The sequence below is a fragment of the Primulina huaijiensis genome, chromosome 2, assembly GCF_012295235.1.
Source record: "Primulina huaijiensis isolate GDHJ02 chromosome 2, ASM1229523v2, whole genome shotgun sequence".
NCBI lineage: Eukaryota > Viridiplantae > Streptophyta > Magnoliopsida > Lamiales > Gesneriaceae > Primulina > Primulina huaijiensis.
In genome coordinates, this window is record NC_133307.1 from 20,529,535 (window position 1) to 20,601,623 (window position 72,089).

The 72,089-nt window shown below is 35.1% G+C and overlaps 2 protein-coding genes, 1 long non-coding RNA gene and 1 pseudogene across 3 annotated transcripts; 2 read left to right on the forward strand and 2 right to left on the reverse strand.

Annotated features, from left to right (window-relative positions):
• Positions 1-24,296: 24,296 nt before the first annotated feature.
• LOC140959698 (uncharacterized) lies at positions 24,297-26,375 on the reverse strand. Its single transcript, XR_012172048.1, has 3 exons — positions 26,167-26,375; positions 25,519-25,567; positions 24,297-24,799 (listed from the first exon to the last, which is right to left on the reverse strand). It is a non-coding gene; the product is annotated as an uncharacterized lncRNA (long non-coding RNA).
• Positions 26,376-29,660: 3,285 nt separating this feature from the next.
• Positions 29,661-43,965, forward strand: LOC140968578 (kinesin-like protein KIN-7K, chloroplastic). Its single transcript, XM_073429592.1, has 24 exons — positions 29,661-29,879; positions 30,444-30,703; positions 30,790-30,887; positions 31,052-31,141; positions 31,971-32,023; positions 32,791-32,856; positions 32,939-32,992; positions 33,810-33,869; positions 37,075-37,153; positions 37,485-37,552; positions 37,671-37,733; positions 37,888-37,992; positions 38,434-38,538; positions 38,756-38,863; positions 38,939-39,082; positions 40,443-40,625; positions 41,153-41,311; positions 41,436-41,669; positions 41,855-41,992; positions 42,078-42,200; positions 42,289-42,339; positions 42,647-42,694; positions 42,782-42,973; positions 43,237-43,965. The coding sequence occupies exons 2-24, from the start codon at positions 30,453-30,455 to the stop codon at positions 43,804-43,806; spliced, it is 3,042 nt and encodes a 1,013-aa protein (XP_073285693.1). The 5' UTR covers positions 29,661-29,879; positions 30,444-30,452; the 3' UTR covers positions 43,807-43,965.
• Positions 43,966-59,047: 15,082 nt separating this feature from the next.
• LOC140959702 (uncharacterized) lies at positions 59,048-59,849 on the reverse strand. Its single transcript, XM_073417683.1, has one exon. It carries the CDS (start codon positions 59,788-59,790, stop codon positions 59,197-59,199), a length of 594 nt encoding a protein of 197 aa, XP_073273784.1. The 5' UTR covers positions 59,791-59,849; the 3' UTR covers positions 59,048-59,196.
• Positions 59,850-68,942: 9,093 nt separating this feature from the next.
• LOC140968595 (uncharacterized) overlaps positions 68,943-72,089 on the forward strand; it is a 6,442-nt pseudogene continuing 3,295 nt past the window's right edge.

Here is a 72,089-nt window from a genome sequence, read left to right on the forward strand (position 1 = left end):
GCGATGATGATTTTGAGGGAGGCGCTGACGCTTGAGTGGATCGGGGTCGGCAGTACACTCCCGAGGGACTTTTATGTTCCGCATAGCTTAGTATTTAAAGTTTTAAAGTAAAGATTTTGAGGATTATGATTTAAAGATTTTATACTTTATTTTGAATTTTAGTTTTTGGATTATTTTAAATTGATGTACGATTTTGTGGTTGACGATTTATGGATCTTTATGCATTTGAGTTTTTAAAGTATTGGTTTTTATGTTGGATGGTTTTGAAGTTAAAAGAAAATGTTTATATAAAAAAATTCCTAATATTTATTTAGATTTTAAAGTTAAAAGTAAGAGACGTTTCATAAATTATGTCAGAAATCAAATTCTTGCCGAAGAAGTTTGTAGGATGGATTATGATAAGATCGGTTGAAATGTTTTGAAGAGGGTTGAATAAATACTTCCTAAAATTTCTTAATTCAAAAATAATTCAGTTTGGTTAGAAACTGAACTTGGTATTCTTGATTGTCAATGTCAGTTGATAAACAAAATATGTGCAGAAAGAAGCCAAAATGACAGATTAAAATAATTCAAATAATGGCTAGACTATGTAAACGAAATGGTAAACTGAAAGTAAAATATACGTAAGTTTGTTTCTGGATGTTCGGAGAATTTAATCTCCTACATCAGCCCTTCTTCCTTTTGGGAAGACTCATGCTACAAGGCTTGGATCTTTACAACAATTTGAAAAGCCCAGTTCAGCTTGAACTTAACGTTGTCAAAACTGAAACTCCTAGTCTACTGAACTGAACAAAAAAATAGTATACAAACTGTTCTCAAATACAATGAATTACAAAGAATTCCTAGCACTTAATGATCCTAAATGATCAGATATAATACTTTGTAAAGTGTGTCTTAGTGTACGAGCAATTTTTCTTGAACTTGAAAGCTTGAAACATGGTTATTGTAAGTGTATAACTTTCGTTCTTGTAACTTGGTAACCTCGTAACTTAGTAACCTAGTAACTCATGCTCAAATTATTTGCATCTCTATTTATATATTCCGAACTGCAATGATCACAAACTTAAAAAAGGATCTGTTCCAAATAATGTAGTCGTTGTTGCGTCTTTTGTCCAGATCATCATTCCTGACATCCATACAAAATGTAATGCGGTTTATTTTGGTTGTGTCGGCAAGGTACGGAAAAACTTATCCAAAAATCAGTTTAGCCCTCTGGTGTAAACTGATGTCCTTGAGACTGAATGATAATAACTGATAAGAGTGTTAAAATATATTTCAGTTTAAGTTCAAGTCGGTTCTGCTTGACTAGTCCAGTTTATGTAAATCATTTTAGCTTATGGACATAGTCAGTTCCGTTTGGTTTGGAGTTCAATTTAGCTTGAGATCATTTTTGCCTTAATTATTTGTTAAATACCAAAACAAAAATTATCTGTTTCAATAAATTTTCTCATTTTGGTGTTAGACAAAATTAAGCAATACGTCCAATTTAGGCAAGAATAAAATCTGATAAATTGTGTTTTTGAAAATTATAAACTGAAAGAAATTGTTCCAACAAATTTGATAAATCTGATTAACAATATCAATTATCAATTGTTCTTTGTATTTTGGCACTCCAAATTTATCAACAAATTTGATAAATCTGATAACACTCTTGCACGCCACTTTTCAGAATTTTGGCACTCCAAATTTCTCCCCAACGAATACACGGCACACACAATAAAATTCAAGAGGAAAAGCTTTGGTTTTTGGAGAAAAATTCAGCCTAGGAGTCTACGTCGTCGTTCTTCGCATCGTCGTTACGTTTTCATGCGTAATCTATGCAAAGGCACGCATATTTATTTACTTCAACATCCATCACACCATATTAATTATCTAAACTTATTTTGAAAGGAAAAACATGACAAAAAAAAATTTTATTTTCGTAATTATGTGCGTCCATGTTCTAACTTGTGGTTGTTTGATTCCAAAAGCATGTTTACAATGATTTAAAGGGGCTGCCATGTCTAGGACACATCCAGGCATTGTTTTACACGGGTATAGGGTCCTATAACATCACCAATACGTTGCACGAACACAAACACGAAAGCAAGAACCGTAGGATTGGATTAGCCAAGAAGGGCCGAGAGTTTGTGTCTTCATGGGTGCGGTTTGATGCATGGGGCTTAGGGGCTCGACCAGGGCACGTCCAGGGTAAGGAGAGGTCTTGGTCTAGGGCTGGGTTGAGTCCTAGGGTGGCTAGGGCTCGCGCTAGGTGGGCTGGAAGAGTCCTAGCGTGAGGGGAGTCTTCCTGTGTAGGTTTAAGAGTGGCCGAGAGTTCCTGGGTTGTGGCTTGATTTGGGGCTGGGCTAGTGGTCCATCAGGGTCCTAGGGTGATGGGTAGGGGTCGGGCGGCTGGAGTAGTGTCGTTCGCTGCTGGCTCGAGCTGAAGTGGTGACCGTGAGGATGGCAGCAAGGGGGAACGCGCGCAGGTTGCTTTTCTGATTCAGGTGCTTCGTGCGCTGGTTTCAGGACATGATTTGGTCTGGGCTTGGGCTGGGCGTGGTCCAGGAAAGGTTAGGGATAGGTGGGCTCGGTGGTGGCTTGGCTGGGGGAGTCTTAGTTGGGTTTGGAGTCCTAGATTTGCAAGAGTCATACACACACAACAACGCATAGAATTGGTGCTTCGGTCCAGGCGAGTTTGAGCAACTTGGGGGATGGTTTTTTTGGCTGGACTTGGTCAGTAGGGTCCCTAGGTGGGTTGGCTAGGTTTTGGCTTGAGGTGGCTCGGTCGTGGCTCGAGGAGATGGCTCAATGTGTTCGGTTAAGGGTCAAAAACAAGATTTAAGAACTAAAAATTGAATCCATGGGTCCACGGGTGTGGCTCATGACTTAGAAGGGTAGAATAAATCATAAAAAGGTTACGTTAAAAATTTGGGCTCAAAATATTGAGTTTTGGATTTATTCGGGATTTAATCGCCGCACGAAACGCTAATTAACTAGTTAATTGAAACGCCTAGTTTTAAGTTTTATAAAAATATGAAAAAGTATATTTAAGCCTAAATAATTATTATAAGTCTAATTTTTTAATTTGAGAATTTTATATTAAGGTTTGGTTTAATTCGGGATTAAAACGCAGTAATACGTCTTATTTAAAGATTAAATTAAAAGTTCTCGACTTAAGCTAAATAAAAATATGAGAAAATTCATGTAAGCTTAAATAATTATTTGGGACATGTTAGAGTCAATGAAATTAAGAAAAAGTCAAAACCGAGGAATTTTACGTCTAGAGGTAAAACGGTCTTTTTACACCTAAAATTAGTAAACGTCATGGCAGCGCCCTAAATGCTGTTTTTATGATATTATGATTATTTTGAAATGTTTATGAAATTTTACATGATTAAATTATGATTTTAAATGTCTATGGGATTTTTATGATTTAAGGAAAACATTTAAAAGACATGTTGCATGCTTGGTTTCAAAAACAAAATTATATGTTATGCGTGCTTTTTATAAAGTAATGAGAATATAAATGTTGAAGGAGGTGAAGTAATTGTGACTATTATGTGTTTACATTGGGGATATCGTGAGGGTTATGGTCCCAGTGGGAGCCCGACGATCGTATTTCCATTGTTACGATAGAGGATATGAGGTAACGGTAAGAATGGGAATATCGTGAGGGAAAAAGGCCCCAGAGGGAGCTCATTTATGAGAAAAAGCCCCAGAGAGAGCCCCGACGATCGTATTTCTATTCGATGAGGATAGGCCAGGGCCCTGCTGACCGGTGAGAGTGTTGCTGGTGTCCCCCGCCGCCCAGTACTGCGGTTTCATGTAGATGGATCCATCGACTTTTTGAGGTTTGAGGAAAGTCACAATTAACGATCTGAATTCAACAAAAGAAGAGGAAAAGGAAAATGTTTATAATCATGATAAAAGGTTTTATGTTATATTTTGAGGAAAAGGAAAAGCCTAAGGTTTAAGTTATGCATCATGAAAATGTTTACGAAAATGTTCGTGTTTAAAGTTTATGCAACTTCATGAAAACGATATTTTAAGTACAAGTATTTTTCACTGTTGCATGTGATTTTTTACGTATTACTTGTTATCAAGAATATGATGTGTTGAGTCTTTAGACTCACTAGGTGTGATTGATGCAGATGATATTGATAATTATCATGTGGAGGGGTCTTGATGGTTGATCGGACTGGACTGAAGGTACACATAACCCAAGGACCAGCGCTTCTACATTTCGCACTTATGATTTTCGTTAAAGATTTTTACGACTATTTATTTATGCTTTTTAGAGATTTTTGGGAGGTTGATAGTTGATAGCGACTTTGCTATTTTAGGAGTTTCCAACATTTGACGATTTTATGTTTTGACTATTTCCTTGATTTTCAAATATTAGTTGGTTGTTTTAATTTAAAATGGTACGAAATATTTTATAAAAATATTTTTATGTATTGTGAGGGTTCGGCCGATTCCTTAGAGGATTTGGGAAAACGAATAAGCAGACGTTTCAGAGCTAACATCTTTGGATAGATTCTTGAGATCCTTGACCATTTTGTCTTTGAAGTTTTCAACATCAGTAGTAGTCAGTTTCTGACATGTTTTGACCTGTGACAAAAGAGTGTTTATATTATTCAGATTTGAGATGATGTTGTCCATTGGAAGATTAATTGGAAGATTATCCCATATATTCAATTTTGATGATTCAACAATGATATGTGCTTTGAGACTAGGAAAGATGATCAACTAGCTGTTTGGTCCAGCAACATCAACTAGCTCAACAACTTCAGTTTCAGTTTCTTGAATTACCATTTGGTTTGCTATTGCAACCGACTCTTCAACTATTGGAGAGTTTGAGACAACTGTTCCTCACAGATTCAAACATGAAAAACGTTTCAGGAACTTCAACTGAAAGAATTTTTCTAACTAAACAAGTAACCTAAATATAAAGTCATTAAAGTACGAGCGCACAAGTGAGCATTGGCTAGCAATATTGCTTTAGGTAGAGCAATATGGTGCTAGGAAATTGGTTTGGGTTTGACCTACTTCTTTTGAAAAATTATTCTACTTGTTTAAAACATTTAATGACTCGGGAAATAGATTGATTGAATGAAATCTATATTACAAGTTGATACCCCATGAGATAGGCTCGGCCCACTCTCAATAGCCCATAACAATTCAGACCCAATATTCAGAGAATTCCGGAAGGTCATCTTAATGGCCAGAGCCCGTCAGGAGGTCACCTCATTAAATCGGATATGTCATATCTAGAGACTCACCCTAGATTCTTTTTATTCAGATTCGTTTGAAGGTAATACGAGAGCTTATCCCAGCCGAGATCCCATATAAGCATAATCTCGTCGATCGGCATGAAGTGGACGAGCTCCCTGGCCGACCTTCCATCATGCTCCGAGCCGACCTCCCAGGGTATATTATCGCATCGATTGAGAAGGTCTCGACCGAACTCCCGAGCCGAGCTCCAATAGAAATCCGGGTATTAGACGGGCTCATGCCTCAAGGAGTTCCCACTCATATATATTAGTGTGTAGCCCACAAAAATAAAGCTCGTAGAGATTTAATCCAATCTTATCCAAGATTCTGAGAATCCAGAGTCCTATAGAATCAGGACTATACAAATAAGAATCCAAAGTCCTAAAAATCAAGACTCTACAAAATACCGGTTTTAGTCATCAAAGAATCTCAGTCGCATCAGGACTTTTCTCATATAAATACCAGGTTCCGATCAATTTTTATTCATTCATACATTCACTCATTCTTGACACACACAGTATTCTCTTTGTTTTCTGTTCTCTGACTTGAGCATCGGAGAGCTATGCCGGAACAACCTTTCGGTCCTCTTCTAAAGTTCATGTTTGTGCTTCTGGATTCCGAAGTTCCGACCCGAGCTTCCAAAGCAAGATCCGAACTCCGATCTACCCTCGTGATTTTCATCAACATGACAAGTTAATAATTTCAATATATTTTATTTTCTCGATATCAGTTTCAGATAAATATTTAAGAAAAAATTTAATAAATTTAAACATTAATCATTTTTACGCACCATCCAAATTCAAAACCCTAACTCAAACCTGGGTGCCTATATATTGCCGAGGCAGAGCCACACTAGCTCGTTGCATCGCCAAAATTTTACTCGACTTCTTAGATGCACACTTTGTTTTATGTGACCTGCCACCATCCTGTATTTATGACGGTTGGTGGTGGCAACTTGAATTGTCGACAAAGTGGTTGGCTGAAAAAAATTTAACACGTTCTTAAATGAGAATTTGTATCTATAAATAGATAGGTTATTCAGGCATTTCTAGACATCCAACAAAGCTTTTCAACATTATAAAATAGAGAGCAAAGAAAAAAAAAGGTTTTTTCTTGAGTGTAGAGGTTCTATTGTGTAAGTTAGAGAAAATATATTCTCGGTTATACTCTGGATTGGGATTATGAGATATTGAATGTTTTGAATATACTTGTAATATTTCTTCCAATAATGATTTGCAATAGCTCCGTGGACGCGGCGTATATTGGGTGAACCACATAAATTTTTGTGTTCTTGTTGATTGTTTTAATTTTACAATTTTTTGGGTACTATATTATTATCATGATCGACATCGTTTCGACGTAATTCCCAAAAATTGGTATCGGATCCTTGTTGTAAAATTTCTTAGAATTCTGAGTATGCTTTGTGGTTTCAGCTTTGTCTAATCTTTCAAATCAGAATTTTTTTTTAGATTTTTTGGTAAGACTAGAGAAGCGATGGCCGAAGATGATAGATCGGGACCTGGAATCAACAAGTTTGACAAAAAAAAATTCGTTCTGGTGGTTACAGATTAAAGATTATCTATATAGAAACAAGTTGCATCAACCTCTATCAGGAAAAAAGTCGAAAATGATGGAGGATGATGACTGAGAGCTCCTTGACTGATAGGTATTAGGTTTAATACGATTGATCCTAATGAAGAACGTGGCACACTGCATGGAGAAGGCACAAACCATAGTAGATATGATGTCCATTTTATTTTACATATACGAGAAACCATCAACAAAGTACATCTCATGAAAAAGTTATTCAACTTCTCAAATGAAAAAAGTTCCTTTGGTGGTTAAACACATAACTAAGTTTAGCACGATTTTCTCAGCTAACATCAGTTGAAATTAATTTTGATGATGAGATTCATGAATTTATTCTTTTGGTGTCTTTACCAAATGTTTGGGAACCAATGTAGGCAGTAGTTAGCAATTCTGTTGGCAAAAGAAAGCTACAATTCAATGATGTCAGAGATCAAGTTATTGCCGAAGAAGTTTGCAGGATGGATTCAATCTAATGGACATCATCGAGATCTGGTCCAAATATCGAGAACAGAGGAAGAGGTAGGAGTGGTGAAAGGAGTTCTAACAAATGTCGCGATAGATCCAAGTCAGGAAATAGAAAAGACAAAAACACTTTTGAAAAAAAATTTGAAATATTGGAGTTGTAGTGAAACTGGTCACTTGAAAAAAAAAGTCCAAAGCAACGAAGAATAATTCAAATGCTGTTACTGAGGAGGTGCATGATGCTCTATTAATATCCATGGAAAGCCCGGTTGATTATTGGGTTATGGACTCAGGAGCTTCGTTTCATACCACTAGTAATCGTGATGTATTCGATAATTACATCATTGGCGATTGTGGAAAAAAATTTCTAGCTAGTGGAAAACCTTTGAAAATAGCTGGAATGAGTGATGTACAGATGAAAATGTCGAATGGATCTATCTGAAAAATCAACAAAGTAAGGCATGTACCAAAATTGGCACACAATCTGATCTCAGTGAGGCAGCTCGACGATGAAGTCCATGATGTGACCTTTGGTGATGGTTCCTAAAAAGTGAACAAAGGAGCCATGAATTTTGCTTGAGAAAAGAAAACTGAAACACTTTTTATGACTTCAAGTTGCAGATATATATATTAGCAGTCGTGGATGCTGGAGTCAATTCAAGTCTATGTCATTGTAGGTTTGTGCATATAAGTGAGAAGAAAATGAAGATTCTTGTATCAAATGGGAAGCTACCGAAATTAAAGACCGTTGAAAACAAGCTATTTGAAAGATGTATCTTTGGAAAGCAAAGAAAGATAAGCTTTTCAAAAGGCGATAGAGAACCGAAAACAGCAAAGCTGGAGCTGGTTCGTACTGATATATGGGGAAAATCTCCATTGACATCCATTGGAGGCTCAAGATATTATGTCATATTTATCGACGATTTGAGCTGGAAGTTTGATTTTATTTTCTGAAAAATAAACCTGATGTTTATTAGACCTTTAAAAGATGGAAAGCCATGATTGAGAATGAGACCAACTTGAACGTGAAGTGCTTACAATCTGATAATGGTGGTGAATACGAAGATGACGAGTTCAAGAAATATTGTGTACATAACAAGATCAAGATAGAGAAAACCATTCCTGGTACGCCTCAACAAAATGTGTAGCTGAAAGGATGATCATGTCCCTGAATGAACGTGGTAAAAGCATGAGATTGTACTCTGGATTACCAAAATCATTCTAGGCTAATGTTATTAACACTGCAGCCTATCTAATCAACAGAGGACCTTTGGTACCACTTGATTGCAGTATACTTGAAGAGGTATAGAGCTACAAATAAGTGTTTCTTTATTGGTTAGGGAGATAATGAGTTTTGTTATCGTATTTGGGATGACCAAATCAGAAGATCATTCGAAGAAGAGATACAATCTTCAATGAGAAAATATTGTAAAAGGATAATTCAAGCATTGGAGATGTGAGCTGGAGATGAATGCCTTGAAGTCAATAATACTAATGAAGTGACATTGATAGATATTCGTGTGAATGAATCGAAAAGCAGTAACCAAGAAGATAAAGAAGCAACTGCACAAGTTCATGACCCAAAAACTCTGGTGATTGAACTCAAGAAATGTTTGAGAACAACTAGACCACTTGAGAAATACTCCCTTGCACTTCACAATATTTTATTGATAGATAAAGGTGGACTGGAGACCTACGAAGAGACAATGAAAAATGATGATTCAACTAAGTGGAAGTTAGCCATGGAAGATGAGATTAATTCATTGTCATCCACTCAGACATGGCAGTTGATAGAACTTCCGCAAATAAAAAAGCATTACATAACAAGTGAGTGTACCGGTTAAAAGAAGAACCTGATGGTAACAAGCAATATAAGGCAAGACTTGTCGTAAAAAGTTTTGCACAAAAAGTAGACATTGATTAGACTAAGATTTTCTATCCAGTGGTTAAGTTAACCACTATCAGGACTATACTCGGATTAATGGCAAAATAAATTTACATCAAGAGTAGTTAGATGTTAAGATGTTGTTTCTTTATGGTGACCTAGATAAAAAAAAAAAAAAAGAATTATATGAAGCGGCCACATGGCTTTGAATTACGAGAAAAATAGAAAATGATGTACAAACTTTAGAAGAGCTTGTAAGGTCTCAAACAAGCTCAACGATAGTGGTACAAGAATTTTTATGGAATCATGACTAATAATGGTTTCTTGGGATGTCAGGCCGATCATTGTTGTTATGCGAATAATCTTTGAAACATCTACTGCTTAAAATACTACTGAATTTTTTTTTTTGAAACTATGGCAAAAAATACACACATACTTATATATATATATATATGTATAAATAAGTCAATCATGCATTTTAAAAGTCATCCAACCACTGAATAAAAATAACTGCAATTAATTAATTCTTAAAACGTAATCAATCTCTCAGTCTACTGTTTTAAAAGAGAAATTCGAACATCATACAAAAATTCTGACAAAATCAACAACGTATAAAAAGATTCAAAAACATTTAAAAATATTGTTTAAACATATGTCTCATAATCATATTATGCAGAAGAAATGCAAGGTCTTCGGGTTTTCACGTGCACCTCCGAGCTCAGCCTACTCAGTCTTCAGCGCCTCCAGTCTTCTCATCCACATGATCACCTGCATCAATCACATCTAATGAGTTTAAAGACTCAACACACCTAAACCGTTATAAGAAGTACTTATACATAACATGCAACAGTGAAAAGTACGGTAAACAAAGTAACTTTCATGATCTTCAAAAGCATGAACCTAAACATAACCATATCAAATCATGTCATATCGTATCATCATATACGTATTCATTTTCTTTATTGAATTTAGATCATTAGTTGTGATTTCGTATCAGTTCTAGGTCGATTGATCCATCTATGTATAGCCGCAGTACCCAGCGGCGGGGACATCAGTGACAGTTTTACCCGTCCACTGAGCCTTGGCCTTACATGTTCGTATTAGTCACAACCAACTCACCTCTTTCAAAAACATGTCATTGCATTCATCACTTGTAACATTCATGCATATACATACATTTCTTAAAATCAAGCATGCAACGTATTTTCTAGTATTAACTTAAAAATCCATATTCAATATCAACATATACATTTTAAACATGCAATATCATTTTTCAGGGCACTGCCAAGACTACTAACCTAACTCGGGTGAAAAATGGCCATTTTCCATTCAAACTTATCGAACGCCTTAAAAACATGTTTTTAAACATTTCTTAGACATAAACTCAAGCCCACACTTGAACTTCTATAATTTGTTTAAAACTTAGACCGGAGTCCTAATTTTAACCCGAATCAACCCGAAACTTAACCATAGTTCAGTGACTCCTAACCAAACCCCGTATGACCCAATTAAACCATCGATAACCTCAGACACATTGACATACCAACACCCAAAACGAGACATGCTCACCAAAATCATTAACCCTCAAGTACAGGACTAGCGCCTAGGCACTGGTTGCGTAGAGCTGCAGCGCTTGATAAGCGTCTAAGCACCATGCACCAGCGCTGCGGCGCTACGAGGGCCGAAGCTCAAGCACTGCAGGGCCAATGGGCAGTGCCGTGACGCCACACTTGAGCGAAAAACCCTAAATTTCCCCCTCGAAGCCAACCATCCTACGCCCACTCGACCCGGACCAAGCTTGAACCAACCTATCCTAGACCACCACTGACCCTTATTGAACTACCCTAGTCATGGCCCTCAGCCCCATGCTCTCGAATACATGTGAACCACCCGAACTCTCCAAAACCGAGCCACAAACAAGGGAATCAATCGGCTACCTACAAAACTTGCTCCAGATTCAATCTCGGCCCTTAAGACACATAAACATCTGCGGTAAATCACGCCTCAGCATCACACCTAGCAGCCCCTTCGAACCATGCATAAACTGTGAGTCATATGCATGTTTTTCAAAAGAATTTCATGTAAAAACCATGTATAATCCATTCATATCAGTAGATCTATATTACATCATGCAAATACAATCAAAATATATATAATATGGTGTGAAATACGAGAAAAGAAAGGAATCGGGCATGTCTTAACATATAAACGCTCAAAACTTCAAATCGACGAAGCGAGGGACGAGCACCGGAGAGAGGGGACAATTTTCCTACCAAAATTGCCTTGCAAAAATGCACAAAAGCTGCTGCTGTTCTTGAGAGGGATGCGGGCGAGAGGGTGTGGGGAAGGGGCTAGGGTTTGGAGTGTTTTTAAAATACTAAAATGGTGACTATTGGGCCTAGGTTTTAAAATATTAAGGTGTAGTGGTCTAGGTCCAAAAGCCCATTAAAACAAGTCCATTAGGCCCAATGATATGTACATAAAATATTTCATTTAGGTACGTTTTCAAAAATATTAACTGAACCCTCATAAAGTTCTTCCTTTTGCTAAAAAATCGCCTACTGGTTTAAAATATGGTTAAACGTGTAAAAATATATTAAAAATGCCCATTTTCGAAAATCACATAATAAATACACCATATATTAAATAATTAAAAATAATTATTTAATAAAACATTTTCCTTAAGTGTCCCCGGTCTCCGTTCCTTGTTCGATCGTGAAATACTGCTAAAAAATCCCTATGTTATGCAATCAAGTAAACCATACCATAAAATCATGAAATCATGTCATAACCATGCACTAAATACATTTAAAAATAATTAAATAAACATTTTACTAACCCCCAGATTTGCATGCAGTCTGGTTACGTCGTTCAAATTTCTAGACCTTACAATCTTGATGGTTCTTATATCATTCAACTATTATATGTAGATAATATATTGATAGCAAGAGTTTCTTTGGAGGAGATTGATAAACTCAAGAAAGAGTTATCAAAAGAATTTGCTATGAAATAATTGAGTGCTGCAAAACAGATCCATGAAATGAGGATCTTAAGAGATTGAGTGAATGAAATCATAAAGTTGTCTAAAGAAAAACACGTGAAAAAAGTGGTTAGAAAATTTAATGAAGTTAAACATATGAGTATTCCATTGGTTAGTCACTTTAAACTAATCAAAGCACAATCACAATCGATGGAGCAAGAGCAGAATTATATGAACAAGGTTCCTTATGCTTCTGTTCCTTATGCTTCTGTTGTTGGAAGTCTCACGTATGCAATGGTTTGCACGAGACCAGGCATAGAACAGGCAGTGGGCGTTGTGAGCAGGTTTATGAGCAATCTGGGAAAAAAACACTGGGAAGCAGTTAAATGGATTTTCAGATATACGAAAGGCACTGCTAGTTTATCTTTATTCTTTAGGAGGTCAAATTTGGGCTAAGAAAGTTTTGTCGATACTGACATGGGTGGTGACCTGGATGGAAGAAAACATACCACTGGGTATGTGCTCACATTAGGTGTTACTGTATTAAGGTTGCTGTCTAAATTGCAAAAGATATCGACTATTGAAGTTGAGTACATTGAAGTTACAAAGGCTAGCAGGGAGATGATATGATTGAGATCTTTTTTGGAAGAATTGAGTCAGAAGCTTGAAGGTAGCTGATTACACTGTGACAGTCAGAGTGCTATTCATTTAATAAAAAAAGCATGTTTATCATACTCGGACAATGCATATACAGGTACGGCACCATTTCATCATAATAGTTTTGGAAGACGGAATCTTGATGCTTGAGAAGATTCTTGGAAGTAAGAATTTAGTTGATATACTCACGAAGAAAGTAACCACAGAAAAACTGAAGTTATGTTCAACTTCAGTTGAACTGCGAATATAAAAGGAGAGATATGAGCTGTTGCATTGATGATGTGAAGACATGAATGAAATCAAGTCTTCAAGTGAGAGAAATGTTAGGTGAGCTACCACCATTCTGCATTTATGATGGTTGGTTGTGCAGCTTGAGTTGTCAACAAAGTGGTTGGTTGAAGAAATTTTAACTCGTTTTCACACAAGAATTTGTATCTATACCAGAAATCCAAACAAAGCTTTTCCACATTATAAAATAGAGAGTAAAGAAAAAAGAGTTTTTTTGTTGAGTGTAGTGGTTCTCTTGTGTGAATTACAGAAATATATTCTCGGTTGTACTCTGAGTTTAGATTGTGAGATATTGAGTATTTTGTATACAATTGTAATATTTCTTCAAATAAAAATTTGCAGTAGTTCTGTGGATGCAGACTATATTGGTTGAACCATGTAAATTTTTGTGTTTTTGTTGATCGTTTTAATTATACATTTTTTAGGTATTATATTATTATCATGATCGTTATCGTTCGTAATCCCCAACACTTTGCACTTCAATGATTTCATTCCATCTCTTTTATTTTCTCTAGTTTATATTTCTACTACGTTAAAAAATATATATGTTTTCATTTTTTTTTTATTATTAGAAGTACTTAAACATTTGTATTAATTGGATAGCTTGCGGTAACTTTAATTTAGACAAGGAAAGTTTGTCTTTCAGTTGAGAATATAATTAAATTAAAAGTGGTTTTAAAGCTGAGGATGATTGAATTCAATATAAATTAATTACTATATGTTTAGGTCAAACTAATAACACAATATACTCATAATTTCGTCGAAGATTTTGGAACACGAATTAAATTTGAAGACGATTAAATTTGTTCTCCGATTATCCCTAACTTATTTGCAAAATATAACATATTTGATATATTACGATTAATTTAAATAGTAAACATCTAATTGTTCATGTCGACACGCATGGATTAATATTTATGTTTCTTATAATTAATAAAAGAGTAGGTCTCTTGTGAGATGGTCTCACAAATCTTTATCTGTGAGACGGAACAACCCTACCGATATTCACAATATAAAGTAATATTTTTTCATGGATGACCCAAATAAGATATTCGTCTCACAAAATATAACCTGTGAGACCGTCTTACACAAGTTTTACCTTAATTAAAATGATATACAATATACTGTCAACTAACAAAAATAAATATTTAAATTTATATTTTTATAAATTAATGTTAATTAACTTAATTTTATCGAGAAAATAAGTTTGGAAGCAAATAATCATAAACCTGAATTTAATTTATATTACTGCTGAGTTTGAATTAATGCATGCCCATCAATATTCAATGAACCATGTAAAAACGTTTCCATTTTTCCTCAAAATGTTTCAAAGGATCTTCGTATACATTCATATAATATGCATATATATATTTACTTTTAAAAAATGTGACAAAGTCTGCAATATATATTAAATTATATATGAAAGTTAAAAATATAGTTACATGAATAAATATCTCATAAATAATTGAAATTTTAACTTGCAAATTGAAGCACATTTTCGGTAGTTGCAAGGCAACATCAACGCTTCACGGTGTTCCCCCATTTACTACATAATAACTACTAACAAATAGACCTGGCCATGGACTCGAACCGTGGTCAATGGAACCGTTAACCAGGTTAACAGATTTGATCCAGAACAGTGATCGTAACAGTCCAATCACGGGCCGGTTATGGTTTATGGAGTCGAAATCAGTAATTTTTCAATTTATTTTATTTTTTATTTTAAAAATAATTTTAAAAAAAAAACGAAACATGACCATAATTCTTCTTTCGTTGTTTTATTTTTTATAATATGTAATTATTTTATATTTCATATTAGATTGTTTTTATTAATTTTTAATGCAATTAAATAAACATGACTAAATAATTTGTCAACATTAATAAAAATACTCACTATATCTTAAAGTCTTGTATTTTCACCAGATTAATTTTTTAACTATTTAATTATATATAGTGGAGACAAGAATATCACGAAATCACAATCTAAATATGTATTCCACGATAATAAAATAATGAGTAGGTTTTTTGTGAGACGGTCTCACGAATCTTTATTGGTGAGACGGGTCAACCCTACCGATATTCACAATAAAAACAATACTCTTAACATAAAAAATAATAATTTTTCATGGAAGACCCAAATAAGATATTTGTATCACAAAATACGACCCTTGAGACCGTCTCTAACAAATTTTTGCCTAAAATAATATATCTCAACTCTAAAAATAAACACATTGAATTAGTATATATGTAATCAATTGCGACAAAAATAGCCTATATTGGCACTTGAGGTTCTTTTTACAATTCCCACGAGTAAATTATAAAAATAATTAATTAATTAAACAATAAATTATAATGAAAACCATCAACTACAATATACACACATATATGCAAGCACTTTTTTATATTTTGTTTTTAAAAATAATTTTAAAATTTTATAAAATAAATAATAAATTGAATCGGGCCCAACCGGACCTAGACCTCGTCGCTTAACCTGTCCCGGACCCAGATCGTCGATTTCGTAACCGGACCTTAACAGACCACGAGCGGGCCCAGTTAAGGGTCAAGATGGTCAAGGGTCAGGATTTTCTTGGACTCAGCCCGTGGCTAGATCTACTAACAAATGGTACAGTTTCTTTGCTTTAAATGTTGACCTTAGGCACACAACCACTTCATTGTATACACTCATGTGTCTATATATATATATATATATAGTTTTGTTATATTATCTATCAATTATGTACATATTTGTGTCTATCAATGAGGTGACATTGATCATTTATTGGATATACAATTTTGATATGGTTCATCATATTTAATAGACGAGTACCACTTTATTGGTGAGCACAAAGGTGAACAACATAACAAAACTTTGCTAATTTTTTAATACGTATTTCAAGTTTATTTATTTTAGAAATATCTAAACAAAGATTATGGGTTTAAATATAGAAAAAAACTTGTGTGAGACGGTCTCACGGTCGTATTTGTGAAACGGATCTTTTATTTGAGTCATCCATAAAAAAGTATTACTTTTTATGCTGAGAGTATTACTTTTTGTTGTGAATATGGGTAGAATTGACCCGTCAAACAGATTAGGATCCGTGAGACGGTCTCACATGAGACTAACTCTTAAATATAAATATATTTGCATCACCCAGACTCCTTTTTCCTCCTCAGTCTTTGCAATTTGTGGTCCTTTTATACTTTACCTATTCAATTACTCTTTCTTGAAATTATTGTTTAAAATGGTCCCAATTTTATATTCACCAGTCCATATTTCCTTTGTATTTTTAATTCATTACTCCGATTTTGTTAACTTATTTTTATCACTTTTCCCCCATGGAAATATATAGTTGTGTATTTCTTGCTTAAAAACCTTAGCTAACAATTTTCACATCACTAAAATTCAACAAATTTTGTGACGTCAGAAATAAATTCACTTATCGCAAAAAATTTGTATAATTGATTTAACTATCCATGAAACTTTTTTTCGAGTCTAAGGAGAAAAATTTGTTAAAATTAGATCTCGAGCCTAGATATCGTCCCAAATTTAAGCTTTTGATACCAGACGAGCTATAAGTCATAAAACACTTACTTTTTTAATCGTTAGACACATTACATAACCCTAATATATGAAAAATTATGACGAGCTATAAGTCATAAAACACTTACTTTTTTAATAGTTAGACACGTTACGTAACCCTAATATATGAAAAATTAAGAGATGTTTCTTCTAGCTAGCTAATTGACAGTACCCCTCTTCTTGGTGGAGATTGGTGTTTTAAGTGTATAAAATTGAAGAACTCGTTCGGTTACATAATTTACACATTTGGAACTTTGGATGGAAGCATTTCACATGAATAATGAACTCAAAAAACCCAAAAAGGTTGGGACCCTAAATTGGCATACTATGTGATGATAAAGAGAGGCAACCACGAGAGATGGTGACACATTAATATGGAATGTGACCAAAGTATATATTATAAATATATGGTGTTAATATATAGTTAACTAATTATGGGTACGATGATATCATTATTAACGAGATACACTTTTTCTTTGCTTTAGTCAATTTCCTTTCGTTAGAACATGTTATCCATACTACAAATTTGGTGACTCGTTATATTGCTCGTTATGTACTATCTCAATATTCACTCTTTTCTTGGGGACAAAAACTTGTGTGAGACGTTCTCACGGGTCGTATTTTGTGATACGGGTCTCTTATTTGGATCTTCCATGAAAAAGTATTACTTTTTATTGTGAATATCGGTAGGGTTGACCAATCTCACAGATAAAGATTCGTGAGACTGTCTCACTAGAGACCTACTCTTTCTTAGGTTGAAGTTATCATTCCTTCGTGAATTATGGATATATGGCCTGGAGGCATTTAATGATTTGTTATTTGATGTTTTTTAAAAAAAAAACTAATTTTGGGAACGCTAGCTTGCTACAAATATATATAATTTTTTGTACGTATATGATTATATATTCCAAGCATATGTCTGCAGCTTGCTTGGTGAATATATACTAATTATATAAGAGTAGGTTTCTTGTGAGACGATCTCACGAATCTTTATCTGTGAGACGAATCAACCCTACCGATATTCACAATAAAAAGTAATCATTACTAAAAATAGGCAAACGACAACGGTTAAAAACCGTTGTCGTATGTCAAATAAAACCGTTGTTAAAAGCCCTGTGGTTAAAGGGCGTGCTCAAAGACAACGGTGAAAAACCGTTGTCGTAGACGTCTAAAGACGACGGTGCAAACCCGTTGTCGTAGGTATATAAATTAAAAACCGTCGCAAATTATTTCGCGACGGACATCATCGTTAACCGTCGCTAAAATTAGCGACAGTAGTAATTTAAACAGTTTGCGATGGACATCATCGTTAACCGTCGCTAAAATTAGCGACAGTAGTAATTTAAACAGTCGCTAAACAGCGACAGTTTATTAAACCGTCGCTAAATTTAGCGACGGTGTTTTATAACTTCGTCGCTAATTTTAGTGACGGTTTTGTATGCTTTCCGTCGCTAATTTTTTCAGTAAAATAAAAAAAATTTCACTTTTAATATTTTAATAAATATACAAAAAAAACTCACAATCTAATATGCTAATTATATTTTTGATTTACCATCGAAAATACTATATTATTGATTTTAAAATTTTATTAAACTTTAAAGAGAAAATCGAAACTAAAATTGTGGAAGGGAGAAAAATTTTAAGTGTTGTGAGGTGGTATGGTAGAAAATGGACCGAGGGTGGGGATATTTATAGACAGTTTGCGACAGTTTTGACTTTAACCGTCGCAAATAGCGACGGTTATTTTTCTAACTGTCGTCGATTTAAAATTAACGACGATTTTACAAGAACTGTCGCTATATTTAGCAACGGTTATTAAAAACCGTCGCTATAAGTATAAACCGTCGCTAATTATAGATCGGCGACAGTATTACCAAAACTGTCGCTAACATTAGCGACGGTTATACAAAAACCGTCGCTAATTTTAGCGACACTTTTTACAAATCGTCGCTATATTTACATCGGCGACGGTTTTGCTTAAAACCATCGCTAACTTTCGCGGCGGTTATACTTAAACCATCGCAAGATTTAAATTAATGACGGTATAGTATGACCGTCGCTAATTTTAGCGACAGATTTTACTTAAACGGTCGCAAAATGTAATATTGACAATAAATTTATTGAAAAACAGTTGAAAGACAACGGTTTTTTACAAACCGTTGTCGTAGCTTGAAGAAAAACGCTAATAAACAACAGTTTAAAAACCGTTGTCTTAGCAAAAAAAAAACGCTCATAGACAACGGTTTTTAAAAACCGTTATCGTAGCCCAAAAAAAACGCTCATAGACAACGGTTTTTAAAAACCGTTGTCGTAGATATATCAAAGACAACAGTTTTAAAGAAACTGTTGTCTTTGAGCGGATTTTTAAAGGCTACGACAACGGTTTTTATTAAAACCGTTGTCTTAACAACGGTTTTAATAAAAACCGTTGTCTTTGATGTGTTGTTAAAACCGATTTTTCTTGTAGTGAATACTCTTAACATAAAAATTAATATTTTTTCATTGATGACCCAAATAAGAGATCCGTCTCACAAAATACGACCCGTGAGACCATCTCACACAAGTTTTTGCCTTTATATAGATATAACTAATTTTGGTAACCTAGCAAGCTACATACAATCATAAAATTTTATTTTTGCAAAATGAGGTGAAATGCAATTTTTATAACATACCATGATATCAAATTTTTAATGGGTTCTTATATATTTGATATATACCATGTATGGGAAAATAAAGAAATATTTATTAAAAGCAAATGTGCAAATTTGGTTTGAAAAAATGAATTATCAACGCTAAAATGAGATATTATTTTTGGGTTTGATTCCAAAGAGATTTTTTTTAGTGGTGTAATTATAATTAGATTTTGAATCTGAGACCGCGTCCCAAACTAAACTTAGAACCCTTATGTCAATTTCAAGATGAACTATATATATATAAACTATGATTTTTTTAAATGAGATCTTAACATCATATCCTACTTCCGAACATGAAAACATCTACAAAGTGCTCCAAAAAGGCCGAATTGGTGGAGTAGCTGAACACTTGACCAATATTTAGTAGTTCGATTCTCCCAAATAGCATCTTCTCGGATTAGCTTTTCACGTACACAAAGCAAGTACATTGTGGTTTATCTGACTAACGTGGTCTGCATAATATAACATCAGTCTAGATATTTACCTAGTGCGCATCTGAAAATAGCAGTTGTGAGCTCTCACATCATAAAAAAAAAAAAATCTCTAAAGAATGATACCATGCACAGACTTTTCATTATCCAAAAATAAAATTTGCATTTCGCCTCATTTTGCCAAAATATAGAAGTGTTCACCCTATTTTTCGAACTCCTCCATATAATTCTTATTTTAAACTTTTAAATTTTTATCATTATAAAAAAATTATTATAACAAGATCATATTGAAACTCTATAAATGATTTTTTTTCCCCTTGCATTTTGAAAGATTCAGAGAACAACTAAAAACCTAATAACACGAAAATCGATATTTTAAGACTCACATCCAAAACATGTCATAGAAAAACAACCAAATGGTCCAAACACCTTTTTCCCTAATTTAATTTTTAAAAACAGATTTTTCAGAAATTATTTTCCTCTATATTTCGATTGGTTGTTACAATATGTAATCTATACTATTCGTACGAATGATAATACACACAATATTAGTCGCTCAAAATACCCAGTGCCTTGATAAATATGTCCATCAAGGGCTGGTTTGTGGAAATGTGCTAGTTTCCACTCACTTTTTTGCTTATCTTGTCTCTCACCAAGTGACGGTCTATTTCTATTTGTTTCGTTCTTTCATGTTAGATCGGATTTGCTGCTATATGTATCGCCATTTTGCTGTCACAATGTAATGTAACTGGCAATGTAACCTGTAAGCCCATATCCTTCAATATCCCAAAAATCCAGATTATTTCACACGTAGTGGTAGCCATAGCTCTGTACTCTGCTTCTGCCGATGATCTTGACACAGTCGATTGTTTCTTTCTTTTCCATGATATCAACGAATCTCCCATTTAAATGCAATATCCACTGATTGATTTTCTTGTCGTGGGTCATGTTTCCCAATCTGAATCGCGATATTTTTTCAAGGATAAAGAACTCTACGCTGATATGAGAATCCTGAGTCCAAGTGTAGCTTCCAAGTATCTCAATACTCTAGTTGCTGTCTCCATGTGTGACATCTTGGGTGCGTGCATAAACCGGCTAAAGTGTTGCACCACAAAGCAAATATATGGTCTAGTAACCGTAATATAGAATAACCGACCTTTCGTTATTCTATACGCCCCTACATCAGTAACCAAAGCATCACGTGAATCTTCTAACTTGGCACTATCATCATACTCCTTGTTTATCAATCTTAAATTTTGTTCCATTGGAATGTCACAAGGTTTTGCCCCTGCCTTACCAGCCTCTGAAATAAGGTCCAATGTGTACTTTATCTGATTCAAATAAATCACATCTTTTAAACGAGCCACTTCAAATCCTAAAAAGAACTTCAAGATTCCCAAGTCTTTGATATGTTTATCGGAATGAAAATGAGCTTTTAGAGCATGTTAGATTGAAAATATCTTTGTTTTGGTGATCATAAACAACATAAAGTTGTTTCAAGGTTCAACTGTTATTTTCATATGATTATATGTTTCTAGCTAGACATAATGAAGTGAAAACAGAATAACTAATATTCAAGATCTTGCTGGACTATATAATCAGATATTCCAAAGACATGTTTCATATATATATGTTAGCTCAAGCTGCTTCCAAGACTCAAATCTGGCTACCTAAGATGACAAAATGTCGTAGTGGTCCAATGAAGATTTTGAAAGCCAATAATTATATAGTTATTTCCGAGGGTGCATCTCAAATAGTTGAAAAGAACCGATCTGGGTGGACCACTGAGAATAAGAAGACAAACAACCTCAACGATATAACTAAAGATATCATTTACAAAACTCTTGATAAGAATATTTTCAATAAGATTAAAATGTATACAATTGCTAAGAAAAATGAGTAAAATTGTCTAAATTATGCAAAAGAAATTACCAGAATAAGGAGAATAAGCTCGTTGTTGTAATTAAAAATATTTTTAATGCTAAGATAAAATATGGCGAAACAGTAAATGAATTTAATGAACGTTTCAGTAGCATTGTCATTGAACTCACTTCTCTTGGTAAATGATATTCTGACCGTGAATTCGTCTTGAAGGTCATGAGATCTTTGCCCATGGAACAAGACTTAAAGAAAGTTGGTGTAAGGGAGTCCAAAATTCTCAACAAACTCGAGCTACATGATCTGTTTGTAGACCTAAAAGCCTATGGATTCGGGCTCAAGATTTGGATAAAAGAGGAACCTTCCACACCACAGCCAACCAAAGCTTTGGCTGCTATTATTTGGGTTAATTTGATCATGACCCAACTAGATTTGGGTACCAAATGTTTATTCATTGACCGCAGGTACAAAAGAAGAAACTAGTCAAATAATATATCTAGTATCTAGACACTGGTTGTTCTATATATATGACTGGAAATGTCAAACTTCTTTCAAAAATCATTGAATGCAAAGGACCAATATTCACTTTTGGAGATGATTTTAATGGTAAGGTTGTAGGTGAGGGTAGGATTATCTATGAAAAAATTATTATTAGATATGTTCTATTGATTGAAAATCTTTGCTACAACTTGATTAACATTAGCCAATTATATGATAATAGATGTTCTATTGAGTTTCATAAACACACTTGCATTATCAAATCTGTTAATGGTGATATCATGTTAACTGGATTAAGATAACAAAGCACCTATAAAGCTAGTTGGAATGATGAAAAACTTGTTATTCCTACATGTTTTAATGATTTGAATGATGTAAGAACTGACTGTGACACAAACAGTTGAGTCACCTAAACTTCAAGTAAATTTGCAGTCTGAGTTAATAAAAATGGTGACTGAGTTGCCTAATATTGATTTTGATAAAAACAATATTTGTATTGCATGCCAGCTTGTTAAGTAAGTGATATCTAATTTTAAAAATAGAGGGTATAACTCTTCAAACAAATGCTTATGGATCTGTTTGGTCCTATACAAATAAAGAGCTTAAGAGAGACGTGATATACTCTAGTGATCGTGGATTATTATTTCAGATTTACTTGGGTCCTATTTATAACATCCAAAGACCAGACAAATGTCCAGATGGTCAAGATTTTAAAATATCTTCAAAATGAAAAATCTATTATGATAGATAAAGATAAGAAATGATACATCCATTGAAATAAGCTTACATTAATTTTCTCAAATTTTTATTTAGCTTAAATCGATGACTTTTAAATTAATCTTTAAATAAGACGTATTACTGCGTTTTAATCTCGAATTAAACCAAACTTTAATATAAAATTCTCGAATTAAAAACTTAGACTTCTAAAAATTATTTGAGCTTAAATATAATTTTTCATAATTTTATAAAGCTTAAATCTAGGCGTTTCAATTAATTCGTTTTTTAAACTTAGATGTACACCTCGGTTTTGACTCGTATGGACTCGAAACTTAACCAAAACTTACCAAACTTGGACCAAAGCTTAATAACACATAACTACCCAATATACAACCAAATTCCAGCCCATTAAGTCCCTTGAACATGCCTAGGAAGCTACTAAATTTTTCTGCACAAGAGTTCTAGTCCTAATGTGATTCGAACCTAAGCTAGCTTCGCCTTCAGCCCTTAACCACCATGTCCAGCCTCTACCCATCCCTCCTAGGACCTAGAACAAACCCATGACATGCTGCTGGACCGAACCTACCAGCCCCAAACACGCCTAGCCCTTCAACCGTACCCTAGGACTCTAAAACATACAATTTTCGTTCATAATGATGCCCTATACTTTCCAGCCTTTAAACATATACCTAGTGATCCTTAAACATGTGAAAAAACATCCCTTCAAGCACCCCTACCATGGCAGCCCCTTTGTGCATCATTATGAAGAGTTTTAAAAAAAGAAAACTCTAGTTTTATGCATAATAAGCCATAAAAACGAAAATATAAGGTAGTGTTTCATATTTTTCATGCAAACATGCATCATACATATAATATGGTATGATAGATGAGAAAAAAGAAGATTAAGGCGTGTCTTTGCGTTTAAAACGCTCGAAATACGAATATCGTAGCGGTGATTGTTGGATCGAAGGAATCAAGTCAAAAATTGTTTATTGCACAAAGTTTAGTTCGAATAATAAAATATAACAAAATTAAATATTTAAAATATGTACAACATGCACGAAACATTTATGTATTTGAAATGTTTAAACCTTTATAAAGAATTAAAATAAATTAAAAATTATGTTTAAAATACTAAAATGATTTATACTAAATTAAACACACCAAAATGCGAACTTAAAAATATTAAGTGATTTGAACTAATTGATTTATATCAAATTAACAACTATTGAAATTAAATCAAATTTATCAGTCATGTGTATTTTAAATTATAATTGTTAAATAAGGAGGTCATTATTATTATTATTATTATTATTATTATTATTATTATTATTATTATTATTATTATTATTATTATTATTATTATTATTATTATTGTGAGGCCCATTTACTCTAACGACTAATAATAATCAAACAATAATGGTTTGATTTAAAACTGCAGCGGAAAAAGGTTTAAAATACTTTAAAACGGACCTCAGGGCCTAGAAAAATTTCGGCATGACCTTCCCGTAAGTAGGACATCCCGAAAACTCAAGCAGCATTTTATATCAAAATATACTCCAACTAGAGTCATTAAAACAAAACCAAAGTCGACAACCTATAGCCGCACTGGCCAGGACTAAACAGAATTTAAAACTTACCAAATACTCGCCAGATCATAAGAACCACAGAATCGACTCAGAACATCATTCAAACAACCAGATATCACTACAAATACACGGGACATCTCCTCGGTAAATAAAATACAATACAAGTCTGAAACAAACTCAAGACATACATATAGACTAACTGGGAAACCCCACTGACAGAACCAAGCAATCCAACCTCAATCCCGAGCTCCACTGGCGGAACCTCGGCCTGATGCTGCAAAACGACTCGGGAGATCTACCATGGTGCCCAATAGCAACCACAGCAGCCCCTAAGTAAACAACTGAGGTTAGGATTCTGGTATGAAACAGTTCAACAATAACAACAATATCATAAATCATGCATAATCATATAATAAAATGTAATATGCAATGCATGAAAGGCTCAACGAATAACCGGGATAACAGGAGCCAACAAACGGTACGATAACAACTGGAATAATGCTCGAGCAACAACACAGGGGAGCTACATCGTCATGCAACTAAACCGCCCTGCCAAGTATGCAAGGTATTCCAAGCTGTGCTGAATAACACCCCTGACTCGGCCTCCATACAGCTGATACGATATAATAGGATGACACAACAGAACGAACCAGATGACACAATCCCAGCGCTCACCTCAAAAGGCTGCACTAACCACGGGATTGTTCAATCACATCTACGGTCTCATGTGTATAGGTCTATCAGCCACACAATGATCCCGAGAAAAACAACAGTGCCAGATAACAACGGATATCAACAATGGGCTAACAAGAATGATAGGCTCAACATGAATGTCATAACTGTATGCCCGATCCTAAATTCCAATAATATGTCATAATAATAAACGTAGATTAAAACGAAGGCATTTAACAATTTACAACAGTCAACAAGTCATAAACACGATACATGTAACACAGAATGACAATTAAACATAATTTATGTTTTACCGTCGTATGTTACCGTGCTGTAACATACCTATACCAACTTGACAATCCAATAAAAACTTCACTTCAAGACCCTCGGCCTAAACAAAGCAACAATAAGCCGATAATGAAAACTATATTCCATACCAATGTCCAATTTGGCACAAAAGAGCATAAAATTCATATCTCGCTCAAAATTAACTCAAATCAATATCCACCAATTGGAAATGAATGATACTCAATTATCTAAGTTTCTCTAGTTGAAACCATCTTCAGAATCTTAGTATATTATTCTCAGAATTTCCAAGAACACACTGTTACTTACGAATTCACGGACATAATCACACACACTGAGAAGTTCCAGAAAAACAAGCATAACTTGCTCAATTCTTAAAGGAATTTAACGAATCTTATATCATTACAAAGACAACATATAGCTCTACAACTTTTTTTTAACCAAAAACCCAGAATATGAGTGCAAACATGCCATAAACTCGAATTATAGTAGGTGTTGTACACAGCTCCAACACAAAATTCCATTTTGACACGTTTTGGTAGAAAAATCATATCAAATCCGTTTCTTATTAAAATTTGATGATTCTAGTAGCTATAAACAGAAAACTTAAACCACTACAAAGTTTATTTAGGTCATTTCTACAAATTCAAACTACAAAAATCGCAGCAACCCAAAAACTCTCACCCAAAACTGGAAGAATTCGCGCAGAAACAGAGCACCCGAACAGCAGCTTCGATCTACCCGAATCCTTGCTCAAACTTCGCGATTTTTGACTTGAATCAAAGCCTAGGATGTTAGGAAGACACCCCTTTAGACCGATCTAGATTTGGATGTCGGACGAAGGAGATATCGCCACTTTCCCGCAGCTGCTCCAAGAGTTGCAAAAATTTGGGTTTGGGGAAATTTCTTTCTTTTCTTTTACCTTTACTTCCTTCTCTCTCATCAAGGTAAGTGGTATATGTATATGTGTATATTGTGTATTTGGTTACTAAAATAGTAACTCAAGCCTATCTATCCCGGTCTGTATTTATTTTGCTCTCGTGTGTTATTTAAACTCTATATGTATTTTATATCGTTAAATTCTCCGATATTCTAAAATACATATTTTTAACACACTTNAAAAATGAATGACAAATTTTGAAAATTAACTAACATTCAGGGAGGTAATTGATTCTGGAAAAATGGGTAGAGCTGGTGCTGATTTCTCGAGCTTGTAGTTCCTCGTGAATGATGTCCGGGATGAGGCACTAGAATTTCAAGATATTTTGACATCAATGGGGTTTTGAGGTCCGAGCTCCTACACACACTCAAACAACAAATTCGTGAATGGTAAGCCAGAAGAGTTTTTCGACATAATCACTCAATCGGTCAAGTCGATATTGGCTCACAAAAAGAAAACTCTCAATATGAAAGTACACACAAAATGAGATATATATAGAATGAAATGAATAAAAAACATAACATGTGTATTTATAGGGGAGACATAACGATTGCGTCGATCGCATAATCTGGAAGCCTGTGACGATTAGCCATTGGATCATGCCTGCATTAAATACTTCTTTAAATGCTCCATTAAATACCGCATTTCATACTACGACCTAGGGTATCTATCACATCACTAGCTTTGTCAGATCAACTTTAGCTCCTTTGTGCACCAAATGATATGCCAATGATTAAAAGTTAAGTCGACCTCTACAAACCTGTCAAATATTTTCCCAATTATCCAGTTAAAGCCTATATTCCCGAGACAAAGACCCCTTATTTGGGCCTAGTTCCCGCCCTTTTAGTATTAATCTATTGTCTTTTTTATCACTAATTTCTTCAACTCATGCCTGAATTAACTAATTCTCTGATATTGGGACCCCAGTTCAGGATCTTTGTTGTCGTAACATCAGTTTCAAGATAATTATAATTTATTCATCAAGTGTTCGAACTCATCTTTTCGTTTCCTCGTACAGGTGTTCAGCCCCCTCCTTCTTCGGGTATCCCTTTCACCAGTTGCGTTCTTAGTTCTTGTTGTAAACCCAATTTTCGTCCATCAATTCCTAGAACTCAGTCACCAAATGTTCGTTCCAAAAACTCGGTCTAGGTCATATTGATGTTCAAGAACTACCCAGTGCATTAATAATATTGACAATTAGTTAGATAAAATGGTAAGTTGGAGTGTGTGAAACAAATTATGAAGTACAAATAACAGTTCTCATATGCATATTATAAGCTGGAATATACAAAGATTATAAAATTATTTTTAACACCAATTATTATAAAATTCGTGCGCCGAACAATGTAGAATTAGGATGATTTCATTTATTAATTTGGCATATCTAACTAGCATTAGGGTAATAGCTAATTCATATTTGTCAAAGAAAAATCAGTCAATGCTAATTATTTTCTTGGACTAGAATTAATATGCCGATTCAATATTCAATAAAGTAATTGAAGATGAAATAGCTTACACATAAAGTAATCTGAGTAGCTCTCTTGTGAGACGGTCTCACGAATCTTTATCTGTGAGACGGGTCAACCCTACCGATATTCACAATAAAAAATAATACTCGTAGCATAAAAAGTAATATTTTTTCATGGATGACCCAAAAAAGAGTTCTGTCTCACAAAATATCACCCTTGAAACCGTCTCACACAAGTTTTTGCCAAGTAATTTATGGTTCTCTTTGTTGTTTCCCTGATTATTTTACTGCAATCGATTCAGTGAAACTTGTCTACCGAATAATTTTTTTTTTTTTAAAAAAAATTACTGAATAATTATTGTTGTTTCTAATGAAAATGAATTCGTTAATGAGACCGCTTCTCGTTAATCTGACATAGCAATATTTGGACATAAATGAAAATTAAATTACGTTGATCCTTTACTATTATTTTCTCAATTATATTCCGTTTATTTGTAAAATTTGTGAAAAAAAATACATGAAACAAATATTTTTCCATCATAATTATTTATTTTAAATCCGAGATTTTTTTTTTGCATAGGTATGTGTGTAATGAGTGAGTATTATATAATATTGCCTGTTTTAGGTCTTCATGGAAAAAAAACGAATTACATTTAAATGAAACCAAATTTAAAATTTTAATTTAATTGTAATGTAGTAAAGAGTAATCAAATCTTTATTTATTCAATGGATAAGAATAATTTAGTTAAATTTATTGATAAATTACGGGAGCATGTTACCAGAAAATATTTTTTCAATATTTTATTTGACGAAATTTACCAAATTTTAAAATAAGACAAGTTTAAATAATTTTAATATTATTTCAATACATGAGACAAAATTAGTCGAACATATTTATATCATATCAAACACCAAATAATGATATACAATAATTATCCTTATATCTCAATTTCTTATCATTTTAATTATATATATATTTTTAATTATCTCATCCCACCAACAAAATGATAATTAAGATGGTTAGGTTCACTAACATAGTTGGCTAATTACTACATTAGTATGTACACAAAATTATCTCTTTTATTTGATGTTTCAAATCGTGCTATAATTTATTTATACAACTCGTTGCACATATTTTTTTTTTAAAATAAACTCACCGAACACTTTATATAAACAAAATACAACAAATCAGACAAAGCATTCAATCAATCAATCTCTTTTTTTTTTAAAACAAAAAATTCAACTAGAAATTGTTTTAATAATTTATCGTGCTTGAGATTTTTTTTAAAAACATAAAGAGACATATCAAATTTTTTAATATGTGCTCTATTGTGTTTTGTTTATATATAGTGTTTGGTGAGTTCAATTTTTTTAACAATTCTTATAAACATCTGATTTCAGCAAAGTGTAATACGATTTGTGAGTAGAGATTCCGTGCACTTAGTTGGAAGGTTTATTGAGCATGTTATGCGTTGTTCCAAAATAAAAAAAAGAGTATATCTCTTGTGAGACGATCTCACGGATCTTTAATCATGAAACAAGTCAATTTTATCTATATTTATAATAAAAAATAATAGTTTTAGTATAAAAATAATATTTTTTTTATAAATTATATAAATAAAATATATATCTCATAAAATTTACCGATCATCTTAAAAGAAATTTTTTCAAAAAGAAAATAGTCAGTTTTGTTTACAAAATCATACGTAGAGCAAATGCATACAATTTAACGTAACTGGCGGTGGTGACCTTTTTCTGTCCCTCCTTTTTGGGCAACACTTTCTCTCTCTACTCTCCCACTTTCTCATTTTATTTATCTTTCATTTACCTTTTCCCTTAATTCTACGCCCCAAAAGTATCCTTTCTCGCAGCATAAAAGAGGAAAGAAATACTCCGTATTTTTTGACAAAAATGGGGGTCAGAAAGCTCAATCAACTGCTGCAGGGGAGATTGGATACCTGCCGTTCATCATAGAGCGTCGCTTCCAAGGCAAGTTTGTCCATATTCTTTACCTAAACTCACCGCGTATTGACAACATTTCCACTTTTTTCCTAATGTGCACGGGCGGAATGGAATGTAGGTCAGAAGGGAGGTGAGAGTGAATAATAATGGTTTATGTTGATGATAATGACGATTTTTGAGAAGATCTCCGGTTTTCTCAGCCTGCATTTGGCGTTTATTTATGAATTGGCGGTTGTATTTTGTCCGTTTATTATCTACTTTTGGAGTTGAGCGGATGTGAAGTATTTTATTATACTCATATCAATTGTAGCCAATCATCGAATCTCAATGTGTTTTTGTTTATTTTAATGTGATTGCTGTCTGTATCTGTTAAGAGGGTTTTTCAGAGACTTTTTAGTCATGCTTAGATTTTGTGGATGGACGATGAATTATTTTCTTTGAATTTGTCAGTTATATCATTTAATTTAGTTTGCACGCACTTGGAACATTTTCTGGAAAAGGGAAAAAAACTAGGCAGACCAGTTTATGAGGTGTCTTGTCAGTTAAACTATGCCGAACATTCATTTATTAATTTATTTTTTCTGTTAAAAGGTGAAACCAATGTCTACAATACATGGAGTGAAACCCAAAAGGCCTAGCTTAAAAACAACAGCTTCAGTCAGCAACAACTCTCCATCGTCATCAACAACTTCATCTTCTCGGCAATATCTTGAGCCATCTGCTGACAGTCTGAGTTCACCAGCATCATCATCTGCTCGAAGTAAACAGTTCTTCTATTCAGAAAGCGCACCTTTGGATGTCGAGAGATCTAAAGAGAATGTCACAGTGACGGTGCGGTTTCGCCCTCTCAGGTAAATAAAAATTGTGAAATACAAGTTGTTTGGTTGGTTTTTCATTCCAAATTTTGTGTTGATTTGGTAGTGCTTTTGTTGCTCAGTCCTAGGGAAATTCGAAATGGAGAGGAGATTGCGTGGTATGCAGATGGGGATACTATTGCAAGGAATGAAAATAATCAGTCAATTGCTTACGCATATGGTGTGGCTCGTTCGTAACTTGGACACTGGGGTTGGATATGTTTGTTGTATTTTGATTATATGATGGTCTAGGAATGAACTTGCTAATTTAAGCTATGCTACAGTATGTCTGTTTCAAACATTAAAGTCCTTCCATGAATCTTTTATGCATGCAACAATTCCCAGATCGTGTTTTTGGTCCTACAACCACAACAAGGCATGTGTACGATGTTGCTGCTCAGCATGTAGTGAGTGGCGCCATGGATGGAATAAATGGTATGCAGTTTTTTCTCAGCTCTTTTAGCTAATACACATTTTTTCCGCAGCAACTTTCTATTTTAGATATACCACTAAAAGGTACGGAAACTGATAATGTATGGTGCAATAACGAAAACAAGCAGTGCAAGTTCTTTAGCATTGGCTGCCCATCTTTGCTCATTGTATTGAATTCTCGGCCCAAGGTCGCTCAACAGGACCGCCTGGTCAACTGGTTATGCTTGTGTGGCTAACTGGACAAAAAACCAGTAAAAAGAAGGAAAAAAATCTAGTTTTAACTTTTTTTTTGTTAGTGAGATGAAAAATTTGTTGACAAAATTGTACAATTTGCAATACACCGGGCATACCCAATTATTACAATTCAAAATAAATCTAGGAACTTTATCATTTAATGATTTAAATATACATCATTTGACGAAACAAAATATAAACCCCTAGAGACATGTACTTCGATCTCAACAAAAAGTAACTAAACAGTAGTTTAGTTCCAACAAAAATCAAGTTATTCCTGATAGTCCAAATACTACTAGCAGTGTTAGACATAGACAGAACTTTTCCTTGGTGATACATGTCATCCCCCTGTATGTTTCCTTGAACTGTTTCATAGTACTCTTTGGGGGTGGAGTAGGAGCTACGTACACAAAGTCTTACCTTGTCCCTTAAATCTTGAGTAAAAGAGCGGTAAATTGTGCGTAGATTCCATATCCACGTGACTGAATGCACACATTTTATCGGCAGCAAAAGGAAGCCTATCCATAGCGAGAAGCTTCATAAAGTAGCATTGTAACTTTATTTTTTGGCAATTTATTTGCCCCATTTCTAATTATAGGTACAATATTTGCATATGGCGTTACTAGTAGCGGAAAGACGCACACAATGCATGTAAGTGAACTTTCTTCTTGCTTTTGTTAGTCTCCTCATATTTTTGGTTTGGACATAACTAGAATTCTGATTGCAGTTTTCTTCTATTTGAATGCTTAATCTTAAAACTTTCTCGTGTTGTTTTTCTTAAAATGGCATTCAATTTGTGTCAACTGGATCAGTTGCTAGTTCTATGGATCTCATGTCTTCAGATAACTCTCCATTTTGAATAAACAAGCATGACATGTTCTGAAGTCAGGTTAACTAGCTTTATTGCATTTGCACCACAATATTCCCCGAGTCAATGCAATTTTAAATGCTTTTGTTGAGAGTAATTGATAACAAAATTCACAAGTACTTAGAAATATGCTATGACTAAAGTATTTCTGAATTTAAATATAATTATCTTAAACAGCTTCTATTACTATAATTGAAGCAGTGACGAACATGGGCATCAGGGTACGAAATTCAATCGCAAATTGCTATACATTAAAGGAGTTTATTTTTAGCATAATTGAATTAGTGTCTTGCAAATTCCTTCTGTTTGATATGCACTGTTTGCAGTTCAGTGTATTTATTGGCTGATTTATTTAACTTGGTTAAAATCTAGTGCATACTTAAGCTTGCATGCATTTTTTTCTCTGTGAGCTTTCGTGTAAATCCCACATTCTCTTTGCTCTTCGTTCTCGCAAATATGTAATCATGATGAATTGTAAATTATGTTTTGACACCAATATTTTATTGATGGAAACTCATTAATTAATATGGTTGCAATTTTTGGACCATAGGGTGATCAGAGGTCTCCTGGTATTATTCCATTGGCTGTGAAAGACGCTTTCAGCATCATTCAAGAGGTACTTGAAATGGTTTGGCCTCAGTTGCGATCCTTGAAGCATTATAATCTGATTAAAATTGTACTTTTGATGACTGCTCCAGACTCCAAGCAGAGAATTTCTCCTACGCGTCTCTTATCTGGAAATATACAATGAGGTTAGACTCTAGCGAATTTCCAGCTTTTTGACGAATCTTCTTTCCTCTACTCAATTGTTACCACGTGGAATTAGCTAGAGAGCAAAGTATCGGAAAGTAACTGGAATGACTCCAGTCCAGTGTCATGCAGTCCATGTCCTGTCAGCAGTTTTTTTGAATGAATGGGTTTATTATCTCATTTTGGTACCACACATCCTATTTAAGTTTATGATGCATCTTCAATCCTTCAACTTTCCATAGCTCCCTTTATCCCAACATTTCAATTTAATTATAAAAGACTGTACAAGCACGCAATGCATGTGTTAAGAACTTAAGTTTAGTGGATCTGATTATTCCAGAATCAAATATTATCATGGGCCGGAATAAAATGCGCCGAATGAGAGAGTTCTAGAAATATTATGTCGGGGAAGAGGAAAGGGGAATTCTATGAGAAAGGGAGTTGGCTAGAGTTAGGGCATCAATTATTCTGTATTTTGACTGTTGAACTAGCTCTTACTGGGGGAAGAGGTTTACCCCTTGTACAGAGGCAACTCTGGGAAAATATTATCTATATATGCAATTATATTTCAGCTTCTGCATTAAATTGGTGGTTGTAACAGTGCGCCTATGCATTAGTTTCTATGATGCTCCTTTCCTGTCAGCCGTTGCTTGGATGTATCAGTTCAATCTTTGGAAGCATTTTTCTTCCCTCACCCTTGAATTTTACTGTAACCTGATTGTGTGATATTGGTTTTCTTCTCTGTTCTTTTTATTTCTAGGTTTTTGTTTTCAAGATGAAGAATTATCTTAACACTCTTCACTATTTTTCTCTATTCAGGTTGTCAATGATTTGTTGAATCCGGCTGGACAAAATTTGCGAGTAAGAGAAGATGCACAGGTGATCTTTTTCATTGATTAATGAATTTTAAAATTCTGGTCTTAATTATACGAACTCTAGCTTTTTCTCCTATGAATCAATTAGTTACTTTATCCTAATGCAACTTCTCTTTTTTCCCCCTCAAGAAACAGATAGAAAGTGTGGGGTTAATAAGGAACATTTTATTAGTCTTACTGTCTCAATTATTTTTTCAATGGTTAAATTTGCAATAGTTTTTACGATGATTATCATCATGCTGTGTCTTATCAAGACTAAGAATCTTTTGACAACTGAAGTTTATTCCAACTGTGTTTTGTTGTTTTAATGGGACAATGGACCTTATCTTGTGTATCTGATCCGATATTCGGTATCATTTCTTTCACTGATTAAGGATGCTCTCCTTGGTCTGTGATCCACTGATTTGTAAGAATGAGTTGTTTTCTAAGTTTTCTGAAATAAGGTTTGAGGTATATATGACAAGTTTAGGAATGCCAACAATCAGCTTAACTCACTACATTTTAAAAAATATGTATATTTTATCATGTAATTGATACGAGCTTAATTCGATTTTTCTTTGTTGATGTGAAATTTGTTATGTTTAACCATTTTGCGTTTATCATAACAAATTTGCCCCTTCTCTGGAGAATAAAAATTCTAACTTAGGCCATCCGAGATCAAAATCTTCTGATATAGATAACTGAGTAATATTACCTCCAAAACCCTATTAATTCTATAACACGATATGATTGGTTTTGGAAAAGAGCTTCTGAAAGGTAAAATGGACGGATTGGTGTCTTTGGGCCCATTGTAAACTATAAGGAAGCATGGCTTGACTTGGCACTGTCGTCATGATGCACTGTGTGGAATTTCTGGAGATGATTTGTATGATGCATCATGCATGTATGGAAGAGAATGTATGGTGAGATATTTTGAATCTTTATAATGTATCTACTGGGTCTAATCTCGAATAAATATGTATGCCAGATGAATCAATCTGATATGTTTTTAGACGGTTGTTGCCCTTGAGACTTATTGGGTTGTTGCTTAATGGAGTTGAGAAAAAAATGTGGATTTCTGAGAAAATGCAAATGATGGAGCTAACAAAGACATAATACTTGCATCTGTCAAATTAAGGAAAAAAATTTATGGGACATGAGGAGTGGAGATTTCATTGACTTTGGCGAAACATAAAGGAGCAGAAAAAGATCAGAGATTAATAAGTGCAAAACCAGAGGCAATTTTTGTTGGCGTTTTTTTTTATCTGAGCATTAAGTTTCTTGCTTGTCAGCCAAAGGACAGGGGAGGACTAGGGTTGGGGAATATATGCTTGACGAACAAGGCACTTCTTGGAAAGTGGTGGTGGAGATGTTCGGTGGAAAAAGATTCGTTGTGGAAAAGAGTTATCAAGAGTATCTATGGTCTTCAGGATAATGGTTGGGATGTGGGGTTGGCGAGGAACTCTACCTTCAAAAGCCCCTGGAAGTTTATTTCTCGATCGTACTCGACTTTTGAATTTTTGATTAGGGCGGTTTTAAAAGGGGGGAACTTGATACGTTTTTGGGAAGATATCTGGGGGGGTGATGGTTTGTCGTTCAAAGATCGTTTTCCATCTCTTTTTCGAATTTCTTCAACCGTGAATAAACCAATCACAAGTTTTTTAGAGGTAAATGTTTTGGGAATGAACAATAATATTTTCCAGTGGGATTTGCGTTTCAGGAGACCCTTAAATGAGGTAGAATTAGATGAATTTGCTGAACTATTGGGGATTTTAGAAACGGTTAGGTTGGAGAATGGTACGACTGATTTTAGATTGTGGTTGGGGGATCCGTCGGGGTTTTTTTCTGTTCGGTCTTTCTATGCTTCTTTTTTCCCACTTACAGTTTTCCCTTCATTTCCATACCATGAAAATATCTGGAAATTACCGATCCCGCAAAAGGTCCAAGTCTTCTCGTGGATAGTGGCGTTGGGGAAATTACCGACTAGCGACGTGTTGCAGAAAAGGTGGCCTGATTGCGCATTAAGACCGCAATGGTGTAATCTATGCCGGAGACATGAAGAGCACCAAGATCATATTCTGGTGCACTGTTCTTTTTCATATGCAATTTGGACAAGAGTTCTGCAAGAACTTCGTTTCGACTGGACATTTCCAAGAAAGGCTCGGGATTTGCTTATCATGGACATGACTATGGCAGACGGAAGACGGAATAACAGATTCTGGCTCTTGACGGTGCACTGCATCTTTTGGACTCTGTGGTTGGAAAGGAATAATAGATTGTTTGCGGATTCGGCAGAGTCTCTGGACGAAGTATGGGCAAAGATCAGACTCAGGGTCGCGACATGGACAACGATGTTACCGGAGTTCAAACATTTACTTATTGCGGATGTGATTAGAGATTGGAATTATGTTTGTTGTTGATTTAAGATCTCTGTTTTTATTGTAATTTTTATTTAATTTATTAAGATTACTATCCTTTGTAATCCACACTATTATTATAATGAAAAGTAGTTTCGTATCAAAAAAAAAAGTTTCTTGCTTGTGCTCTGTTCCATGTTGAATAGTTATTTCTTGGTTTTTTCTCCACTATTTAGGTGGTGCGTAATACATAATCAGTTGCAATCAAATTTGCTGATGTTGCTTGTTGGGAAAAAAAGCACAAAAGAGAGATTATTTTTTAAGGCTCTTCTCAATATATCCTTTTTCAGGAAAGTGTGTAGTGTATGTCTTTTTAGGGGCCAGGGTGTACCTACCCTTTTAATTAGAAGAAGGGTGGCTGGATGTGAATATAGAATGCAGTAACCTGCTAGCCTTCAAATGTGAGTTTGCTCATAGTTTTTTTCTCTTGCATTTCCTTCGTTGTCCTTGTCGATGAGGGTCAGGCAATCAAGTATACTCTATCGTGAATGATGCTTCTCTATGGAATAACAAAAACATCAAGGGGTGAACCGAAAACTGAAAATTTGAAGTATCCACGTCTTTATGGAGTTGTGTAACTTTTGAATTGTCAGAAGTTATTTGATTTTTATTTTGTCTGAGCATTTGGTAACGACAATGTGAAAGCTTATTTTATTTGATGCTACAAAATCAAATTATAAAAGTGAAACTGCTCAAATAATGACTAGATGAAGTTCATATTGGTAGCACAATTTATTCATTTAAAGTACTTATCATGCGCTCTGCCCCAGTTTATGTAGTCACTGGTACGAGGTTGTGTTTAATTGGTTGCAGGGAACCTTTATTGAAGGAGTCAAGGAAGAAGTTGTGTTATCACCTGCTCATGTTCTATCTCTTATAGCTGCAGGAGAAGGTAAACATATGCATCGATATTTATTATCAAAACTGTTCAGGATGCCGTATGAATTACAGTATCAGTGGAAGAGTTGGTCCCGAGAAAGCATGCTGCTTGTGCACTGTTACAAATTCATCTATCGCGTGTTACACGTTACACATGCCTTATAATATTTTTAGGGTATTGAATGCTAACATTAGTCTGGATTACTGCTTATGTAGAGATCATCAACTTCTATCTTTTCTGTGAATCGTGATATCTTAAGAAGTTAACAAATGTTTAATAAAATTAATACGTTATATACTTTTGCTCGCTTTTATTTTTTTGTTTTTCTCAATGCTGACCACAGAGCATAGACATGTGGGTTCGACATTCTTCAATTTACTCAGCAGCAGAAGTCATACAATCTTCACTCTGGTAATTAGATGTGTTGTTTCTGCATCAAAATATTTTATCGAATGCAATTCTTAGGGCTTATTTTCTTGTTTCTGTTAATATTTCATGTGAAAGTATTGTAAATTTCTTGGCTGTACAGACCATAGAGGGTAGTCCATGTGGAGAAAATAGTGAAGGTGAAGCTGTTACCTTGTCACAATTGGTATATACTTTCTCTAATACAGATTCTGCTCTCTTTCTCTTAACATAATCTCATTTCACAATTTCAGCGTATTTACTAGATGCATTGATGAAGTTGACTATTCATATTCAACCAAATATCTCTGAACTTTTATTTCTAATATTCATCCCTGCAGAACCTCATTGACCTAGCAGGTTCTGAGAGCTCAAGGGCTGAAACAACAGGCATGCGTAGAAAAGAGGGATCCTATATTAATAAGAGTTTGCTGACTCTTGGAACTGTGAGATCCCAAACTACTCTGATTATAGTCTCTGTAGTAATTGTACTCAAGCAAATGCTTCTTCTAATGAAAAATAAACACGCATTAATGCAACTGCACATGCAAACAATATGGGGGACTTGCATACATGTTTGTTCAATCACAAGCATGTACATGCACTCATAAGATTGTAATAATGATGCACTTTTTCTATCTTTCTTCCATTGTTCTGGCACTAGATGTTTCTAATTTTCTGAAACAAACCTCGTCTTATGACCTTATGCTAAGCAACGATTCCTGATATTCTTATTTGCTTGCCAGGCAATTTATTCTCAAGTAGCAAATCATTAATTTTCTTCCTTCCTAATTTGTTTTCCATTTTTCTTTTCTTTTCTTTTCTTTTCTTTTCTTTTTTTTTTCCTGGTTTTTTGCTGATGATCATGCAATCTGTGATGTCAATAGGTTATTTCAAAATTAACAGATGAGAAGTCTTCACACATACCTTACAGGGACTCTAAATTGACGAGGCTTCTTCAGTCCTCACTTAGTGGTCATGGGCGTGTATATGTAAGTTCATACATTTACTTTGTGCGTATGGGTTGTGCATGGAGTGTATTTCACCAATAAAAGTGGATTGGTTATCTTGGTTTTCTATCTTTAGCGAAGTGAATGCAAGTTTCACTTTTTTTCAGTTTTAATGAAAGCATGTATTGTAATTTGTTGGGTGGAAAACTTTTGCTTTCAAAAGAAATTTGTTCTTACATATTTACTATTTCTTAATCAGCTAATTTGTACTGTTACGCCCTCCTCAAGCAACTCGGAGGAGACACACAACACATTAAAGTTTGCCCATCGGGCAAAGCACATTGAAATTCAAGCAGCACAAAACAAGGTATGATCTTTAAATATATCCATATTCAAATCCCTTTTTTAATCATATAATTGAAACAAGCCTTTGCATATGCAGATAATTGACGAAAAATCACTTATCAAGAAGTACCAAAATGAAATTCGGTGTTTGAAGGAAGAACTGGAACAACTGAAACAGGGCATAGTGACAGTTCCCCCCAAAAAAGGTGGAGGCGACGATATTCTTCTCCTGAAGCAGAAGGTGAGCCATAGTTTCAGTGAGTTATTTTGAATTTTTATTATTCTTGAAATGTGTTGAAAACAGGAATGAACTAAGTTTTATTAAATTTGTTTCTAGGAAGGGTATGCTGAAGTTCTGTGAATTCTCATATTGTGCTTTTCGTGAAGAAGTCTTGCGGCAATAGTTAACCTACAATCTCTTTTACCATCTTCCAGTTGAAGTTTATTTTATCAACTGAGGGATGAGAACTTTGTTTGAAAATCCTAATTTGGTTATATAATAACTATAGATTTATTTTATTTTTTTAATTCAGCATATTACTGCGGCTGAAGTCGTGAAATTACTACCTTGTTACCACAGCAGAAATTTAAAATTTATAAGCATCTAAGGCTTTTTTTTCCTGATACTGAAGTAGTATCCTAAGTGTCTCAATTCATTTTGATCGCGTTGGAAACTATATGCCGGCAATTCTCATCATCTGGCTGTAAACTTGCATTTTGGAATAGACTGATTTTATGCATATAAAGAAGTGTGTGATTTTCAACTCTACTTTACTTTCTGGAACAGACTTGTGCTGTCCTTACTTTCATAGGAGCTTCACAAAATGTCTGTATGCTTGACTTCATTTGTTGCCTTGAGATGTGTGAGATTAGCCTTTTAATATATGAAATTTTGGGATGTTATGTGGTCCAAAAGAATGCTCGAAATGCTTGCTTCCAGTTGATTATTTCCTTTTTCATTATAAACAAAGTTCAAGGTAATATGTGCTGTATTTTAATGAATGCATGGAAAATCTTGATAGAACCCAAATTTTTATCACCTGAACTGTTGGCGAGATCAAAATTTTATAGCTCTACATATCTCGAGAAATTTGTGGACGTTGGCCTTAAGTAGTTGAAAGGACATGCTGTTTTTATTTCTCTCTCTTTGTTGGGAGCGCCATTGATAATATTCTGAACGCATGCATGGAATAACTTCTAGAACGAAAAGCTTTGATTTGCTATAGGAAGAACTTCCAACACTTTATTTATTTATTTTCCTAAGATGTTTTACCACAATGGAAAATCTAATACTTTATCTATATCAGTTTGACATTCCAGAATATATTTATTTATAGATAACCACGATGGGTCTTAATTTGATTAAAAAAAGGGAAACTTTATTCATCTTAATGTTGTTTTCCTCTGGATATCTGCACGAAAATGTGGGTGAAGGTATCTCATTTGTCCTGTCATTTTACTGACAATTCGGTTGGTCTTTCAACTATTTGTTTCCTCTTTGAAGTTCAATAATCCATTTAAATAGAATCAACCATTAGGAAAGAAATGGTTTTTCATGTATTCAGTTTATTTAAAGCTTTGTGTTGGTCTGATTTCTGAAGCTTGAAGACGGTCAAGTGCGACTACAGTCAAGATTAGAAGAAGAAGAAGAAGCCAAAGCTGCTTTAATGGGGAGAATACAGCGTTTGACAAAACTTATTCTTGTTTCAACAAAAGCTTCTCAATCACCAAGAGTTCCTCACCGTTCAGGACCAAGAAGAAGACATTCCTTTGGAGAAGACGAGGTTTCAGCAGTTCATTTCTTTTGATCTTTTTCTCCATTGCCTTCTTTGATCTCCTCAATGCAGATTGTGCATTGGTGAAATGAATCCTAAATGTTCCTTTTATGATTTTTAAAATGCTTGACTTCTGTTATGAGTCCAGATTCGATCGTGAGAGACTTGGGTCCATTAGGCCCAGAAACATCCAAGGGCCCAACTAAAATAGACTTTGAGAAGCCCAAGATAGTTAAAATGTATGCTAGGAGGAACAAGGGAAAGAAGCACGTGAATGTGGGGTGGGGGGGGGGGGGTGGTTAAAATAGCGGTTAGAGGGGAGGAAAGGGTATTCAGTTAGATTTCTGTTGAGTGATCTCTAGCATTAGCTTGGGAGAGAAATATTGTACAGAGCACATAAACTCTGGGTTTCTATTTCATCATTGAATATAATATTCCATTTCTTAACTGTTATATTTTCGGAAATTGCATTGTGCGCGATCCACTGAGCATAACAACTTCATATTGTCTGTTTCTTCTATTTGATTCCTTGGCAGCTTGCTTATCTTCCGTATAGAAGACGAGACCACATCTTGGATGATGAAAGTATGGACCTTTATGTTTCTTCTGATGGCAATACTGAAACTGCAGATGACCCATTGAAAGAAGAGAAAAGGACAAAGAAGAATGGTTTGCTGAACTGGTTGAAGTTACGGGTGTGTGGTGCATCATTTATTTTGCATTTTAAAATGTTTCATATATTTTCGTTATCCGTATTCAGTTCCCTGGTTAACGTTTCACACTTCATAAACTAACCTTGCTAAGTTTTTGCAATCGTAGAAACGAGATAGCAGCGTAGGGACATTGGCAAGCTCTAGTGAGAAGTCCAGTGGAGTTAAATCCACGAGCAGTCCTTCAACTCCTCAAGCTGATAGCACAAATATTCACATAGAAGCAAGACAACCACATTCTTTTCTCACAGAAAGCACTCCTTCTGCCAACCATTTATCTTACTCAAGACATTTTGAAGTGTTTGAGCCTGGGGATAGTTATTCGGGACTACAGACTCCACTGGTATAACTCACAAATTCCCATGCGTTTTTCCTGTTAAGCAGAGTGCTTTGATGATATATATAATCAAATCAAGTTATGTAATCTTTGTTGAATTTCTTCTGCCTTATTAGACCATATAATCCTTATCGATCCATAGGTTTGGTGTGTGAACCATATCACATCCACCTTTATCTTATGTTCAACAGACCAGCATAAAGACTATGGACCAGATTGACCTTCTGAGAGAGCAGCATAAAATTTTGTCAGGTGAAGTCGCACTTCAAACAAGTTCTCTGAAACGATTATCCGACGAGGCTGCAAAAAAACCTAAGGAGCAAATCCAGGTAAAAAATTTCTTAATCCCATATTTGTCCATGTTCCGATGTTCTTGGACATCATAAAATGACTTTTTTATCTTTCTTAATTAAGGTGGAGATTAGAAATTTGAAGGAAGAAATTAGGAAAAAGAATGATCAAATAGCTTCATTGGAAAAGCAAATATCAGATTACATCATTCCCCATGGCAAGGAGGACAAATTAGAAGAATCACTAGTAATTTTAGACTTCCTCAACTTCATCAATGCCATTGGTACTTGGTTTAAATCCTTCTTTCTAATGCAATGGTTATTTTATACTGCAGTCCCTCAGTGAACTAATGGCACAGTTAAATGAGAAGTCTTTTGAACTTGAGGTATTGTACCTTGTACATCTTGACCATAATTTTTATTTTTGCAATATATCTGATATCCATGTGTTGAATATTAAGATAAAGTTCATATCTGAAGGCTTGTCACAAATTTTGGAATTGAATATCGCTTCCTTACTCTAGTGGCCCATGTGATAACTAGAATACATTGCCGATTGTGTCCTTGGGTTTTTGCAAGCTGTCTGTGCTCAATCTATCCTCAGTGCCTGGTTTGCCATCATGTAGATCATGAGGCCAGAGTGACTATGAGTTGAAATTCCTAATTAGATCGTTTCATTTTTCTTGTTTCCAGGTCAAATCTGCTGATAATCGAATAATCCAAGAGGAGCTGAACCAAAAGGTGCCATCTTGTTTCGTCTGAATTTGCAAGAATTTGTTAAATGTTCATCATTTTGGTTAAATATATTAGAGTACTCATTGTTATCAGACTTTGGAATGTGAAGAATTGCGAGAAACAGTTGTATCCTTAAAACAACAGTTGTCCAGTGCTTTATATCAGGGGGGCTTGAGTTCATTGACAGATGATCAATGCTTTTCTGAAACTACTCGCATACAGCAGATGGGCAAAGAAAATGCAACGATAAAAGATTCAAATGATATGTTGCTTCTACAAGCTCAGGTTCAAATCACATCATAACTCCTTTCGTGATTTTCGACAGATGTTATTGTTATTTCTGTGTTGAGTTAGTACGTTCTTTTTCGAGAGAAGTTTCCTTTTTTTTTTTTGCTGAAAATGCTAAATGAAAGGGGGGGATTGACCACCTGCTGCCATGAAATAGTCCCCGTCATTTAGTAACTAGCGAAGATTGCCTACAGTATTGAGTACCAGCTAATGTTTGATCTATGTTTCTGCAATGCTGATCTTATGCTTTTGCCCCTTAGGTAAGTGAAATTGTAGAACTAAAGAAGAAACTGGCCGAGTTAACCGATTCAAAGAATGAACTAGAGCTGCAGAATAATAAAATTGCGGAGGAGAGTTCATATGCAAAGGGATTAGCATCTGCTGCTGCAGTTGAATTGAAGGCACTGTCAGAAGAGGTTACAAAGCTAATGAATAAAAACGAAAGATTAAATGCTGAGCTTGAAGTCCAAAAAAATTTGCCAACCCAACGTCGAACTGCCATACCCACCAGCAGGAATGGTCGGAGAGATAGTTATGTCAAACCCCATGGTGTTGTTTTAGCCTCTGATATCAAGAGAGAATTGGCCGTCAGCCGCAAAAGAGAGCAATCATATGAAGCTGCCTTGACCGAAAAGTTCGAAAGAGAATCCGAATTGCTGAAGAATCTCGAAGAATCCAAACAGAAAGAAGCGTACCTGGAGAATGAACTTGCAAACATGTGGATACTCACTGCAAAACTGAAAAAATCTCAAGGCCTTGACTGTGATGAACTAAATACAGAAAACCAGAAGCATGATGAATTTGATATTCAGAATAACCAATTATTTTAATAATTATTATGTGTTTGTAAATGGTAGGAGAAGATTTTTTGGACTTTTTTAGTGCTTGCTAGTTGGTGTGTTTCTGGGTACTTAATCGTGAGTGTAATTAAATTTCTAACTTGTATTTGCCTATGCTAGCTCTAGACAAAGGTTTATTAAGCATGGTGATGTCTTGTGTTGAAGTACCTTAACTTCAGTACTTATTTCTTAACAAGTTACTAGTTTATAAACAAGACAGTAATGTCAAGGTTATGGCTTTATTTTGTGAGGATTCAATCTTCTATTTCAACTTTAACGCAAAGTTGATGTAAATTAAAGAAAGTGGATTTCTATATAAATTTGGCCCCAACCGCTTTCGTTTTCGATCTGTTTACTACCATAAATTTCAATATGATTCTTGATTTCATTCCCAGTTTCAAAATCCGCGAGGAATACTGCGAAAGCCTATGGCTTAAAAGAAGGCTGTGAAATATAATTTAAAATTTCACTCTTTTATTTTTTGAGAAATAAATGTTACCCTTTAGATTTAACGGTTTCGTCGATGCTACTTAAGGGGGCACTGGCCTCTAACATTAATTTTTTGTCACGTGTCAATTAATTTTTTTTTTACTTTCACAAAGCTGTTCAACCATGGTTGAGTGATTTCAAATTTTAGCTGTTCTCTCTCTCTTTGAACCATGGTTGATTGATTTCAAATTTTAGCTATTCTCTTTCTCTCTGAACCATGGTTTTGTCATTTCCAAATTTTGAAATCCTCTCTCTTCCCGTCTTCTATCTCTGGAGTCCACTGTTCCTCTTTTACAGCACGTAAGACAGCTCCTCTCATTGAATCAGGCAAGATGAGGCTTTTCCTTGCCACTGTACATTTGTTTTTATATAATGGAGATATACGTGTTTGTTTCTTGTAATATGGGATTTGGTTGTTTTTCCTTGCCACTGTACATTTTTTTTTATACCATGGAGATATATGTGTTTGTTTCTTGTAATATGGGATTGGGTGCTTCTTATAATCACGAAGAATCCGAGCAAGAAAACACCTACATGCGCGCAGGAAGATTTTACGAGTGTGTGTTTTGCAAGAGAGAAATGATTATTATTTTGTTTTGCCTAAAGATTTTATTTTTTTGACTCGAATATTTTCATTCCTTCGAAATTCTAAATGTGTTTTCAATGTCCATTTATTGAAACGTAATGTTTCAGTTTAATTATTTTACACCAAAATTTCAATTTAAATGTGCAGTAATTCATTAATGTATTTTGTAGATAATCACAGATAAGAAATTGTCGATTGAGAGGGACACTAAAATTAGAACCTCAGACTTAGTTTTCCCATTAATGGCTCCTCCTACAGCAAAAATTCTGTAGATAAATTTAATTAATAGCACTCCATCACATTTTTACATGAACATACTCGAATGTGGCGGATATCAATTTGCTGGTAAAATTTAATTTCATTCCAGTAGATCAAGTTGATTTGCCTTGTGTTGTCGTAGTTACTTAAATCCATCTTGTTCTTTTTAATCTATCCAGTTGGTTTCTTGCTTGAAAATGGATGATAACAATCAACTGTCACTTGAGCAGTTGGAAGGAGACAACAATCAACAAGCTGGAAATATTGAGGTACCAAATGAAAACTCTTTTGTTCATGTTTTGGAGAGTTAATTGGAAGTGGGGCGGGTTGTGAACAGCGTTGAAGATGCTTATTTATTGTATTGTCAATATGCGTATGCCAATGGATTTAGTGTGAGGAAGGGTGATCAACGATATTTTTCTCATACCAATGAACTTTAATCAAAAGAATTTCATTGTTCATGTGAAGGTTTAAAAGATGAGAAATGTTCTAGTAAAAGGATTCCAGTTTATCAGAAGCCAGTCATTAGAACACAATGTAAAGTCAAATTGAAGATTACAAGGGAAAAAGGGTGTGAATGGCAGGTGAGTAGATTTTTTGAAGAGCATAANTTATTTTATGGAAAATGAAGCACGTGGGCCACAAAATTTAGGTTTTATTATAAAGGATGCATATGACCATATGAGTCGGTTGAAAAAACATATGAAAGTTGAGAATGGAGATGCCACTGCACTTATTCAATATTTTATAAATAAGGCTACTAAGGAGAATTATTTTTACTGGAATGTTCAATTGGATGATGATGATAGGTTGATGAACTTTTTCTTTAGGGACTATAGATGCGAGGTTGATTATGAATATTTTGGTGATGTCCTGTCGATTGATACAACATATAGAACAAATAAGTATACTTTAATATGTGCTCCATTTGTTGGTATAAATCACCATATGCAGAATGTATTGTTTGGCTTGGCTTTTATGTCAGATGAAACTCAAAGTTATTTTGAATGGTTGTTTGCAACATTTCTTGATACTATGAATGGACGGCAACCACAAACTATCTTTTCAGACCAATGTCAAGCCATGATGAATGTCATTGAAACAATTTTTTCACTTTCACATCATCGTTTATATCAATGGCATATAAATCAAAATGCTCCTTCACATTTTGGGAGTTTAAATGGTGATTCTGCTTTTAAAAGATTGTGGTATAAATATATGAATCATTGTGATTCTGAAGATGAATTTGAGAGCACATGGAAATATATGATTGAAACATATGATTTGGATGGTCATAAATGATTGAATGATATGTACAATCTTAAGGAGAAATGGTCTACTGCTTTTATAAATGGAAGGTTTAGTGGGGGACTTTTGGCTACTTCGAGAAGTGAAGTCACGAATATGGTTTTAAAAAAGGCAGGTAACAAAATGAGTTCTTTGTATGACTTTGTGCTGAATTATGCAAAGATTCAAAATAACTGGCAGGAAAGGGAGAAGACTGAAGATACTCGTTGTCGCCATGGTAATCCTGCAGAGATTTTGAAAAACCATCCATTGTTGATGTTTGCTTCTAATGTTTATACGATGTCTATATATCATCTATTCGAAGTTGAATTGGTTAATTCATTGAATTGCAAATCGGTTGAACCACCATCTTGTTTTGGGCAGAATGTTGAATCTTTCATTGCATCAAACATACATAAGGCTTGTTTTTCCCTGCCATTTGAAGCCATAGAACAAATAATCGTATTTCAAGTACATGCCTCTTTTACAGTTAGACTGAAGGAAGTGTAAGCAATCAAATTTAAGTAAAACGAGCACCTCTAATCTACGTCCTCTGAATTTTCTCCAACTAGTTCATCTAAGTGATAGACAATAAAATATTAGTTTCATCTAATGACAAATTAGCATCATCCTATCAAGCAGAATGTAGACATAGATCCAGACACTGGTTTTGGCCAAGCAATCCAAATAGTCTATGTTAATAATAAAGATTATTTATCGATACACAAAATCTTTTTTGCAGAAACATGTATTTAAGAATACACACATGTTACAATCAAATTATTTTATTGTTTTACAGATATACACTCTCATACCGCAGATACACACACACAAAGAGTCTAGACTTGAGAGCCTTGTTACTTTGGCCAATGTTCAGAAGGTATTGTTTAATGTCAGAATTTGAAATAAGAGTGTCACCAAAGTATTTTGTTCTCGGTTTACCTTAGAGGCCCACCTGCGTACAAAGTAGGGAGAATTGGTTTCCACATTTTCAGTGAGTTTCTCGGTTTACCTTTTATCTTTAATATTACAATTTCAGATGAATGAAAATTTTCCAAGTCAAAAAATAAAATCTTTAGGCAAAAAAATAACAATCATTTTCCATTATCTTGAATTTCACACAAATAAGAAGTATCAAATCCCATATTGTCATAAACAAACCGATATATAAAAACAAATGTACAGTGGCAAGGAAAAGCCTCATCTTGCCTGATTCAATGAAAGGAGCTCTCTTCAGTGATGTAAAAGAGGAACAGTGGACTCCGAGAAAGAAGACAGGAAGAGAGAGGATTTCAAAATTTGGAAATGACAAAACCATGGTTTAGAGAGAGAGAATAGCTAAAATTTGAAATACTCAACCATGGTTGAGCAGCTTTGTGAATTTTAAAAAAAAAATTAATTGACACATGGCAAAAAATTAATGGAAGAGGGCAGTGCCCCTTAGGTAGCATCGACTTAACCAGATTTAACGATGATTTGAAAACCAAGATAGTCTTGTTACATCTGCCATTTGTAAGGTGATAATTATTTTTCTTGGATGGTTACGTAATTGTTGGACAAATCGATCTTGATTTACGTTCATAGTGCAATTTTGGGTTGGACGATCTTCAATATTACAAACTACAGTCGTTGTAAAATCAATCCCGCTTTCAATTATTGTATTAAATTTGCCACTTACAATTTGAAAAAAATACAATTTTGATCTTATATGTGTTTTTTTGTCATCTATCCAATTTCATTCATAGTCCTATATATATCTTTTTTTTTTACGGTTTTATTCATTTTTCATTAATCATATTATGTTGGAATCACAAAGGCGTTTCATAAGTGCCACATTAACGCTTCAGCGTTAACAAAAAATTAAAATTGTAAAAATAATATAGATAACAGATCAAAACTGAACTTCGATACCAAAATACCTGAGAGACAAATATACATTACTAATATTGTAATTTTCTCTAATCAGAAAAAAGGAAAAAATTATAAGACGGACTGTAAAAATAAGTAGTTTGAGGATTGGCCATCATAATAATCCATCCCTCTTATTAATCTAGAAAAATATTCCCTTCATGGATTGGGATACACATTACTTTCTGTTGCACGCCACTTTTTGATAGCATGCTGTAAATTTCCGGCTTAAAAAGAAAGATTAAAATTAATATTTGTAATAATTTATTTCTAAAGCTTGAGAGTCAAATCCGGCATCTCTAATCCATTGCCGAACTGAATGCCTTTCTCACATTCTTCTGCATCTGCATGGATCCCAACACTCTCCGCAAGACTAAGTTCCTTTGGTGGCAAGAAATTCATCACAACACAAGGACATGTTTTTATATTATTTTTATTACCAATTTCAACCTTAGATGACAAAACCAATGGTTTTGGAATATGCTGGCCCTTCTTGGGTTGAATATTAACGTTGGAAAGCTCGTGTTTCACCATTTTCGTCGCTGCATGCAGATTAAGATTACTGGGATTTGGAGAAGCATCGAATATGATTTTCGGGGAATCGGGATTCAAGGCTTTCAGGGCTCGAACATACGCACGCTTTCTGTACCCAATTGGATCCCTCACGAACAGCCTCTTCTCTTCCAAACGCTCGCTCCTGTGTGCATTCTGGTGCCCTCCCATGGCTTGGGCGGATGCAAATTTCTTGAAGCAGAATGAACAAGTGAACTCCCACGATTTAACCATTTTCGTCAGCTTCATTATTTCTTCTCTGTCAGTACCACACACCAAACCATCGCCTTCTTTCCTTTTCTTCGCCATTTCGTTCGGCAGATGAGGGGGCATGCATATATTTATTTCCGATGTTTGTACACAGTGAGTGAGGTAGGAGAATGAGAACAAAAGAATTAAAAGAGGGTATTCATGAGGAAAACAAATGAAGAGGAGGTAGTTGCGAAGCAGGCAGGTGAAAATATATGGTTTTCTGTTTTCTTTAGATATAATATATGCTTGTATATATACATATAAAAAAATTTCTACAATGTCATCAGATATGTTACTTTTTGATCATCTGGGGTTTCTTCCCTTTTCATCTTTTGATTTTCTCCCCTTCCTCCGTAAGAAAAGCAGCAAAAGCAGAAGAGATTAATTCTTGTATACGGTAATTTCATGGAATTAATGAGATGAGATTTTGTTCAATCTGCATACGATGTAGGCTTTTCTTTACCAGACACGTTATATGTTAATACGAATAAAGCAGTTGGGTCAGATGGAAAAGGAAGAAAAAATCGAATATTATATGTAATTTTTTCATTTGAAATTTCTTTTATATATATTGCTGATCAGTGTGGATTACATAAAATCAGCATTTGTAATCAGCAGAGCTGATGCATACAATTTCAGTTATAAAACATACATTTTCTTGACTTATTGGCAACCACTTTAATTTGATCATATTTAACAAAAAAAGCTTTTGTTAATCGATCCCACCTCACAATAATTAAATACTGCATTTTTAAAAAAAAATTCATAAGATCTCATTAATTAATCAAGCTGCAAAACCTGTAATTTTGATGAGCCTTGATTTATGAATTTAAGGGAATTTTATTATATCATTACATAATATTTTTTCCTTTTATTGTTTTTCTTTAGAAAAACCACATTATATTAGATTCGGAAAATCAGATTACAGGAAACTTGTTTGGGTTTACGTAATTGCATCTTTCTTCGATTCTAATAACTTCTATTGTGGGTTCTCACTTTATGATCCCTTTAATATAAACCAAATTATAAACCAAATTATATATATATATATTGTTGAAAGCTAGCAAGAACTTTGAAGAGATTATGGAAACATACCTAAGAGATTATTGTGGTACTTGGCCTTAAGTTCCGGTAATATATATAAAATTTATGCTTTTACCCCTAAATCTGTAATAATATCAAGTAGCTTAAAGCAAAACTTTTATATATATATTGATGGATTTGGATACAATTTTAAATTTGATTTTATTTTGTACTAGTTACTACTTGAATAATATTCTTATTGAGTCTTTATCTTCACTGTTCTTGAATAGTACATGTGATAAGTATATCTATTACTATTATTAAGAAAATTTAAAATAGAGACAAAAACAGTGTCTTGGTCTGTTTTTTGCTCTTCTAATTTTGCTCTTATGTTATACTATTATTACATTATTGTTTTTATTTTTAATTTCAACAAACATTTTTGTTTTTATTTTTTTAATTACAAAAATTTAAATAACATTTTAGTCCTTTGATAATTTGTCAAATTTTACTTTAGTCCCTCGATAATTATAAAAAAAACTGTACGCAGACGCACAGCGTGTGCAAAATAGCTAGTTTTAAATGATGGAGAGGAAGGACAGACGACGGGGTAGTCGAGGAGGTGAGAAAGTTTCATGACAAGGCTTATCCGAGATTATTTTACAAGATGACATGATATTCTTTTTACGGTTATGTGCACAAATGTTTTATGGTGCTTTGATTATGTTATCTCATGAGTTATTTGATAGTTACCCTTTGTTTTTGGCAATATCTTAAAAAAAAAAAATTATTTGTACATGAAAATAAATAATAAGTATATTAAAATATTTGTAATTAGTGTAAATTTATAAAAATTTTAATATATTTAATTTATTATACTCAATGAAAAAATATAATGTGCAAAAATTTTGAGTTTTAATCAAAATAAAGATATAAATTAACTAAAATTATAGAAAATAATAAAACATCAAATGTTATATAATAATTAATAAAAACATTTAATAATTAAAAATAATTATTATTTTCAATTTATAGGTCAATAAAATATTATAATTTTTTTAGTTATGTAGTGTAATAATTTGTTAATTTTTTAATAAATATAAGTTTAAATTTTATGAAGTTTTGTGATTGGAACTCCAAAAAAATAAAATGAACGATGTTAATAATTTGATTTAAAACTATAGTTAGCCATTAAAAAAAATTTATTTGATGTTGTTGCATTGATTTTCTCATTTTACATTCAACAATTACAATTGTTTCTTCCCCATTGTATTATTGTTGTGTTAAAATATTTATCAATATCTCTTATCATGTTTTGCGTTAATCATATTTTCATTGTTTCATCTATCTTTTTTACTACCCAAAAAATGTTTTATTGTTATTGATTATTGACTATATCTAACAAAAAAATTAAATTATATCGAATATAGCTATAAATTATACAACTTAGAAAATAGGAATGCATTTTTAATTAAATATTGATTTGAGGAAAGAACTGTTCATATTTATCTGCATTATTATATGCATTTATCACGTGATTAAAGCCATTGATAACACATATTTAACTTAAAATACTTTGGCGTCGTTTCATATGCTTTTCAAAACTTCAAATTTCAAAACCACAATTGTAGTGACACGCGTTATGTTGTAGTTGTCCGGTCAAATCATATATANNNNTTTCATCTTCATCTCTTCAAATACTTTACGCTCACATATTTTCTGTAGATCTAGGTTTCTTGAAACGTCTCTAACTCGTTTTTTTAAAAAAATATACTATAAATTTTTTTTTACTCACCACGCTTCATCCGAATACACACACATATATATAAATATAATTTTTGCACCATTAAAATAGACTCACCATCAATTTTACTCAAAGCTCAGTAACTGCAGTAAAAGTCATAAAATCGTAAACATCAAACCAAACTTAAACTAGCATTATTCAAAATTAACATAAACGTAATAAATCCTCTCAAAAACTACTTTTACTTCCAAAAGTCGTCAAAATATTTAAAGTAGTGTAAAATCATAACTGTGCTGAATAACTAGCAAGGTCCTCGGGTTAGTGTGCCATCAGTCTAGCCAGTTCAATCATCCAACCCTCTTGTCTCAATAGAAATATCCTCACTTGCATCATTCACACCAAGTGAATCTAATGAATTAGCAAGTCTTAACCGTTATAACAAGTAATATGTATATATCCACATGCAACCGTGAAAAATACTTTTAATAAAATAACTTTAACATAAACATGCATAACGTTAAACATGTTCTTTCATTTTATCATTTTCCTTTCATCACAACATATACATTTCCTTTTGTGTGAATTATATTCATTAATTGTGACCATCCTTTTATTCTTCGGTCGGTTGATCAATCTTAGCTGTAACTATGGTACCAGACGGCGAGGCAACTATAACCACTTTTTCGTTATGTGCCTTGGCCTATAGTTGCGGGGATATCAGCAATCATTTTTCTGTTACTGGGCCTTGGTATATGGAAATTAGGTGTTGGGTTCCCACGGGACTTTGTCCTGTAAATGGGTTCCACTGGGCTTTGTCCCTCACGAATCCCCATTTTCTTACCATCACAATCAAGTCACTTCATTCAAAACATTTCATCGTTTTCATCACTTTATAAAAATACATGCATAAATATCATTTTCTCTTAAACAAAACATGCAACACGTCTTTTAGCATTTATCATTTTCCATCATAAAATTCCATAACCTTTCGAAATAAATATTTTAATGTTCATCACAATATTTAGGACACTGTCAGGATTCCTAACATTTTTCAGGTGTAAAATGATTATTTTGCTCCTGAAACCCTAGTTCTCTCATTTTATCCCTAGACCTCAAAACTTCAAGCAGAATCCCTCCAAAATTACCATAACACCTTAGACACACCCATAAACATTTCTTAGACGTAAACTTAAGCCCCTCGACTAAATTCGTAATTCGTTTTAAAACTCGATCCAAAGTCCCTGTTTTTAACCCGAATCAACCCAAATCTAAAACAAAATTCACCACACTTTAACCATAGCTTACTAATATGGTATGAACATGTATATTCACACATAATATGATATGAACGATGAGAAAATGAGGAATAAGATGTGCCTTTGCGTGATTCAGGCACGAAAATTCAAGCCTTGAAGCGAAGAAACGTTGCCGGAGAGACGGGGAAGCCTTTGCTCCGTTTTTACCCTTCAAAGTCGATGTGTAGAAGCCTTAGACGTGTGGGTGTGTGCGTGTGGCTGTTAGGGAGAGAAACTCTAGGACTCTTAGTGGTGTGCGTGAGTTGTGTAGGAAATTAGGGCTTGGAAATTCAAGTTTTAGGCAATTAATAATAAGTTGGACAATTAGGCCCAATAACCTTAGTAGAATAGACCCATTAGGACCATTAGAATATAGGAAAAATATTTTGTTTATGAAAGTTTTCGAAAATATTAACCGAGCTTCCAAAAAATCCTTGTTTATGTCAAAAATCGATTATCGGTTTAAAATACGACTCGACATGTAAAAAAATCTCCAAAATACACCATTTTCGAAACTCACTCAGCTATTCGATAAGCTCGATTCTGTATGTATATGTGAGTGATTGCGTGTGCGTGTGTGAGAACTGGTCTATGAATACAACACGAAAATGTTCTCATAAACTGATAGAAATGTGCTTCTAATCTAAGCTGATAACACGTTGAAGTGTTCCCTCAAATCTGAGATGTTTGCTTCTTGTAAGCTGATATGAGTTTAGCGTGCCCTATCTTTTTCACACACTTGTTTTTTTACACCTTATATGTTGATGGTCTTGATCTTGTATATATAGGAGCAATGTAACCGTACATCAAGACTCATCAATTATGTTGGTTGCATTTTGAATCTGTTCCTCGAAATTCGTGTCTTGTCCTTTCTAACAGCCTTTCTGGAACGTCTCGACTTTAAGCTCTTTTGTAACGTTCATTATTGTCCTTTGATTGGACAATTCTTTTATACCCTTGTGCAAAGCTGGATTTCACTTAGATAAGCTAGTCTTGTTCGGCAATCTGATTGGCTCCTAACTATTGCTCTGAACTGGTCAGCTGAACTGGTCTTGAACTGGTCTGGTGAAATCAGTTGGCTCTTCAGCTGAACTGATTTCACTGATTCAGTTGAACTGGTCAGTTGAGCTCTTCATCAGTTGAATTCTTCATTAGCTGCCAGCTGAACAATCAGTCGAACTGGTCTTTGGTATTTCAGTTGGACCGGTTCAGTTTAGGTAATCAGTTGGCACTTTAAGTTTGCGTCTCGATAGCTTCAGTTTTGGCTCGATTGCTTTTTGCGCACTTACGTAAATTCGTTAGAAACAAAATAACAAGTTTTATTAACATCAAAATCAAGATTGCAAACATGAAATGTTCCAACACATAAGGATTACTCAACTGTTTACCTTATTGAAGTATATTTATAAAAAGTTGAGTAAAATATCTTCAGATACAAGACACATATCTTACAAAGATTTCACAAATTTTATCAAAAAAGTTGTTAGACTGATTATGCGCGACAAAAAAAATATCAAAAAATCAGATTGTTTTTCTAAAAAGACATAGCTCAAAGCTATTATTTTTTTTGCTGTTAGCGAGTCGTTTCGTATCACATTTGGTAAATGTAAAATTTCTCATTAATTAAAGTGTATGATAAATCGGAAAAAGACGACGATAATAGTATTATAGCATTAATGCTCATTTATTGTGCTATAGTCGAATGTCGAACGAGAAGATGGAAAAAGTATATACATAGATAAAATCAAGAATAATTGAAGTGCTTCAACAACGAGATTTTACACGCAAACAACGAACATCAAAGCTTGCATTTTCTAAGATATTTCTAAGCATTTTTCACTATCATCAACTATTGTTCAACAGCTATCACTTCAAAGAACATTTATCAGATCATCAATGGCTCTTTATAAACTATTAAGTCGTTTCTATATAGAACATTTGAAGATTTTAACTATAGTTTGAATATGAGGATTCATTATATTATTACATAAGTGTTGTATTGGCTGTTTAACTGTGTGTCTCAACTAATTGTGAGAATTGAACTAGGAGTTTCGACTTAGACAGTCTATAAGTTCTAAGGTTGAAGCGGGTTGCTAAAAAGTGTTGTAAAACCAAAATCTTCTAGTAAAATCCTTCCTCGGTAAAAGAAAGGGTGACATAGGAGCTTGAGTCTCTGAACATCCATCAATCATTGTGTTATTTTCTATACCGTACTTACTTATTTTTTATTTATCATATTTGAGTATATAATCCCCATAAGTACTATCATACCATTTTCCGCATTGTTTATGGTCAGAACATTTCTTAAATGTTGAGAAAATCAGGTCTTGTATAGCTAACTCTATCAAAATCGATCTCATTATTTGGCAATGTTTTATAGAAAAATTTAAAGTGTTTCACCCTTCTCTAAACACATCCCCGATCATCACACACACACACACACATACACATATATATAATATTTAAGCCTATTGGAGGGACAAAAATTATTTTTTCAAAATTTATTTTGTTAGGATCGCTAATAAATTTAGAGGATGAGTGAACAAATTTATGATTGGATTAACAACACTGAAATTTTGTTCTTGTCAGTTGGTTTCCAGTAAGTCAATCAGTGTGAACTACGTGGAAATAAGCTTATTGCAACCGGTTGAACAAATGACTTATAAAAAAAAAAAATCAATTGGGATAGTATGAATAGTAACAAGGTAGTTTGTGATCATTCTCCAAGAATTTGACCTTCATCTATGGGGAGACCGGGTCCATGTCTAGTTGATTAATCATTGTTATGTCATCAAAAGCGATTAGGCAAGAAGGATCATAATTTGATATCTGTTCAGAACAAACTATTGTTAGCTTTTGAATATTGAGAAGATAAAGAAGATAATCTCGTCATTGGAAAGCTTCAGTAATGACCACAATCTTGTCTCGTAATTTCATTCACATAATTGGGTCAATTTTTTTCATATTTATTAGTTGTGAAACACATATCAATCTTACCGATCATGTTTTTATCAAGAGTTTCCGATCATGTTTTTATCAAGAGTTTTGTAAAAAAATATTATTAGCCGCATTATCGAGGTTGGCCTTTTTATTTTCTTCAGCAATCCATTCGGACCAATGCTTTTCAACCATTTGATGCGCACCCTCAGAGACAACTATAGAAGTGTAGCTTTTAGGATCTTCATTAGACCATATATGATAACATACCACATGCCATCATCATGGGCATCGAGATGTGTCTGCGTACAATTTTTCAGTCGTCAAAATCTTTTTAGAGAACCTTTATTTTTTTTTTAAAAAAAGCCATTGAATATATGTAGTTCAAAGGTCGAGAAAACCCTCTTTGATACCATTTGTTATGATCGAAAAGAGTATATAAGAGAGTTGAAAAAAATATTTAAAATTTTCTTGTAAACTCGAGTCGACTTTAATAGTTGTTAATGTTTGATTCTCGACCAGCTAAACAAATCTTGATCACTAAAAAGAGCGGAAAGGTCTGGCCGGTACTAGTGAGTTACAATATATTAATGTGGTTGATCTTTTAACAAGATAAATAGATAGATGAACTAAGCAAACAAATATTAAAATGAATAAAAAAATTTCTAAGTCTACCCTTCTCTAACTCAAAGAAAGAATTCACTTGAAGACTTCGGTTGTTACAAAATCTTGCAAGAACTCATTCAATTAGGACTTATCCAATATCTACACTGAAACTTCCAGTACCCTTTTCAACAGATATAAACAGAATCATTGTCTATTGAACCCTAAATTGAGACAGATAATAACACAACACTCTAAACAAATAGCTTGAGTGAATGTTAAGTATCAGATTATCTTTAATGATCGGATAAAAATATATGTGGGTGCTTGTTTAAGAAGCTTGATGATTGAAAGATAAAAATACTCGAGATCTTATTAAGGTAGATTGTAGTCTTTTTGGTCTTGAATCATGCCTTTAAATAGTTGAAATTCTTCCAACGTAAACTTTGCTACAACGTTCAACTTGTATTGGTAGCCGACACAAAATCAATCAGTCTTCTGTTTCATTTCCCTTCATTGTATGACATAATTAATACTCATTGGCATGTATCCAAAAATGATAAATAACGACCTTAGAAAAGTTGATTCATCAGAGAAAAATATGTATCTTTGTCTTATTAGATAAAATTTTTGAACAACTGGAGACATCGATTAATGTGTGTTGATTGGTCAAAAGGTCTTGTGAAGAGTCTTGGTTGATATGAATACGGAATAGGTTGATGCACAAACATACCAGAAAGAGACCAAAATGCAGCTTGACCTTCATTGAGCAATCCAACTTGAGTCTTGGAGCTTGAGCTTTCAGAGAATTCTGCGGTCTGATGTAAAATATCTAGGTGAAAGAACGTGCATTCCGACAAATTTCCATCTATAAAATGTAAAGAAAACTATCCTAACCTATTGAATGCCTACAGCTGGTAGTCCTGGTCCTTGGTACTAAAAATTTGGTCACAATGTAAATAACTTATATAATTTATTAACATCAAACTTTCAAATTTCAAACGAATTTTGAAGTGTAATAAATCTCTCTTCCAATTCGACAAAAATATTTACTTTTACTCAGCTAGAAACTCTCTTGAAATAAATTTGAATTGACGGATCAATCAAAATATTTAACTTTTAATTTTTTTTAAATACAATTATTTGTCACGTCCTTTTCTTATATCAAAATCATTAATCCAAATTTCATTACAGATTGAAACTGCCAATCGCGTTGAAAATCAGGCTCTCTCCCAATAATTTAACGACAAGAGTACATCGTTGCATTTATTAGCTTATTTAATAAATAAATAAATAATAATCATTTTCTTATGCTCATAAACTTTCACTGTAACATAATGAGAATGTTGTGATTATTATTTGAAAATGTAAAAATTATTTAAATAAATTTGTAATTGATTAAAGTTTACCACTTTTATATTAAACATATTACACATATTTAAATTCGTTTCTTAGAATTTAATTGCTGATACAAGGACCTTTCTGAACATAGATGGAATTTGCCCTTTCAATATCCAAAACCAAATTGTCATTTACTTCATGTGTAAGGTCATTGGATTGTCGACGAATATTAAAACGCCTACACATAAGTGACTCGTGTTGTACACAAGCAAAAACATAACATGTGTGAAACGATTTCACGAGTCATATATTGTGAGACGGATCTCTTATTTGGGTCATCCATGAAAAATTATTACTTTTTATGTTAAGAGTATTACTTTTTATTGTGAATATCGGTAAGACTGACTCGTCTCACAGATAAAGATTCGTGAGACTGTCTCACAAGAGATATACTCATATTTTTAATACTATTAAAATCATAATTTTTAAGTGAATCTGAAATGTTTCTCCCCTCATAATATTGTGATATTTTAACTCTTATATGTATATTATGTCCGTTAATGAACGAGAGACATATCATCTAACGACGTTAAGACTAGAAATACAAAGACTAACTCAAATTAGTTCACATATCTTCCAATGTGCCACAAAATTACTTAACGTCAAAATATTTAAATAGAGTCACATTTCGCCTATGATCAAAACCAATAATAGCACCAAAGAAAGAGACAAACAAACGCACTCTAGGACACGAGACTTTCCACATTAACATCTCTTGTCACAAACCAATTTAGTTACTTAGGAAGGGAAATCCCGTTGGATAGTCCAATGGTGATAAGAGGAACATTACATATTATATGTTCCTCATCCGACCCACGTGCTGCGACGACCCGGCCGAGCACTGGTTCGATCGTTTAGTTCGTGGGACGGGACGAGAAAGATAGATATTAAATTGAATATAAGTATAGTATAACATAAGCTACTTTTTGAGTCAAAGTGGATTATGTACGAAACAGTTTCCAAAGTATAAGATAGTCCCAACAACTATACGCATCAGTGGCTTAAGTTGATTTTGCATTTTACGCGTGAATTAATCAATCCATTACTCAGCTCGATTTGGGATCGGGTATTGGGAAGAGTCCAGCGCCGGCAGCCCCTCGCGGCGGAGAAAAACCCAAAAACTTCTGCAGATTCGTCCTTATGCTGATCGAACACAACAGATACAAAAACGCCATCGAACAATCCGTCATATCATCCCCCAACAATCCCCTGTGGCTCATCTTCTGAACCAATTTTATCGGAACAAAGGGGATTTTGGCCACAACTTTGCCCTCGAACAAACTGTTCAGCAACCCGAAAACCATGAACAAGACCAGGGCCACGACCGCGCCCGATTTGAACTTAAACAAGGACAAATCGCGGCTCGATTCCTTCAATGACGTCTCCACTCGATCGATTTTTTTGGTTCTGGGTGATTTTTTGATGAGATTTGAGGAGACCGAAGAAGTGGCGTCGGATGTTTTCATAGTCTCGAGTTTCTTGGACGCTTTGTCGATCGTGGATTTGAGGGATTTGTAGGAGGAAGTACGGTAGATGAGTAGCCATGAGATGGCTTCGCATACAAGTGCGGTGCAGATCGAGATCCCGACCACCGTGAGGCTGTCAGAGTATCTGAAGGTGGAGAATAGGGTTGACGCCATTGGGGAATGAATATTCGAAGATCAGATAATCTAGTTGGGTTGAGAAGTTAAATCTATTTCTATTTATTAACGTTTTGGGTCTCCTTGTTTGAGTGGGAATTCAATTACTGTCGTCGTTTGATCTGGCGCATAATTTTGACTAGTGATCGTGATAAATTTTGATTATCTTTATTTAACTGTCTCACGAATTTTTATTTGTCAGATCAATTTTGATCATATTTACAATAATAAATATGGTCTAATCCAACAATAAACCATACTATAGTAATAATCTTTTTAATTGCATCAGTAATAATAACATTATAAAAAAAAGAAAAAGAAAAACAATCTTACAATACTTTATCACGAGTTAATGTTGTAAAACGGATATCAACTCAACCAAATTCATTAAAAATTAATGTTTTTTATGTCAAAAATATCATTTTTTTGTAAATATAGATCATGAAACTATCTCACGAGATAATTTTTCAAACATCATTGGAAGATGTGGGGACTGATCGAGGATGGGGAAAACTAGAAAGCGAAGACTTGGGGAAGAGAATGAGAATATAGAAGTTGAGGTTGGCCGAATTTTTGTTTTCTCTTCTTATATTGGATTAGGAATGAAAGAAATATATAGATATAAATAAAAGCAAAGATAGTAAATTAGAAAGGGAAGAGTTGGGGAAGATAATGAGAATTATAGGAAGTTGAGGTTGGCCAAAATTTTGTTCTCCCTTCTTATTTTAGATTAGGAATGAAAGAAATATATATTTATTTATTTATATATATATATAAGCAAAGATAGTAAAGTTTGTCATAGAAGTCACTATTTCATCCACTGAAGTAAGAGGGGTCTCAGGTAGTGGTGCATCCACCTCAGCAATTGTGGAAGGACCTGTTTCAAGGTTGGCAAAATTAGAGGAAGAGAAAGGTGCTTTCGGTTGGATTTCCCCAATGGTTGAAGCATGATCAACAGTTGAATAACTATAGTGGTTCATGAGGGTTATTCAACCATCGCTAGTTCAACATTGGAAACAGCGGAAGGGCTACCATCGGTATATGACTAGTTGATGTATGAGACAACCTATTTCATCCTATTTTGCTTTCTCTTCATTCCCAGCATCTTCTTTTTCTACGCTCATTTCATTTAGCATGGCAAAGGCTTCGGTGGCATAGATTTCGTTTGTCTTGGAGAGTAGTTGAAGAGAGAGCAATTGAAGAGGCATTTCAAACTCTCTCCGCTTATTCTGAATCTCGTAGTCGATGGACAAAATATCCAACTCCAGCCGTGAGATGACGAGAACATCCTTGAGAGTTGTGCGGCTAGTGACATCAAAATGTTTCTGCCGCTGGATGATTATCAGCTGTAGAAGGCTTTCCCTCAGTTGGAAGTCAATAAATGTCCGTCGACCAAGAGTTACTTCAATTTCATCAGTTTCGGCCCAATCCAACATCTAGTCTTTCAGAGTGGCCAACTTCTTTAGTAGATCCTCCTCCAAGATGATATTGAACAATACAAGGGTGCAATGTTCAAACCATTTGTCGAACATTTTCATTTTCTTTGCTGATATCTTCAATACTTGAGACAGTTTCAGAGCGACATTTTTCTGAACATCAGTAAGAGTCTTGGATGGCGGTCGCATCTTACCCTTGCCCTTGTCCTTAGGGCCCCGCTAGAGGAACAACAATAGTAGTTGAAGGAGCAGCTTCTTCAGAAATGCAAATGCCAGCTACCGATCGAGTGGGCTGGACTTGTGGAACATCCGCAGGTTGAGTCACTTCGGATACCAACTTATTTTCTTCAAGCTACTGACGTTGTGCCACTTAATCTGATTGGCTAGGTGGACCATAAAATATTGAGGTCAGATCTTGTCGGATAATATTGTCTTTGTTGGGGACAGTGCCAACGGTAGAGAATGAGTAAGACTACTCTTTAAGCGATATGAAACAACACCAGTAGATAGACACACACTTTTTTTGACTCAAGGGCCTAACAGCCCAACCGATCAAGCACCCAAGTAAGTGCACTTTTCACTGCCACATGTATAAGAAAATATAGTTGTACCTTAGCTAACAATTATAGTTTTTGGCCTATTAGTAAGTGCTTGATCTTAAAAATTGTTATCAGAGCGAGTCCATGGGTTCAAGTATCCCAAGAAGGTCTAAAAGGAAGGTCTAGGGCCCGAAGTAATACGACGAAGCTGCATATCGAACGAAAGGCATTAGGGGTAAATTGACCTAGGTGCACTTGATAATAACTGCTCAACTCCTGGAGAAAATCGCATAGAGGAAAGAAAATACATGCATCTAACTGATGTTGGAAAAAAGTATAACAACCCTTGGGAGCTAGATAGGGTCGGTCTTCAGGGGTGGGAATGATGATCTTTTGAGAAGAGGGGATATGCCACGAAGTCATAAGGTCCGACTCACTAGCAGGGGAGATGTGGGATGATAGGTGACCATACCATATTTCAAAGTTGGATATATTCATCTGTTGGTTCACGTGACAGATTTCCTTACCGGGATGACTATAGCTTACAATCTCCTCCTCGTGGGAGTTGGGGGAAAATTCAAGATCTTCTAAGGAAGTTCTAGTCTCGTCAGACTCGCTAGACCTCTCGGAATCGCTCGAGGAAATGAACTCAGAATCAGATGAAGACATGGACATTAAGGGTAACTAAATAAACATAGGAGAAAACTTACCCGAAAAAAGATTGTGAAAAAACTCGAGGAATAAGATCAAGGGGGCTAGCGCGCGGACGAGGGTGTGTGGGTGAGGGTGTGCGGCTGTGGGCGAGGTGGCTAGGCAAGGTGTGCGGGCGAGGGCGAGGGCGAGGGCGAGGGCGTGCTGACGAGGGCGAGCGCATGGGGCAGCTGGGCGAGGGCGTGTGCCTCTGGACAAGGCGACTGTGCAAGGTACGCAGGATAGGGCGCGCTGACGGGAGCGAGGGGCAGCTGGGCAAAAGGGCGAGCGCGAGGGGCAGCTGGGCGAAAGGGCGAGCGCGCAAGGCACGCAGACGAGTCGAGGATGCTGGGCAGGGTTTGCTGGCGAGGGCGTGCTGACGGGGGCGAGCACGCTGGGCAGCGGGGCGAGGGCGTGCTGCGCGCAGGGGGCGCGGACGGGGCGAGGCATTTGGGCAAGGTGTGCGGGCAAGAGCGCGTCGACGTGGGCGAGCGCGGGGGGCAGCTGGGCAGTGTGTGCGGGCAAGGGCTGGCGTGGGCGATGTTGCAGGTGTGGCGAGAGGAGGCTGCGGGCGGGAGCGGCGAGGGTGGGGGCGGGAGCGGCGAGGGCGGCTAAGGCTGGGCGAGACTGTGGCAAGGGCGATGGGCGAGGATGTGGCAAGGGCCGAGGAGACTCCGTGGCTGTGGTGCAAGGACCTGCCGCTAGGGTTGGTGCAGCTGCTGCGGGCGAGATGGACGAGTGTGGGCGGGGCTGTTGGCAAGGAAGGATTGGCGAGGGCGGGGGTGAAGCCGCGTTAGGGCAAGGCTGCGGGAGGCTGCGAACTACGTAGGCGAGGGATAACTAGTGAATGAAGTGAGGAGGAAGTATTGTGTGTAGAGAAGAGACTAAGTGGGGAGTGGATGACTATTTATAGGAGAGCCCAACATAGATCTGGCCCGTCAAATGGAAAGGTGATCCAATTTGTTTCCAATTTTTTGGAGACTAATAAGCAGCAGGAGAAGAATACACAAATCACATATTGTAAACCAATGGCTACTGTGGCGCCCCAAACCTCGCCACATAATCATACACATGTGGCGCCCCAAACCTCGCCACGTAATCATACAACATGTGACGTCATATGCATAAAAACTTTTCCTTTCGACGACGTAATAATATAATGCATATACGAAAAAATAGTGCAATCATCACACTATCTACGTCAGTGTAGCAGAAACAGTATACTAAATACACACATACAACTCAAATAAAACAATAAACTATATTGTATCTATCTGCTATCAACTACAAGACTGTTTAACTAGACAGACCTAGTCCTTCACCACTATCATGTCTCACGGCATAGTCCTGTAACCTACCCAATAGAAACAGCCTCAAAAGGTGAGCATACACAACAATCATCATCATAATACATAACAGTTATATTAACAACATAAAATATACTTGAAATCATAACAGAAATACCCCCTTTGCCGTTTCTGGAAAATCAGCCAACAACAACCTCAACAACATCACAATGCAACAATAACATCGACGATACGTCGCACCCCAACTCCGGCGACAGCAATATCGTCGAACGAACAACAACATCAATGATACGTCGCACCTCAACTCTGACGACAGCAATATCATTGAACGAACAACAACATCAACGATACGTCGCACCCCAACCCCGGCGACAGCAATATCGTTGAACGAATAACAACGACGATACGTCGCACCCCAACACCGGCGACAACAATATCGTCGAACGAACAACATCAACGTGACGTCTCCCAACAAACGACAGCCAACAATATCAACGATAATAAACAACAACAGATATAATATCAAATCACTCAATATCAGTGATTTATCATCGTTCAACGCAATAGTATTAATCAATACTAAACAATAACAACATATGCTCGTACGTCAACACGTACCTGGTAATCGAGTATATATAAAATCTGGCTATTTCTTTGATCCCGATGCTTGTGATGTATCTAAATAATTCAACAACAATTATCAGATCATTTTCATCGTATCAACACAGTCATAACAGCCTCAATATATATCAGCAAATAGCCCAACAATAATTAATTCAACAAAATATAAAACTCGATTATAAATTCTTATCGTTAAACAATTTAATATTCTGGTGTATTTAATTCACAATACTGCAAATAATAGGCTATTTTACAACATCCGTCAAATTACAAAACCTTAAAATCAATGTATAGCCTATACTTCGTAGATTCCGAATATATAATTAGAATTAATAACAACTGACAAACAACTCTCCAATCTCAACACAACAATTAAAAATTCCTAATTATAATAAATTGGGAATAATTCAAAATAACAACACTATAATCTTCTCTACTTCGTTAAAATCATACACTATACAACAATCTTCAATTTCAGTATGATTTAACAATTTATCGGATTTATTCCAGAAGGAGGTGGGAATAGAGGAGATACATGTAGTTGCTGAGTTTTCTGATGTATTTTCTGATGAGATTCCAGGCTTCCCACCAGCCCGTGAGCTGGAGTTTGGGATTGAGTTGATGCCAGGTATTTCCCCTATTTCTCGTGCTCCTTACAGAATGGCACCAGAAGAGTTGAGAGAGTTGAAAGCCCAGTTACAGGACTTGCTGGACAAGGGATACATTCGTCCTAGTGTATCGCCTTGTGGTGCACCAGTCCTATTTGTGAGAAAGAAAGATTTTTCGATGCGGCTTTGTATTGACTATCGACAGCTGAATAAGGTAACGATTAAGAATAAATATCCCCTCCCTCGTATTGATTATTTTTTTGATCAGTTGCAGGGAACCTCAGTATATTCAAAGATTAATTTGAGGTCAGGATATTATTAGATACGAGTTAGAGAGGAGGATATTCAGAAGACAGCATTCAGGACCAGATATGGGCATTATGAGTTTTTAGTTATGCCGTTTGGGTTAACGAATGCTCCAGTTGTCTTCATGAGTTTGATGAATAGGGTATTTCAGCCTTATCTCGATCGGTTTGTTATTGTGTTTATTAATGATATATTGATATATTCCAGAAGTGAGGCTAAGCATGTTGGGCATTTACGTTCAGTATTACAGGTACTGCGAGATAGAAAGTTGTATGCCAAACTCAGTAAGTGTGAGTTTTGGTTAGATCGAGTGGTCTTCTTGGGTCATGTTATATCGAGAGATGTGATTTCTGTTGATCCAACGAAGGTCGAAGCCGTATTACAGTGGTCTGCATCTACATCTGTACCAGAGATCCGTAGTTTCTTGGGTTTAGCAGTTTATTATCGTCGATTTATTGAGGGATTTTCAAAGATTGCTAGACCTTTGACACAGTTGACTCAGAAAGGTGTGCGATTTCAGTGGTCTGAGGCATGTGAGAGAAGTTTTCAAGAGTTGAAGCACCGACTGACGACTGCACCGGTGTTATCAATCCCTACAAAAAACGAGAGGTTTGTTGTTTATATTGATGCATAATTACATGGTTTGGGATGTGTTTTGATGCAGGATCGACATGTTGTGGCATACACCTCGAGACAGCTGAAACCACAAGAAACAAGGTACCCTGTGCATGACTTAGAGTTGGCAGGCATTATCTTTGCCTTGAAGATATGACGACACTATTTATATGGTACCTCGTTTACGATTTATACGGATCATAAGAGTTTGAGATTTTTGTTTACCCAGACAGAGTAGAATATGAGATAGAGACGATGGCTAGATTTGCTGAAAGATTATGATTGTGAGATTGAATATCATCCTGGTCGAGCCAATCTTACAGCTGATGCATTGAGCCGTAAAGTGAGTTGTACTGCAGAGAATGTGAGTCGTTTATCAGCTATGACGATGTCTTGTTGTTCATTGGGATATGATTTTGATATCTTGACGACTCCTATCCAGGTATCGACCTTATTAGCTGAACCTGATATATATGATTGTATTCGTGGTGCACAGATGACAGATGAGAGAGTTCAGTAATGGAAGAAGTTAGTTTCTCAAAAACAAGATACTCATTTTAGAGTGGTTGATGATGGCAGTTTGAGGATGAATGATAGATGGGTAGTTCCTGATATATCTGAGTTGCGTCAGGGTCTGTTGCGGCGTGCACATTGTAGTCGATATTATATCCACCCTAGTGGAAATAAGATGTATAAGGATCTACGCTCTCAGTTTTGGTGGAAGGGAATGAAACGGGATGTGATTGATTTTGTACGTCGATGTCTCAATTGTCAACAGATCAAAGCTGAGATGAGAAGGCCAGGAGGTGAATTGAGTAGTTTAGAAGTACCGACTTGGAAATGGGAGCATATATCGATGGATTTTGTGACACATTTGCCAAGAAGCACTAGGACTATTGATGCTATTTGGGTGATTGTTGATCGATTGACGAAAGTTGCACATTTTATACTCTATAGCATGAATAGTACATATTTGACGATGTCACAATTGTATATACGAGAGATCGTATGGTTGCATGGGATTCCAGTGACTATTATATCTGATAGAGATCCTCGATTTACTTCTCATTTTTGGGAAGGATTGCATACTGCGATGGGGACAGAGTTGAGATTGAGTACAGCTTATCATCCTCAGACAGATGGTCAGACTGAGCGTACTATTCAGACGTTGGAGGATATGTTGCGTGCTTATGTTATGGATTTTAAATCTGTTTGGCAGTCATCTATTCCATTGGTGGAGTTTGCGTTTAAAAATAGTTATCATAGTAGTATTCAGATGGCTCCATTTGAGGCATTGTATGAGAGACGTTGTAGATCTCCGTTATACTAGGATGATGTTGATCGAGCTGCAGTTACCGGTCCTGATATGATTCATGAGATGGAACAGAAAGTAAAGTTGATACAGCAGCGATTGAAAGCAGCTCAAGATAGACAGGCCGCCTATGCAAATAAAAGATGAAGACCCTTAAAGTTTCAGCAGGGCGATCGAGTATTTTTGAAAGTGTCTCCTTTTTGTGGCACAGTACGATTTGGTATGAAAGGAAAGTTGGCACCGAGATATGTTGGCACGTATGAGATATTGCAGCGGATAAGCACTTTAGCTTATCGATTGGCTCTACCTCCATCTTTATCTGGTATTCATGATGTGTTTCATGTGTCGATGTTGTGGAAGTATGAGCCGGATCTTTCACATGTGTTAGATAAAATTTATACCTCAAATCGAAGACCTCGTGTCAACGATTCCAGAACTGAAGTCGGTTCGTCGATTGGATAAACCGATAAGTCACAAGATCGAAAAGAAAATTCGAAAACCTTATTTTTCTTTTCTCTCACCTCTCGTAACTTTCTTTAATTGAAATCTTTCATAGTCTGTTTTCAAATTTATCTTATTTCTTTTTTTTTTAATATTATATTATATTATATTAATAATATAATATATAATATTTAACATTTTAACACCGGTATATCCATTTGGACCAGTCAAACGATCAAATTTCCCGAAATTAATCAACAACAGTAATAACATACATAAATAAAGATACATCATATCATCAGAATAAGTAGGGGTAGAGCTCCCTCATATGCCGCTGTCTCCCAAGTGGCCTGTTCGACACCTCTATGCTCCCACTGAACCTTCACCATCGGTATAAGCTCAAAACATGGAACTTCTATATCTTTGAGTTTTCTACATTATATCCAAATTTTAAATCATTTGGACTTCATATGACAAACATATGACTTAGCCCCGTTCATCTTCGGAGCAAGAGCGCTCGATCAGTGAGCTATTACGCACTTTTTCAAGGGTGGCTGCTTCTAGGCAAACCTCCTAGCTATCTCTGCACCCCTACCTCCTTTATCACTGAGCGATCATTTAGGGGCCTTATGTAGAAAACTCAAAGATATAGAAGTTCCATGTTTTGAGTTTTGGAAAATTTGATCGTTTGACTGGTCCAAATGGATATACCGGTGTTAAAATGTTATCCAAATTTCAAATCATTTGGACTTCATATGACCAACATATGTCATATTTCATTCTTTAAAAAATCGTTAAATATTTAGTAATATCATATTACTAAATCAACAATTTGTGATATTCACTTCAGGCATTACAGCTACGCAATTAATCGAACTTCGAATCTGCGATTCAGTTCGACTTGGGAGGGGGAGAATGATGATACCCCATGAATGGGCCGCCCATCAAGATCAGGCCCAAACCGGATGTAACAAAATATTATCTAGGGTTCAGTAGCCAAATCTTCCTCTTTCTCGGTGCGAGTCAGACAAGACGTCTATAAAGATCTGTACAGAAGAACAAGAGTTAGAGGGCCGCACAAACTTATTATGATCTACCATTATAATTTATTTTCATTTTTTTATTCATCTCATAATTCTGACATAATTATTTTAAATTTTTTATCTTCATCGTAATATCCATAAATTATTTATGTTTAATCATACTAATTATCATAATAAAAATATTTATTTAGAATTTTATACACACACACGGGGTATGTGTATATTGTATATATTCACCGCAAGCATTCGAGAATCAAATCTCATCAGCGCAACCTCTCTCTCTCCCCCAACCCCAATTGCCAATCCATCTCGATCTCTCCTCAGACTTCACCTTCAAATTTTGATATCATTTCAACCACTGAATCTGATTCACACCTGCGCTTACACGTATAGATGTTCTATTATTTTTTTTATTGATATATATTCCAATTTTGCGATATTATTTTCGATCATTTGTTGTTTTTGATCTGCAATTGAGCTTGTTTTCGATCTATGGATGACGATTAATCAAGCGATGACGTATCGTTTAATCCGGGTAATTGATTCTTTGGATAATTTTGATTCGGATGGGTGTGAACGGAGGCGAGTTCTTCTGAGCTGATGAAGAACTGAAATTGGGGGAAAATGCCAGGAATATCGCAGAGGATTGATAATTTCACTGAAGATAGTATCGGTATTGATCATGGGAATCCATTGGTGGGGAATGGAGTGGTTCCATTTCATTCATGCAATGGATCGTCTGGTTCTAATGATGGATTCTGGTTGAAGCATCGCGATGACGTGAGCTACAACCAGCTATAGAAGGTATATGTGTTTGCTTTTATTTTTACTTTTGCTGGCATTTCAGAAATACTGAAGTAAAATGGGTTTATGGGTGGTTTTTTAAATTGATTCGATTGGATCTTTTGCTTTGAATTGTAGAGTTGATTTCTCATGATGGAAGTTTGCTGGAAGTGTTGGTATGAATCCATATTATGTTTGGGATTAGTAGTTCACAATTAAAAAAAAACATTTTAGATTGATTGTGCATTATAGCAAAGCAATAAACGGCAGTATTCGGTGGGTCGACATCTGGATTGTATCCACTTTTGTTATTAAATATATCTTTGGTTCCTGCAAAATAATCTAAGAAGCTCCATAGGTTCTCCGGAAATGCCCATGTTTGTTATTATGTTTTTCTTTTTATCTGCACTATTATTGGTTAATTCATTCATGTGCTTGATTGCCACTTCGTACCTCAGCAATGTTGTAGGGTGAGGGTGACCATGTTTATAACTAAACTATCAAATATCGTGATTCTGGGATTAGTTTGTGTACACCTTTCTCCTTTTACTATTATTATTATTATTATTATTATTGCTCTTTGTTAGCTAAGTAACTCAAATAGTCACGGACAATATTCTTTGTTGTGTTTCAGTTTTGGTGTGAGCTGACGCTACAAGCTCGTCAGAAACTTATGAGGATAGACAAGCAGACATTATTTGAGCATGCCCGTAAGAAAATGTATTGCTCCAGATGCAATGGTATGCTGCTTGAAGGTTTTCTTCAGATTCTCATGTATGGAAAGTCTCTACAGCAGGTTGTATCTGGTGGGCAGTGCTGTGTAGAATTCACGGGCAATCAACCTGATGACGAATTACACATTGCCAATTGCCGCCACGATGATTCAATAGATCCATCCGTCCATCCATGGGGTGGATTAACCACAGCTAAGGATGGAACACTCACGCTGTTGAATTGTTATCTTTGTTCAAAATCTTTCAAGGGGCTCCAAAATGTAAATTTCATTTCCATGCTGTTATTTTATGTATTTTTCCTTCAGGGAATATCATTAAATTGCTTTGATTTGCATCAGGTGTTTGACAGTGCTTGTGCAAGGGAAAGGGAACGTGAATTGCTCTACCCTGATGCATGTGGGGGTAGTGGTAGAGGATGGATAAGCCAAGGAGTTGCAGGATATGGTAGAGTGCATGGAATAAGAGAGACACGTGCTCTTCACACTGCCAGATTGTCTGTGGAAACATTGGCAGATTTCTGGGCTGCCCTTGGTGAAGAGACTCAACAATCTCTTCTAAGGATGAAAGAAGATGATTTTGTTGAAAGACTTATGTATAGGTGTGCCATTCTGTAACAATTTGATAATTTTGCTATCTCGAGATGTCTGTCTGTAGCCCATGCAGAGTACATAGGAGTTACATTATCTGCATTCCATGAACTTGAAAGCCATTCACTTACCTTGGGCTCTCTTCTTTTTTATTAGATCTACAATCCATTTACCCTAATTGGTTGATTTTTTTTTTAAATAACTAGAAGTAATTATTTGAAACTGAATATGCTTATACAGGCATAGTGCATGCATTCATGCAGGGTATTCATTTCATTGGTGAGACCATATACATGGGAAAACATAGCATATTGTTAGCTTTTGTTTGACAGAGAAGTACTTATTTTGTTAACTGGTGGCCTGTTTACTATTAAAACGTTGGAATATAGTAGATGATAGAGTCCGTATATTCTGGTTTTCATGATCACAAAGATAGAATGCATTTTTGGTGATCACTTTTTATGCAAAAGAGGTTTATGAAGTTCTTGTTTGCAGGTTTTACCGCAAAGGGTTTGCAGAGATTGCAGGAGAAATGTTATACGGGAGTTCAAAGAGCTGAAGGAACTCAAGCGCATGCGAATGGAACCTCGTTGCACAAGTTGGTTTTGTGCCGCAGACACAGCCTTCCAATATGAGGTGTACAATTTGGACAGTGTTGCTGTTGTGTATTCCCTCTTTGTACATACAGTTCTTGTGTCATGAGAACTGCATTGATTATTCAAACCAAGTGTAGTTTTCAACTCAAGTTATGGTTTACAACTATATTTCTAGAATCATGATGCATATGCTGTCTCAATCATCAGGTATCTTTTGATACAATTCAAGCTGATTGGCATCAAACATTTTTAGATTCTTTTCGGGCATTTCATCACTTTGAATGGGCTATTGGAACTGGAGAAGGGAAATCAGATATTTTGGAGTTTGAAAATGTTGGCTTGAGTGGAAAAGTTCAAGTGACCGGTCTAGATTTGAGTGGTTTGAATGCCTGCTACATAACCCTGCGTGCTTGGAAGAAGGATGGACGCTACAACGAATTATGTGTAAAAGCTCATGCTTTGTTTGGGCAACAATGCGTTCATTGCAGGCTTGTGGTTGGCGATGGATTTTTCACAATTAAAAGAGGGGAAAGCATTAGAAGGTTCTTTGAACATGCAGAGGAGGCTGAGGAAGAAGAGGTAGTCCAGTGTCAGATATGTTCTTTTATAAATATATGCTCCAAATGTCTGTTGCATTTTTGGTTCCTTTCCTGTTGTCTGTTTGTTTTCTTTATATCTGTA

Excerpts from the sequence above, each read along its gene's own strand:
- LOC140968578 (XM_073429592.1), top strand. The coding sequence starts at position 30,453 with ATGTCTACAATACATGGAGTGAAACCCAAAAGGCCTAGCTTAAAAACA. Across the intron at positions 31,142-31,970 it reads CGCCATGGATGGAATAAATG|GTACAATATTTGCATATGGC; the intron begins GTATGCAGTTTT and ends TTCTAATTATAG. Across the intron at positions 32,857-32,938 it reads CTTTCAGCATCATTCAAGAG|ACTCCAAGCAGAGAATTTCT; the intron begins GTACTTGAAATG and ends TGACTGCTCCAG.
- LOC140959702 (XM_073417683.1), bottom strand. The coding sequence starts at position 59,790 with ATGGCGTCAACCCTATTCTCCACCTTCAGATACTCTGACAGCCTCACG.